The sequence below is a fragment of the Humulus lupulus genome, chromosome 5 (assembly GCF_963169125.1).
Source record: "Humulus lupulus chromosome 5, drHumLupu1.1, whole genome shotgun sequence".
NCBI classification, from domain to species: domain Eukaryota; kingdom Viridiplantae; phylum Streptophyta; class Magnoliopsida; order Rosales; family Cannabaceae; genus Humulus; species Humulus lupulus.
Genome location: NC_084797.1, coordinates 5,579,654 through 5,651,742, shown reverse-complemented (window position 1 = coordinate 5,651,742; position 72,089 = coordinate 5,579,654). Strand labels below are relative to the sequence as shown.

The 72,089-nt window shown below is 34.3% G+C and overlaps 4 protein-coding genes across 7 annotated transcripts; 1 reads left to right on the top strand and 3 right to left on the bottom strand.

Moving 5' to 3' along the window:
• Positions 1–30,230: 30,230 nt before the first annotated feature.
• LOC133834285 (beta-amyrin synthase-like) lies at positions 30,231–55,011 on the top strand. Its single transcript, XM_062263846.1, has 15 exons — positions 30,231–30,737; positions 31,702–31,887; positions 46,857–47,144; positions 47,928–48,006; positions 48,153–48,319; positions 49,563–49,751; positions 49,946–50,059; positions 50,144–50,383; positions 50,862–50,960; positions 51,087–51,143; positions 51,264–51,310; positions 51,515–51,836; positions 52,909–52,989; positions 53,559–53,642; positions 54,703–55,011. The coding sequence occupies exons 1-15, from the start codon at positions 30,537–30,539 to the stop codon at positions 54,817–54,819; spliced, it is 2,271 nt and encodes a 756-aa protein (XP_062119830.1). The 5' UTR covers positions 30,231–30,536; the 3' UTR covers positions 54,820–55,011.
• LOC133834288 (gluconokinase-like) lies at positions 54,751–57,866 on the bottom strand. 4 transcript variants are annotated; one of them, XM_062263853.1, is made up of 8 exons: positions 57,379–57,866; positions 57,080–57,185; positions 56,895–56,989; positions 56,626–56,777; positions 56,131–56,192; positions 55,945–55,987; positions 55,522–55,601; positions 54,751–55,437 (listed from the first exon to the last, which is right to left on the bottom strand). In XM_062263853.1, the coding sequence occupies exons 5-8, from the start codon at positions 56,153–56,155 to the stop codon at positions 55,031–55,033; spliced, it is 555 nt and encodes a 184-aa protein (XP_062119837.1). In that variant the 5' UTR covers positions 56,156–56,192; positions 56,626–56,777; positions 56,895–56,989; positions 57,080–57,185; positions 57,379–57,866; the 3' UTR covers positions 54,751–55,030. The 4 variants fall into 4 exon arrangements, with proteins under 4 accessions (XP_062119837.1, XP_062119838.1, XP_062119836.1 ...); XM_062263854.1 differs by having other exon boundaries at positions 56,131–56,183; XM_062263852.1 differs by having other exon boundaries at positions 56,131–56,777.
• On the bottom strand, positions 56,747–58,195 carry LOC133778063 (pentatricopeptide repeat-containing protein At4g31850, chloroplastic-like). Its single transcript, XM_062217888.1, has 5 exons — positions 58,189–58,195; positions 57,438–57,879; positions 57,080–57,092; positions 56,895–56,989; positions 56,747–56,777 (listed from the first exon to the last, which is right to left on the bottom strand). The coding sequence occupies exons 1-5, from the start codon at positions 58,193–58,195 to the stop codon at positions 56,747–56,749; spliced, it is 588 nt and encodes a 195-aa protein (XP_062073872.1).
• Positions 58,196–62,804: 4,609 nt separating this feature from the next.
• Positions 62,805–63,821, bottom strand: LOC133834287 (pentatricopeptide repeat-containing protein At4g31850, chloroplastic-like). Its single transcript, XM_062263851.1, has one exon. The coding sequence runs from the start codon at positions 63,787–63,789 to the stop codon at positions 62,962–62,964; it is 828 nt and encodes a 275-aa protein (XP_062119835.1). The 5' UTR covers positions 63,790–63,821; the 3' UTR covers positions 62,805–62,961.
• Positions 63,822–72,089: the final 8,268 nt, after the last annotated feature.

The window sequence follows — 72,089 nt, the reverse complement described above, 5'->3', positions numbered from 1 at the left end:
CACCCAATTGCTTTTTCAATTCATCCAACTCTGTAGGTGCCATGCGATAAGGGGTAGTAGAAACTGGTTGAGTCCCAGGAATCAAATCATTGCAAAACTTGATCTCTCTATCAGGTGGTAGTCCTGGCAAATCCTCAGGAAACACATCTCAAAAGCCACTAACTACCAATATCCAAGTTGCAAACAGACTCCCATAACATTCTGAGATTCTTTTCCCACCTAAACATGCCTTAAGGATAGGATTCTGCCTTACTGCATTCATGTTGGCTTGATATACAATGAAATCTCCACTTGGAGTTAAAAGAGTCATCATTTTGCATGAGCAATCAACAATGACTTGGTACTTAGACAACCAATCAATGCCAAGAATCACATCAAATTGTCCCATAGTTAACACCATCAGGTTTCCTAATAAATTATGCCCTTCAAACACAATACAAACTGATTTGCAGATAGTTGATACTTCACCATGCCCCCCCATAGGTACACTCAACTGCAATGTATGACTAAACGTTTCCCAACTCAAACCCAACATGCTAGCAAACATTAATGATATACAAGAATGAGATGCACTAGTATCAAATAATACATGAGCTCAAGAGTGTGAGATAAGAACCACACCATCCACAACTCCCTGGCATGCTCCTCCTTGTACATCATCACCACCAAGAGCATAGGCTTGACTAGAGGCTTTTTCCTTTGCTTTCCCTTTTCCTTGACCAAGATGACTTGTGCTTGCACTAGAGCCTCCTCCGGGATTGAACCCTCTCTGACTTCTAGCAAAAATAGGAGTTTGAAAAATCTGCGAGTACCCCTGGTTGAATCCTGAACGTTAGGGCTAGAACTGACGTTGATATTGGGATTGTTGCCCTGGTGTGAGTGTGAAACCATAGGATGAATTCTAAGAGTGGTTACTCTTAGGCTGTCCTGTGAAAGGAATAGACCTAGCATAACTCCCTATGGGTCCTCCAGGTGATGGTTGGAACCTCTGTTGTCGTGTGGGCAATCTTTCTTCTTATGACCCTGTTGGCCACAACTGAAACACCCATACGGCCCAATTCGAGTCTTTCCTGAAGATTTGCTACTATTGCTACCCCCACTAAGTTGTTGTCCTTGGGATAACCATCGCCCTTAGTTTTTCTTGTTCATTTTCCTATCATCTCCTCTTTCTCGGGCCGGATTCTTTATTTCAATTCCTTCTTGATGAGCCTCAGTCCGTAAGGCTACTATCACACACTCGTTCAAATTTCCAAAGGTCATAGGGCAAGTAGACCCAACATTGAAGGGTTTAAGTGATGGAGGAACTGCTCAATCAAAAGAGGTTGATCGACCGTACCGACATAAGCATAGGAAGATAATTCTACAAACTTCATGTAGAACTCATTCAATCACATCCATCATTATCTAGTAATTTTTTGATCTCATCCACCTATCATTGATCTCAAGCAATCAAATAATACAATCAAGTCCTCCTATGAGATGGGTTAAAATGTTGTTCCTTGAAAACCCTTCACAAAATTTCCTCAAGTCATCCCTTCAGTTCATCTCATCCTACTTAAGGCTTTCCTACCAATCTGGTGCGCTCCTTTCCAATTTGAGCACATTAAAATTAACATGATACTCTTTAGGTGTTCCCCTAATGTTTTAACTCTTCTTTGTCTGCCTCGACCATATTTCAGCAACCATGGAATCTTTTCCACCTTAAGACTTAGGCATTTGAATCCGATGGAAGATCTGGAAGTGATTGCTGTCGGGCAGCTGGATCCATCTGTTGGGCAGGAATGCCTCTTAAAGCCTCAAGAATGGCGTTCGTAGGGAATGCAATTGGCGGAGAGGGAACCTCAGCCTCAGGGACATCAGCAGCAAGCCTTATCCTTGTTGTCCTTCCCTTCGAAGGCATTTTCTTAGGTCAGTAAATCAAAGCTAACTAGTTAGTGAGGAATTTATGTTATCTATATACATACGCCTTTATAGATCAAAATAATTTATTTTAAAATAAATTTAATCTATTTGGTGACACACTCCGAGGTATTTAAACCCGGTGCCCTGATACCATTTTTCTGTCATGACCTGAGCCCTAGGTCGTGGCAGATTTGTAATATCCATAACTTGGGTGGTCAAAGGTCAAACTTTGACCCTTGTTGGAAAATAGTCTTTATAAATGATCATTTAATTTATATTAAATTGTACTATAATTATAAGTTAAAATAATAAAATAACTCATATAATTATATATAAAAATATTAGTGATAAAAGTATGATCATTTATCATTATACATAAAACAATAATATTCTCACAGTTATGTAATTACTAAATAGTTCGATTTAATAAGTCATAAACACCCAAAATAATACTTAGCATCCACCATTCCTCATCCCTAACTATTTCATAGCTCATTCAGATATATCGATCATTTGATTCGAAGTCAAATACATATATAATACTCAAAAGATAAGACAATGACATGAAATAGAAATAGGCTAAACACATTGGCTCCATCGATAATTCATCTTTTCCACGTTCGCGTCACTAGGCTCCTGGAATGGGAAAGATAGGGGTGAGCTTATAAAACCCAGTAAGAAAACAACTAATAACATAGGACCCAAAAGTTTAATAGAACCCCTACATGGTTAGCTTTGAAAATAAAACATACATCATCATGTATAAACCAAAATAAAGAAACCACAAATAATCATAAGAGCATAGCTACAAGTGCACATCACACCGTCCACTAGGTCCCTAGTTCCCGTTACCCACCATAGAAAATCCGACATCCTAAACCGGGTAGCCAAACCTGATAACTACCACAAGGGGGAGGCTCAGAACACTTCCTGTATACATATGCTAGGTCTTTACACCTACAGGTGAGTGGACACCTGATCTACCTATGATGACACAGAGACTAGGTCATGAAACAACAATGTGCACCAAACATGATCACTATGGCTCTCATCGGTATAACCAAATGCAGGTAAACATGAAAAGAAAGAAACATATTCCCTTTATATTTTAGAAAATTGGGCAGCATAACAGTTGCATTTGAATAAACTCAAAAATCATATCCTGCATAAATAAGTGAACAAAAATATATTTGACACTCCCCTCAGAACAGATCAGGAACACATGCAGGTTAAGTTTTCAATTTTTCAAACATTTTATAAATATAAAAATTTGAATTATGTTGAATGCAATTTCATACGAGTAAAATAAGTCCAATAGTCTAGTTGAGTCCCTACCTCTTTAGATATCTCTTTATAATTTAATCCGAGCCCAAAGCAACGCTCCTAAGCTTAACGATGATCTTAGAATGATTTAATCTGATTTTAATATCACATTTCTCCTACGTGCACCAAATGAGCAAACGATTATCATCATAGCATTCCTTATTCAAAATCGTGTCCAATAACATATAATATGACCATATTTAAAATTTCAAGTTCCAAAACCTCACCCAAGCGGTGTACAATAGCGGTTGGTGGCGGTACCCGAAACATCAACAAATATATGCATGGCATATATCAAAATGATCATCTTGATGAGTACATCACGAAAGTACAGCTCCTTCGCCCAAATGACCTCCGGCGTCACCAGAAAATGCTTCCAAAGGGCCGAAGATACCCAAAATCTCGTCGGACAAAAATGGCAAGTTGACCGGAACGACTTATTGGGCGACGATCCTCTCGCGACGCTGATTCCAACGATACCACCCACTCGTCGAACGGTGGTCGGAGTTCGCTGGAAAGTCACCTCAAAGTTTCGACGACAAAACTTCAGAGTGGCCGTACAGGCGCGTCCTTGCTCCGATGGTCACCAAACTTTGGGGTTGCCGTCGTTGCCGGTCGAGGAAGCTGCAGCACCGGTGCGTGTCAAAAATGGTGGGCAGTGGTGGCTGGGTCTGGTGCCTTGCCATGGCTTGCCGAAAGGAAAGCAAGGAAGAAGAAGAAGAAGAAGAAGAAGAAGAAAGAGAAAGGGTTGGGAGGGAGGGAGAAGAAAAGGAAAAAAAATCTAAATATATAATTTAAATTAATTATTTTTTTCCTCTTATTTTTGATTTTTTCAACCCGAAAAAGTCTCAGGTTTCACATAAAGTACTTAAGAAAGAGCTGGAAGTCAGATACATTCCATCAACAGACCAAGTATTGAGATAAGATAAAAATTCGTCGTAATCATGTCCTTTGTTTCAAATCTAAATATTCAATTTAAGTTATTTTCGTTTATAATTAATTAATTAATGCGACTTTTAAAAAAATTAGGTTTGATTTATTTTTTAAAAAATCGTAAGTTAGCAACAGATACGAAAGGAATTTGGTTTAGTATACTAGTCAGTAGTCAGAGAGGAATTGATAACTAATCCGTTTTGTTGTAAATTTTAGAATTATTAAAAATTTAATACTTCAAATATTTTATGAATAAGTTTAATTAATATTCATTCCAATAATAAAAGCGAGAGAATAAAGGTAATTAGTTGCCTATAATATCATTACTGATAATAAAATAAAAATAAATAAAGAAAGTAAAAAAGTTAGTTTAAACTTAAAAGTGACAAAAATTTGTTGCATAAATTATTATTAGGCCTTTAAAGATACTTAATTAGAACCATTCTCCACATTATTATTTCATTCAAGCTTTTACCAAATGAATACCATCAAAGAGCACAATCTTTGTACTACCAATCCAGATTTTGGGAAAGAGAAAGAAGAGCAAAATCTCTCTTCTTTCAAGATAAATGTCATCGAAGAAGAAAAGGAAAAGTGCAGCGATGATGATAACCCTAAATGTTTTGGTGTTATTAAATTCATAAAGATCATTGTCTTGCTTCTAGGCATAGCTTCTGCAATGATGGCATTATCCTTTGGCATCAACTATTTACTCTCAGCACAGAATATGGTACATTTACCAACGGTCTCAATCACATCATTACTCGCCAACGACATAGTACACAACACCAATGCCACAATAGCAGACCTCGACGTAGGCTTTCACGTTGAGAACAAGGCAATGGAGAGCGTAGTCATCGACCAGTTAATTGTCTCGGTTAATACTACAGCGTCTGTAGCCCAAACCGGCCAACTCAAAACTTTTGAGCTCGGCGATACTTACAATAATTTGGGAGAGAAAGTAGTGTGGTTCAACTTTAAGAACGTGACATTGGCGATTTATCCAAACGATGATGATATGAGATTTGATACAGAAGTAGGATTTTCATACGTTGCCTTTGGATTGAGTTTTGATATTAGGTTGAAAGATGAAGCTATGGTCAATGTTTCGAGTAGCTGGGCTAGTGTGAAGTTTAGGTGTGATACTATGGATATGCCATTGGTTTCTAAGTCTTGTGAAATTGGTCTGAACAGGAGGAGTGTAGTGATGAGTGCACAAAGTGTAGTGATGAATGGGACATGGGATTGCGCTAGTAGTACTAATCGCTTAGTTGGAGATGAGACAGAACAATATGGAGTTTGTTTTATCTTGATTGGCGTTATGATATTTATAATCAGCAAATTGTGTTGTCTATCATGATTAAGAATATATTGGGATGATCCATATTTTTATTTAGTTTTTTTTGTTTAAGTATTTTTGGAAATTGTGAGGTTTAGTTAATAGGTTGTTTGGATGATTTTTAGGATGTGTTGATTGAGAATTCTCTTTATGTTTTTAATGGATTATTGTTGTTTGTAATTTGTTATTTTTAATAAAAATAATAACCAATTCCCAGTAAAATTGCCACTAATTTGATATCGGTTACAAATTAAATGTTATTATTGTTCCTTTTTTTTTTATTCTAAATTTTCACACAATTTCTTTACTTACTAATAATTTTTTAAAATAAGAAGTAATTGTTGTTTGTTATAAAAAATATTGGAGTATAAATATATATATTAATTATTTCTGTTGCCATATAATGAAACAAATGTCGGTGGTTATATGTGTAAATTGATATGAAATTAAAGTGGAGTTCCACTAATCACAAATTAATAAGTTTTGTGAATTACCAATCGGGAGTCAAAATTAATTATTAAAATTATGTAATAAGGGGCTTGGTAAAATGGTACATTTTCGGAAGTCACTTTACAATTTGACTTAGTTTTAATAAAGTTTTATTGTAAACTGATCTCCAATATTCAGAATAGTTGTTGAAATTTTTTACAATAAGTCATTTTGTAAATAATTATCAAATCTAGATCAAAATGAAAAATAACTTATAAAATTAAAATTTTGAAAAGAATTAAAATTTCAGAAAAAATCTAATTATGTATTTATAAAGAATAAGATTTAGTTATTTTGTGGAGAATAAACTTGAAAAATATAACAATAATTAAGATGATAAAGCTAATACATATAATAAAATTATATTCTAGTAGAAAAAATAAAATAAGTTTTTTTTTAGAGAATCATTTAAAATTCAATGCCAAGATATTATGCTAATAATATTGATATTTATTTGCGGTCAATTTGAAATTTAAATAGAATTCATACGCTCAAATATCCTAATTTAAATAGTGCGTATCTTTTAAATTTAAAATTTTCAAGTTAGTTATAACAAATATTTGAAAAAAAAAGAGATAATTATTTATTTATTTTAAAAAAAAAAGATATAAATAAATACCTAAGTCGTAGTTTGGCTTGCATAACACTATACTACCACAAAACCAATATGACTTTTCAACAGAATCATAGAGAGCAAAATTCATCTTCTTTCACAATAGATATGAAAGAGGATAAGAATAGCAATAATGGTTGCCCTAGTAGTTGTGGTGTTAAAAAATGGCGTAATATTATCGTGGTCATTTTCAAAAATTGGCGTAATATTATCGTGGTCATTTTCTCACTTATTGGGGTATTTTTGACCCTAACCATGATAATCAATGGCTCAAACATTGTTAGGGCAAATCCAAAATTACCCGAAATCTCAATCACAACACTACACACTAAAATAGAAAACGAAATCGACGTCATCCACAACAACAACAACCACATAATAGCGGATCTCGACATTGGCCTTCTCATCGAGAACAAAGCGCGCGAGGGTGCCATAATCACGATCGACTATTTTGTCGTCTCATCAGCTAAAGGTCAGGCTCGAGCGGCTGAGGATTTCAAGCTCGACAAACGACACAACAACAAGAAAACACTGTGGCTCAGCTTGAAGAAAGTGATGCTGGGTGTTCAGTCAAGGACCCAAATGGATGCTGGTGATATATTAGTGTTTTCGTCCGTTGACTTATCGTTGACCGTTGATTTTAAGACTAAAGTTGAGGGTTTTAACATGTGGACTAAGATGAATTCGAATAGTGGTGTGGGTTTTGTGTGCGATACTTTGGATATATCGTTCGAATCTAACACCACGATGTCGAAGCAGCCATATTCTGTAGTGGTGAATAATGGGTATTGGCCATGCAATTCTAATTATGGTGACCGCATATCTATAGATGAGTCTGTTTCATCATTTTTTCTTTTGACTCTAGGTATAATTTTACTTATTATGATTTTACATTTTTGTTATATATATATAGCAGAGAGAAATTAACCTAGGTATATTTCGAAATTGCAATGATCAATTAATTGTAATTCTTTCTCAATATATTCATTCCTTTCCCATATTATCTCATTAATATTTAAATGATATTATATTATATTTTATACTCAATTTTACGTATTAAATTAAAATATATATATTTATAGACTTGCAATAATATCATGTCACCTTGAGCTCTGGCATTAATCATATTTTATATATTATTTTATAGTCAATTATCTCATTGATATTTAAATGATATTATATTTTATGAGTAGTAACAATACTCGATATTTTTTAAACTTATCAAAGATAGCTTTAAATGAGATATTATAGTGATCAGACGACGAGGTTTTGGAATTTTAGAATTATTTAAATTTCACGGTTAATTATTTTAAATAATATATAGAAATTTAGTTTAATTACTACTCAAGGCAAGTAGTAGCCCCTAATTTACATATAAAATTTACAAAATAATAATAAAAATGTTAGTTAAATTGTGAGCTTCAGATGAGTAATACATCAGTATGTTGTTTATTATTATTTTTTTTTATATTTGGGTCATTGTGCTTTTTATTTTTATTATTTTCTCACTGAGTATTGGCCAAGAGAAAAAATGAAATAACTGAACGTAGAATGGTAATTTTTTTTCTTTATATTCTTATATATTTTGAATGTAATTAATATCTTTTTTTTAACAGTTCTATAAATAATCTGTGATGGATAATATGATTACTACCTGGCTTCAATACAATTAACCACAGAAAATTAATGAAAACGACAATAATCTAAAGAAACGACACTGACACGAAAACGACAAAGACAAGAAAAACGACAATAATTAATATACACGACACGGTCACGGTCACGATCACGATCACTGGGCAATGATCAACATAGACGACGCTGAAATTAAAACGACAAGAATCAACAGAACCACAAAAACGACAATATTTAATCAAAACGATATTAAAAAGGAGAAACAAAACAATAATAACAAGAGCAAACAATAAAAACGACAATAACAAGACAAAGCAACAATACTAACGACATCACTTCTTCATCAACTAGGAGAAGACGCTAATTAAAAAAACGACAACAACAAGTAAAACGACAATAATAAAATAAAACGACATGTGCATCAAAAAATGACACGTACACTAGAACAATTTTAGTCAATAAAAACGACATTTATACAAAAAAAAATCAACATAAATGTTAGATAGCACCAGATTATTGATCAGGTTGAATATATGAGCCAGAATCGCACATCACCTTTCCATTCTAGAAGTAGTTTATATATCTATTCTATATAATAAGTGTGTAGATAACGGAAATTTTTTGTTTTAAAGATTTTTTATTTTTTTAGTGTTAATTTTAACGGAATATTATTATATTTAACAAAATATTCTTATATCTAACGGTAGTTTGTAAATGCTTAAACTTAAATAAAATAAAATAAATAATTAAAATAAGATATTTTTGATATATTTTACAATGATAATTTTTTAAAAATAATAAATAATTAAATAAATTAAAATATGATATTTTTTAGATATTTTACAATGACAATTATTTTAAAATAATAAATAATTAAACAAATTAAAATAGGACATTTTTTAGATATTTTACAATAATAATTATTTAAAAATAATAAAATTATTTTAAAATTTTAAATAAAATTTAATTAAACTTAAACTTACTTATTAGAATAATATCATATTAAATATATAATATAATCTACTGTCAATTAGTAACAAATTGATTTTTTTTTTAAAACTAGCAAGAAACTTAAATTTAAAATACATGTATAATATTTAATATTACATTAAACATATAATATATAATTGTCACTCCCAAATTTAAAAATTAGAACAAACATAAACTTAAACAAAAATAAATAAATTATTTAATTAAAATATGATATTTATTTGAAATTTATATGACATTAATATAAATTTAATAAAAATAATTAATAAATTCTATAAATAAAACTAAACAAACGTGTATATTTTACACGTTGTTTGTATCTAGTATATATATTTATACTGGTGTATGGCTCGTGCCTAAGGCACGAGCAACCCGCTGACAATGTTACTTTTTCTCTTCTGTTTTGCCCTTTGCCAGAAAATTCAAAATAATTTCAAATAAATGAATGAGTAAAAATATATATTTACGTTTTGAATTTTTGTACGTGAAGAAAGTAAATAGTAATATAAACAAATATGTCATAATTAATAATTAATTTCTCTCAGGCTTAAAATTTGAATTGAATAAATTACTTATTGAATTTAAGTTTTTTATTATTATTATATATTTTTCCACTCCTCTGGTTCTCTGACCATTTTTATCTGTTTAATAAATTTATAGTCTCTGAAAAGATAACTTGGTTGTAAATTAATATTTTTCTAAATATTTCATGAAACTATTTACAACTTCACAAATAGTTTACTAATTTGGAAGAAATAGAATGCCTAATTCTCCCATTAAAAAAATAATAATGACTACATTGGAAATCAATAAATTATAGATATAATTATTCTTAAAATCTCCAATGATGTGTAAAGTAAAACTTAAATGAGGAGATTCAATAGAAAAGAAAACTAACACACTTATTACATTAATACAGTCAATTTATTTAAATGATGAAAAAAGAACACATTTTCATTACATAATTTTAAAAAAATACTACTAAAAAATAAACCTCAATACAAAATAAGAGAAGAAAAGGAATAAAAATAATAATGAAAAATAGAAATATTCTAATAAATTTTACTGAGTAATTAATTTAAGAAAAAACAAAAATATACAATGATAGTATAAAAATATTACAAGATGGATGATAGTTCTCCATAAGAAAAAAAAACTTGACAAAACAAGAAAAGGTAACAAAAAAATATAACAAGTAAATAAGATTAATAATAAAAGATAAGTGTCAAATTTTTATTTATTAAATAAAAGACAAAATAATGTAATACATAGTATCTATACGTGTGATGATTTTATAATTAAAGAAATATAAAAAAATAAAAAAAAATAAGTAAAAAACAAAAAAGAAGGATGTGCAATTTATCACAAAAGATTTTGTTCCTGAAAATTTTCTTGAACAAGCCCAAACTTGGGTTTATATGGGTGTAGCAACCTATTATTTTGGCAGCAAAAACCTATTTGAAGCTATGACCCCGCATTAAATTTTTTTAGATATAAATATATATATAGTATAGATATATAGGAGATTAGTTGTAAAAACACATACTCTCCATTAAATTAGACCATATTATAAAATCAAGAATTTGGAGAAACAAATAAATATATATCTTATCATAAAGTTATGGAAATAATTTTATAGATATAATTAAATGAGATTTATGAGCATATATACATATATTTTTTAGAATCAATTGAACATCCAACAATAAAAAAAAAATTGTGTAAATATAACACGTGGTGGATAGTGTGTCAATTTCTGCAACAAAAAAAAAGTAAGACTGAAGCAGGAAGAACCAGGTGAAAACAGTATAAAGACGGTGAGATGAGAAGTATGTGGTTAATAAGATATATAATAAACAAAATAAAATTTGGTGTTAAATTACAATTCATGCTGAAATAAAGGGTATAAAAGTAAACCAAGTAGGAATATAATATATGTAAGATAAGTATACGAGTAATAATTATTTAATAATAATATATATTTCTTACTATATTTATAACTGTTTAATAAGAAAAAGACAAAAAAAAAGATGATTGACTCACTAAAAACAAAAAATAAGAATGACTTCGAAAATTATTCACATATATATATAGGAATGACTATAATGCCTCTTATTTTTTTGCAATACCAGTACATCTTTTTTCTATTTCGACGTCTGGATAGACATAATCCAAATTTTTTTTATATGACGGTGTACATTGTAGGTATTTAGAATATCCTGCAAATTTTTAAGAAATTCTGAATAGTTTACGAAGCCAAAAACAGAGTTCAAACTGTCAAATTTTACACTCGTACACAAAAAAACAGACACGCGTGCAATAGACAGTTTAGACAATGTTTCGGTACTATAATTTATTCAGAATTTCTAAAAAATGGGCCTAAAATATAGGAGGCCCCATTTTTTTTATACCATCATATATATTTATATATATATATTAAATATATGATAATTTTTAAAAAATATGGTTTTTATACTATCAATGTGTAAAAATATGAGAATTATACTTTTCTTAATTTGTATGGGAAAATTTATTAAAGAAAAAATTAAAGTATGAGAAATATAATAAGTGGCTAACTAAAATATGAAAATGCCACATTTTTTTATCATAATTATGTTTTCTTTGATTTTGAAGATAATTTTATTTTACTTTTTTTAATTTTTAATTTTTTCATTCATTTTTTGATTATTTTTTCAGTTATTTTTTCTTTTTTTTTCTCTTACATATTTTTTTTTTCTATTTTTTCCTTTTTCTTTTTTTTTTCTACCAATTTTTTCCTTCATCATTTTTTTCTTTCCATTTTTCCATTCTTCTTCTTCTTCTTTTCATTTTTATTCATTTATCTATTTTTTTTCTTTCATTTGAATTGTTTTGCTTTGTTTGTTCATATTTTTTCAGTTTTTTTACCTTTTTTTTTTCATTTTTTTCCTTTTATTTTTTCTTCATTTTTGTATTTATTATTTTCTCTTTCTATTTTTTTCTTTTTTCACACACATGAGCTTTTTTTTCTTTCTTTTTTTCTTCTTCCATTTTTTTCTACCAATTTTTTCATTCATATTTTTTTTCTTATAATTTTTCCATTATTTTTCTTCTTCTTCTTTTCATTTTTATTTATTCATCTATTTTTTTTTCATTCATCATTTCTTTTGTTTTTTTTTTCATTTTTGTACTTATTCTTTTCTCGTTCCATTTTTTTCATTTTTTTTCACACATATATTTTAACATTACATAATTATTTTACTATTTTTTTTATCTATTATCTTTTATATTGTTGTAGTTTTTTTTTATAGTTTTTCCACTATACGTACAAAAATTCAAATCAATTTTTTCAACATTTTCTTTTTACTATAACACTTATAGGAATACCAAAATTTGGAAAGAAAACTAATAAAAATATGAGAACGTGAATGGGTAACTGGTTACCTTCACGTTCTTTATGTGTATATTTCTGGGGGTAACTGGTTACCTTCACGTTCTGGTGTTTGTATATTTATGGGTTCTTTATGGTAACTGGTTACCTATGTTATTAAAATCATAGTTACTTCTTATTCATTTTTAATGAAGTGTTTTTCCTTTTTTCCTTCAAATTTGATGTTTATTTTCATATTTAATATGAGTAACTCGTCACATTTCTTATGATAATTGGTTACCCCTCTTATGGCAGAAAATTACTCATCTTAAGATAACTGATTACCCATCCTGATACATGTTATTTCTCTAGGATTTTTTTTTACATAACTGTAAAAAATAAATCAAGTAACTGGTTACCTTACCCAGGATTTGAAAAAAGAAACGTATAATCTAAAAAAACAGGAAAAAATGTTTATAATAAATAAAAAATAATTTTAAAAACAATTCATATTACAAAAATTTTTTGCAAAAACAACCAAAGAAAAATTTAATATAAAATTAGTAATATAAAAACAATATAAAAAACAAATAAGCTAAAAAAAAATAATAATTAAATTACAAATATACCTTTCCAAATTAATAAAACTTGATTAAGATTAAAACTATGGCATAAACCAACTTTTATACAAAAATATGGGAAAATAAACCCATAAAAGTGAAAATTCTTAGAAAAAGCCATAGATTAACTTTTTTTAAAAAAAAGTCATATTTTTGCACACTATTAAAATTCTCTTATAAAATGTAATTTCCTCTGAATATATTTCAATTTAAGATATTTATTGTACAGTTAACTCTTGAAGTTTTTTTTTAAAAAATATTTTGTAAACTTTAAATTGGTGAGTCATGAGTTATACAGTCTAGTGAGAAAAAATAGGTTCTGATTAACTTCTTTTGACTTTAATTTATTTTATTTTTCATTTCTAATGTAATAACAATATATATTCTAATGTTATTTTTTTCTTGTTAATAAAAATTGTCATTAATTACAGGTTAACGTTTCAAATTATACCGTTGGTTTGGTAATTGATAGATTTAATTTTAGTAATATACCCTTCAAATATTTGTGTATATATATTCCTATTACAATTTTCATAATACATTATTTTATTTCTCTTATTCTCTAAAAGTAAAATTCTCTCATATGCATTCTTTCTTTAAGCATTTGGATTCAAGAATCAAAATCTTTCTTCATAATTTTGCTAGAAAGCAAAAATCTCCCGCCTCCAGGTTATATCATTCTTACTCATTTGTTTATAATATTTTTCAAATAATATTTTATATTGTTATTATTGGTGTTTTGTTGTCTATTGAGCATAATTTACTAGATAAAGTTGGATATAATAATTTGATTAACAAATTTGCATCCCAAAAAGCAAGAAAGATAAATTTTTAAATGAATCAATTAATGTTGTTTATTATTTTTTAATCATTTTATTTTAATTAATATTCTTGTTAGATTCTATGGCTTGAAAATTGTTCGTTGTGAAAAAATTGGAAAATAAAATTTGCTTATTAGATAATTCATCTACAACTCGGAATAATAAATTTGTAATACTTTTACTTAAACTATTTGACTTTATTATGTGGGTGTAGAAGTTTTATTTAAATTTAGATAATATATTAATATTAAAAATATAATTTTTTTCTTCTTCATCAAAGACCCAATTTTAAAATTTTTGCCTAAGGCCCCAAAAAATCTTAGGTCGACACTCAGCATCATATGGGGTCATAGTTGGGACGTGGAAGTCAGTGCCAAAGACTTACATATACACACGCAAACTACCTGCCATGGCTGGTCTTCAAAGACCCAGATCAAGATCATTATCACTACTGTGACATATAGTTAGTAAGTGTATGTTTTTGAAAAGATAAGAGAGAGGGGTCTGGGATTGAGGTGTATTGGGTTTCTGACACGTGTCACCAGACAGAAGATGGAGATGTGGTACGGCCAATTCTTAGCCATTTTTTGGGGTTAAAAGGGTAGGGGACTGAGTAGAGAGCTGAGAGAGAAGAGAAGAGAGAGAAAGGCTGTACAAGTACTGGTGTGGTTTGGACTGGAGCTTCGAGAGAGAGAGAGATTTGAAGTTTGAAAGGTCAGGTCACAAGTCTGTGTCATTACCCATCTTCACATGCACTCTTTCGACTTGTCAAATCATTTGGAATCATTAACACATTATTAACTTGTCTTACAAAACCAGTTTCAGTTCCCTTCTAAAATAAAAAAATTATTATTGTATGCGTGATTAATTATTTTTATGGGCATCAAAGAAAATATATTTGAATTTAGTTTTCAGTATTATAAATTATTTGAAATTTTTTGAAAATTTACAAAATACTCTAAATAATTACAATATACATAATCATATAATAATGAGATATTATAGTGATCAGACGACGAGATTTTGGAATTTTAGAATTATTTAAATTTCACAGTTAATTATTTTAAATAATATATTGAAATTTAGTTTAATTACTACTCAAGGCAAGTGGTAGTAGCCCCTAATTTACATAGAAAATTTACAAAATAATAATAAAAAAGTTAGTTAAATGTGAGATTCAGATGAGTAATATATACATCAGTATGTTGTTTATTTTTTATTTTTTTTATATTTGGGTCATTGTGTTTTTTATTTTTATTATTTTCTCACTGAGTATTGGCCAAGAGAAAAAATGAAATAACTGAACGTAGAATGGTAATTTTTTTCTTTATATTCTTATATATTTTGAATGTAATTAATATCTTTTTTTAACAGTACTATAAATAATCTATGATGGATAACATGATTACTGCCAGGCTTCAATACAATTAACCACAAAAAATTAATGAAAACGACAATAACAAAAGAATGACAATAATCTAAAGAAACGACACTGACGCGAAAACGACAAAGATAAGAAAAACGACAATAATTAATATACACGACACCGACACGGTCACAGTCATTGGGCAATGATCAACATAGACGACGCTGAAATTAAAACGACAGGAATCAACAGAACCACAAAAACGACAATATTCAATCAAAACGATATTAAAAAGGAGAAACAAAACAATAATAACAAGAGCAAACCAAATTCATCAATAAAAACGACAATAACAAGAGAAAGCAAGACTACTAACGACATCACTTCTTCATCAACTAGGAAAAGACGCTAATTAAAAAAAACAACAACAACAAGTAAAACGACAATAATAAAATAAAACCACATGTGCACCAAAAAATAACACGTACACGAGAACAATTTTAGTCAATAAAAACGACATTTATACAAAAAAAACAACAACATAAATGTTAGATTGCTCCAGATTATTGATCAGGTTGAATATATGATCCAGAATTGCACATCACCTTTCCATTCGAGAAGTAGTTTATATATATATGTGTACGCCCTGATTTTCCCACGGGCTGATTAGCAGGCCGAGCTTCGGACTAATCGTGGTTAGTCGATAAGCATCCTCCAGGTCGGAGCTCCTGTCTTGAGGTCGTACCCCCCTTAGCTCGAGGAATCCTCAAGGACTCGCCAAGACTCCCAAGATTGGAGCAAGGAATCGGAAGGTCGAAGGTCGGGTCAGATGCACAGCTCGTGGTACGAGCTAGATATGGAGGCTACGACCCCTTGTAAAGTCAACACACGCAAGATAAACGTGCATATATCTGACATCACGTGTCCGATATCTCCCTGACTTCTCGGACACGCTGCAGGAACGTGCGTGTTCAGACACCCACGGCTGGGTTGGGCCGTGCGGCCCATTATCTCCTTACCTATCGATTTGACCATACTTATGTGTCAGGTTTAGGAATTAATCATGAATGTCACAGGGTTGATATGACAAATAAGAAGGTCACGGGATGACCTCCTTATCAACTGCCAGGTGCCTTCTCCTATAAATATGGAGACCCTGGGAGTTGATAAGGGTTGGAACGAATAGTCTCTGGAGAGACATACTTTGTAACCAAATACCCAGAATATATCAATAATATTGACTAGTGGAGTAGAAGGATTTTAACATTTGAACCACTCAAAAAACGTGTCTCGAGTCACCCATTTCATTCACTAAGATCTTATATCTGTTACGGTTCTACATCCAGCACTAATCCCTTCCTCTCTTTCTCTTAATTACCTGTTGGCGAAGAACCGCGTCAACAATATGATAATTATTTTACTGGGGTTTCACTTTAAGCCCTACCGGTAGAACTCTCAATGTTCTTGACTTTTGAACAGTTTTCGGCGCGATTTTTATTTTTGACCATGTATATTATAGCTATTTAGAGCATCAACGCGATTTTTAGAAAATTTTGAATAGTTTACAGTACCGAAAACTAGGTTCAAACATGTTGCTGCACGCGTGACTAATTTTTTTTATGTGCGTGGAAAACAACATGTTTGAACATAGTTTTCGGTACTGTAAACTATTCAGAATTTTTTGAAAATTTGCAGGATACTCTAAATAGTTACAATATACACGTTCATAAAAAAAAATCGGGCCAAAAACTTTTCAGGGTCGAGAACACTGAGAGCCCCACCGATAGGGCTTAAAGTGAAGCCCCTATAGGAGAATTTTGGAAAGTTCTGACTAATTTACAGTACCAAAAACATATTTGCACACGTACATTTTTTTATAAGCATTTGAAATAGATTGTTTAAACCCTGTATTTTGGCAAAGGAATTATTCTAAATCTCTCAAAAATTTACAGGATGTCCTACCATCGTATAAAAAAATAGAATTTTAACTATTCAAGTACCAAAAACATGAATAGGTGTACTGGTACACCAAAAAATAAGGGGTGCACTATAGAAGCGTTCTTATATATATGGAAGACTTCTCAATGGTTATTACCCATAGATGAGTACTAACAATTATGATGATATGACAACATAGTGATTTGGTATAGCAAGTCACCAACATGTAAATATTTTTTTTCTATATTATATATATTATATCTATGTAGCCCTACCCAAGTTACTATGTTTGTAGCTCTTAAGTACCCAAATTATCTTCTTGGTAGCGAAAGTACCCTCTGTCCATACTTTTGTAAAATTTGTTACAGTAATTTGTTTCACTGTTAAGTTCACCAATATCGCATCAAATTTGCTTATAACTTGGGAACTTTTGTTGGAAATATCCATGTAACTAAGTATTTTCCTTTCACCTACATGTCGCAAACAAATTTGATGATGGGAACAAATGGTGGCTACAACAAAACATGGACGGATGATACTTTTGCCGTTAAAAAAAATAATTTAAGTATTTAAGTGCTACAAATATAATATTTTAAGTACTTTCGTCGTAAATATCTCTTTAAATAATTCTAATTTAACATTGTTTGATAAACAGATAAAAATCAATTTATTGAGCAATAATTCAGCATTTAAAACTAAACTTTAAACAAACACAACACAACTCAATTCCAAATTTGTTGTTATAAATAAGTTTGTAACTATTTTACAATTTACTTGATTAAATAAATTATTTAAATAATTAAAATAACTGAAATAAAGAAATATGATTATAAAAATAATAATTAATAGTTAAATTTTATTTTATTTTAAAAAATTATTTCTATAACTTGTATTTATTAAATATTTTAAATCATTATTCATTTAATAATTTTATATTTATACAATACTTTCATTGTAACGAGAGAAGGCATTTCATTTACGTGGACTCTTATATATACACTGGGATAAAAACAGAAAATGTCATATCAATTATAAGACCATTTAAAAAAGATCGATCAAAATCATGATTTTTTTATTTAAAAAAAAAAAAAAAAAAGAATAATGTGGTTGAAACCTTCAATTCAACTGCCAAAGACTAGGACTGAACTAAATTAAGGACCACAAGAAAAATTAAGGGAAAATAACAATGTCTGCCTCATTTCTTTTCTCAACAATTAATTGTACAGTAAGATTTGACATGCAACGTGGGCTTGCGCCTTGTTGTTCACTTTAGAATCAAATAAAAATTTAGTCAAATTTATATTTTTATACTAGTTTAGAAAAATAATTTTAAAAAGGTATGAAAATACACAATTTTGAACTGATGACATTATGCATTTTTGAACACCGTATTGTTTAGTCTAATTACTTATTTAGACCACATGTTTTGATAAATTATTTTTTAGACTTTGTGTTTTGTAAAATGATTCAGTACAGTACAATTGTTAGGTAGAAGGGTTGTATTTTTATTCTGAGTTGTTAGTTTGGTGAATTGTTTGTGATTTTAGTTCAAAAAACTTTGGTCAAAATCTGGTTTAGGGTCTATTTGAACCATTTGACAAAATACATGGTCGAAAAAATAATTTGCCGAAACACAAAGTTCAAAAAAGTAATGAGACAAAACACAGAGTCCAAAAATATATAAATATTTATTTAAACAATAAATTACTTAGGACATGTTTGGCCCTGACCCCAGACCCCAACCCCCGACCTCAGCTCCGGTCTCCGGCCTCGGACCTCAACCCTAGTCCCCAACCCCAACCCCTACCTTAGACTCCACCCCGGTCATACCACAATACAACTTAATTTAATTATTGCTATGAATTGGGGTCACAATTAAAGTGATAAAGTCTACTAGATGACACCTAATGGGACAAACATTAAAGAAGTGTTAAAAGTAGTTAAACGTCTACTAAATATATTAAATAAAAACAACAACCTTAATAATAAGTTTCGAGTAAGATCGCATCCAAAAGGAAAGTGACAACTTCACATATAGAATCACAAAATTATGAATCGATTTAGCATGATTATATGTTTTTCTTTTCATTTTATTTTTTATTTATAGAAATTTCGAATGCAAGTGTTGATATTTTCAGTTAAAAGAAAAAAAAATATTAAGATGGCTTATTATTAAAATTTGCCGAAAACAATTTTGAAACTAAACAGTAACCCCTTAATGATCCATTTTCTAGAGTTTTATATATTCAATAATGGAATTTCATAATTGAGGATTACTTTTTGAAAATTGATGTAGGACATTTATAATGATCAACACTGTATTGATTGGTATAATTTACTAACATGTATTATATTGTAAATAAATCTATATATTCGATTCAACATTAAATTATATGAGGTAGTCTCGAGTATCATTGGCGTCCTTTAACAATGATGTTATTATTATTTTTATTTATTTATTTTGTATTGGTTTAGGTGAAAAGGAGTGGTTTTCTCGGAGGAATTTTCAGGGGAAAGTGATGGAAAACAATCATAATAATAATAATTAAGTGGAAAAAAAATATATAGAGTATAGTTTTGGGTAGTCTCATTATATTATTTGGGTTTTATGGATGAATCTTGTGACTTTAGACTAAGGTGTCGTGTGTTGGAGATACACATGCATTTAATCTTGATATATATTTTGAATTATGATTGGTGTTATTAATTTTATCAACCTTATGCAAAATCACGTATTATAATAAGTAATATATTGAAATTGATCCTACAAAGACTAATTTATAAGTTATTAATTACCAAATATTATTTTTCTTTCAGTCCAAGATAAACAAAAATTCAAAAAGAAATAAAGAAAATTAAATAAAGATTCAAGAAAATAACTCTAACACAAAACAATAATTCAAAACTCTAACACAAAATAAGAAGTGAAGAGAATAAAATATGTATGTCATTAATTTCCCTCTATATTATTCCATACGAATTTATCATCTTTATTCTAATGTTCTAATTGACAGTCTAGAGTTCGTAAGTATTCACAAGGTTTTTCCAAATAAATCCTGAGCTATCTTGATTGAGTCTAATTTAGCTTTATAGCTCACTCAATTAATTTGTGTGCAAGTAAGATTAAAGCTTACTATCTCGGTGTTGGTGGTATGGCTAAAAAGAACCTCGTCTGAAGTATGCATATACTGTAACTAACCTGACCTGTAGGGTTGGCGGGGTTCCAATTCTTCTGCAAAATAGTCATTTTACTAAAAGTTTAAGTATAAGTTTGTTTTCTAAGACTTTTAGTATGACTTTTCGGTCATGTACACTCTATTTTTACAAATTTAAGTTACTATGTTTTGTTTTAAACTATTGAGATCTGAATACTCTATCTTTTGAATTAGTTCATGTTGAAAACACTATGAAAAATGTTAGATGTGAGTTAAAGTTACTCTTAATGACCGATTTTCAAATGTTTGACTTTTCTTATAGGCGTGGTCGCTAGATTACATTAATTGTGATTTTCTAGTGAGTGAACAAGTTAGAATTTGGTGTCATTATAAACACTATACAAATAAACTTTTTTCATTTTTCTCTTTCTCATATCTAACATAATTTATAAAAACATGTAAAAGTAAATGTTGTGTTTGGTAAAATTTTTGTTTTTGAATTTTTTAAACACAAAAATGAAAATATTATTTTATTTTAAAAAAATAAAAATATGTTTGGTAATTATTTTTGTTTTTTGTTTTTAAAAACAAAAAATAATAAACGTGTTTGATAACTTTTATTTTTATTTTTTGTTTAACAATATAAGGTGTTGATTTGAAGAAAAGAAGAAAAAAAAAACGATAAAAAAAATGAAAACTATTTAAAAAAAAATTGAAAGTAAAAATTTTTTATTTTCAAAATTTAATAAATTTTAGTTAAAATTTAAAAAAATAATAAATAAAAATAGAGTTATCAAACACATTTTATGTTTAATTTTCAAATTTTTAATTACTTAAATAAAAAATTATTTTTTTTAAGTGTTACCAAACAGCCCAAAAATTTTAAAAAGGATATTTTGTACCTTATCAAGTATCCAATACTAAAGGTGGTATTCCATGTGTAGTTTGAATGTCGAACACTATTTATTAAATTATATATTAATTAGGACACAGTTTTAAATTACAAAATACTAGCACCATATATTATTAATTAAACAAAAAAATTAGAAATAACAGTTAAATTGGTGTGTATATGTTAGGTTTTCTTAAATATAAATATATACACAAGTGAGCGTTTTAGTGTACAGAATATTACTATACGAACGTAAATAATGAGAATATGTACTCATATATATAGGGTAATTTTATGGTGCATATATTTTGTGACTTTTTATGTTTCTTGGCTCGTGAATAGTTTTCGGCGAGATTTTTTTTATGACTGTGTTTATTATAGTTATTTAGAATATCCTGCAAATTTTTAGAAAATTCTGCATAATTTACAGTGCCGAAAATTAAGTTCAAACAGACTATTTTCTACGCATATAAAAAAAATTAATCACGCGAGGAAATTGCACCTTTTTTTTTTAATTTCCCGCTCTCTCTTCAGCTTGAGCTGGAGCCATGGCAGGGAGACCGAGAATGAAGAAAAAATCACCAGCGAAGAAGAAAAAGGACCATCTTCCACGGATCCTGTCATCAAGGTCAAATCTATGGCTGGTATCCTAGGAGTGGAAGCGATGGCGTTTGACGAAGAAGAGGATGCTGATCGAACCAGACGGGATTTATCTGAGAATGGACAACTGCTGGACTCTTCTGTGAAGTCTAATAGGGGCATAGAGGTTGAGGACGATGAAATGCCTAGCCAGATTTTGCAACCGGTGGTGGGCGCAGAGATGGATCACGATGAGTTGAATCGTCGGAATATGGTGAAACAAACTCTCAATGACTGGTTAGGGGTACTAAAAGGAGGCACGGGGAAGAAATTGATTTCAGGTACTTCTAAATCTAATTCCAGTATGCATGTTACGGATAATTGTGTTAAGATAGAAGTAGCAGATATTGAAGATGAGATTCAATATTGGAACTCAGCCTTGGTCTGTTATGTGCTTGGAGAAAATCCTCCAATTTCGGTAATGGAGGGCTTTTTTCGAAGGATCTGGAGAGATAAAGGTATTAACAAAGTAGCTTTATTAACCCCAGGGATTTTCATTCTCAGATTCAATTCGATGGAGGTTAGGGATGGAGTGCTTAATGGTGGATATCAGTTTTTTGACAGGAAGCCTCTAATCATGAAGAGTTGGGATCCTAACTCTAAATTCACAAAGGACACAATCGTGACAGTTCCGATTTGGGCACAGTTAAGTAACCTTGAGTTGAAATACTGGGGTGAGAGGTCAATGGCGAAGATAGTTGGGTTAATTGGCAAATTGGTGAAACAGGATAGAGCAACTCTGGCAAGGGAGAAGTTACAATATGCCCGAGTCCTAGTTGAAGTGAACCTAACAAGAGAGCTACCATAGCAAATTAAGTTTGAAGATGAAAATGGGGATTGTGTGTATGTAGGAGTGCATTATGAGTGGAAACCAGATGTTTGTGAGCACTGTAAGGGGATTGGACACAAGAAGGAAGTTTGTAAGAAGAGGATAAGTCAAGGAGAACCATCACAAGTCTGGAAAGAGAAGACAAGTGCATTATGCGCCTTGAGTTCGTTTACGTACCTCTTCTGGGCACCCCTGCTTGTGCCAGCCAAATGCGGACCTCCAGAGATGGTGGATATCTCTCCTCCTATCACAGGAGGAGGGACGTCCTGATCTACCCGAGACCCGGGCTGACTGACCGGGACTTCTGGAGCAGGTCGACTTGCTGGAACCCTGTTCCGCGCGTACTGGGCCAAAGGGCCGGCTCGGATGAGAGTCTCGATCTCATCTTTCAAGTGCCTACAATCATCAGTATTGTGGCCAACATCGTTGTGAAAACGACAAATCTTGGAGGTGTCTCTCTTCCCCTTTTGGTGCTTCAACGGCTCTGGCCTCTTCCAGGGGAGGCGAGTAGAGTTAGCTAGGAAGATGTTCTCCCTAGAGTGGGTGAGCTCTGCATAAGTTGCGTAGACGGGCTTGAACTTGTCTACGGACTTATTCTTCTTTGGGCCGTGCTGGCTGCCCTCGCCATTCCCCTTTCTTTTGCCTCCACCGGGCTGGTTATTCTGTGTGACGTTTTGGGTCACTGTCACGACCTCCGTCCCCACTCCAGCGGGCTGCTCAGGGACCTGGCTGGTTCCTGCAGCTGATGCCTCGGCCTCCTCCAAATTGATCCATTCCTGGGCCCTATTAAGGAATTCGTTCACCGAGCTAACTCCCTTCCTTTGTATATCTTTCCAGAGTTCCCCTCCTACGAGGATTCTAGTTCTCAGAGCCATGAGCTTGGAGCTGTCATCCGTGTCTCTGGCCCGAGCAACGACATTCGCGAATCTGCTCAGGTAAGCGTTCAGAGTTTCGTCGGGCTGCTGCCTCACATTAGCCAAAGAATCGGACTTGACGCAGACAGCCTGGGAGGCTCGGAATGCCCTTTTGAAATCAGCCGAGAAAGTTTTCCAGGAGCTGATTGACTGTCTTTTGCTTTGCTTGAACCACTGCCTGGCTGGTCCAATCAGTGTGGAAGGAAAGATCAAACATCTCAGCTCGGGGCCAATGTTGTTGGCAATCATCAGGGTGTTGAACATCCCCAGATGATCCGACGGATCTCCGTCCCCATTGAATTTGGACAGGTGCGGCATACGAAAACCGGGTGGGTAAGCCGTTGCTGCTATGCCGAGGGCGAAGAACTCCATCTCGTCCCCTGAATCATATTCATCTTTCTCTTTCTCTGACAGGAGCTTCCTCATCAGCTCCTCCATCTGAGTCAGGCGCTCGAGGGTTTTGTCCTGATTTCCTTGGTTATTCTAGGGCTGTTCAACAGCTCCGGATCCATTGTACATATTTGGTGGGTTATTTCCCCTCCTATCTTGAGATAGGTTATTTGGGGCATTCCCGCCGTTACGTACTTCGGACAGGGCTCCCCCTGAACGAGCATGGCTGTCAGCTCCTACTTGTCCCCCTCTATGAGAGTTGAGGCGATCTCGCAGGTCGGCTCCCTGGGTGGCTTAAGGACTTTGCGCCGAGCTTAAACGTTGATGCAGGTCTCCTCCAGAAAGGTCACTCCGTCGACTGCCGGTCCAGTAGCTCCCGCTAGAGAGGCTCGGAGTCCGCCTTTGGGGGTGAGGATCCGGGCTCTCTCTCGGCGCCCTGCTACGTCGGGAAAGACCTGCGGATGGTGGGTTTCTTCTGCTACTTCCGTAGGCTGGAATATCTCGGATGGGCCGAGGAGGAGATGGATATCTTATTTGAGATGGAGGATGCCTGACCGGAGAGGCGATCCTGGTTCCATCAGGACGGATCAAGCTAGGGGGGGCCTCGCGGCCCTGCCAACCTGCGGGTCCCGCGCCTAGCGATCTGGACGAGGCGCAGGGCGGCTGGTGGGGATGGGCTGATGCTGTGAGCCCTCCCCAGATCTACTCCTGGAATTTCCTTGAGCTCTCCTGGGCGCGCTCGAGTATGGTTGGGAGCTGGGAGTCGAAGTTCGGACTGAACGGCTGTACTGTTGTTGTTCGGCTCTTGGCATTTCTCCGAAGTTTGCCCCTCGGTGGTGCGATGAGGGAATAGAATTGGCTGTCGGAAGTCTGTCTGAGCGGCTACGCCTGGACCGATTACCCCGGCGGGACTTATGAGTCTCGCCTTGCCTCTCTCCGACGTTAGCGTCGGTTGTGAGAGGGGGTAATCGGGCCAACACCTCATTGATTTGCTGATTAGCTGTTGCTAGCTAGCTCCTCAGCTGAGCATTCTCCATTTCCACCGCTGTGTAATAACCTGGGTGTGGATTAGGTGGCCAGGGCGCCGAACTTCCAGTGTCATCTTGGCCCACCGGCTGTTTGCCCGGCCGCTGTTGGACCTCAGGAATTTGTTCGCCGGGGATGGTGATATGATGAGCCTCCTGCCCATCATGTTGTTCCGTCTCGTTACCATGTCTGGATCGAGTGGTCACTATAGTTGGATGTTTGCGACAGCACCAATCTAACTTGCTCTCAATGAAAGCACCAAACTATTGACGCGGTTCTTCGCCAACAGGTAATTAAGAAAAGAAGAGGAATGGATTAGTGCTTGTGTTGAACCGAAATAGATGAATGATCTTATGAGAATGGTCTGGTGACACAAAATACGTTTTTAGGTGGTTCAAAGGTTAAAATCATTCTACTCCACCAGTCAGTATTATTACTATATGCTTGGTATTCTTTTACAAGGTATTTTTTACACAATAGAATCCAACCTTTTGTAACTCTCAGGGTCTCCATATTTATAGGAGAAGGCACCTGGGAGTTGGTAAGAAGGTCATCCCGTGACCTTCCTACCTATCATGTCAACTCTGTGACATTCATGATTAATTCCTAAACCCTGACACATAAGTATGGTCAAATCAATAGGTAAGGAGATAATGGGCCACATGGCCCAACTCAGTCGTGGGTGTCTGAATACGCACGTTCCTGCTGCGTGTTCGAGAAGTCAGGGATATATCAGACACGTGATGTCTGATATATGCACGTTTACCTTGCGTGGTTGACTTTATAAGGGGTCACAGCCTCCAACTCTAGCTCGTACCACGAGCTGAATGCTTCCCTCGACCTGTGGCCTTCAGAGTCCAAACTCAGTCTTTAAGTAATCTTAGCGAACCCTTAGGTTACCTCGAGCTGAGGAGGCAGGATCTTTCTACGGCAGCTCTGGTCCTGGGGATGTCCACGTGGCAGACATGATTAGGCCGTATCTCAACTCGCTAATCAGCCCGTGGGAAAACCAGGGCGTACATATATAAAATACAATAATATTTAAAAAGAAATTAATAATAGAAATAAAATAAGAATAGAAAAAGTCATAGTATACGTAAACAGTAATATACATGCCTCAACTATTTTTAGTTTTTAATGTATCTCACAATGTCCTTTGGGGAATTTGATAAAGAAAAAGAACTCCAATCACTTGATAAAAAATAAGCTATCACATAAATTTATAAGATAAAAAAAAATGATGTATGTTTTTATTATTTTTAAATAAATATGTTTTATTTATTTAAATTATCATAAAATATCTTAAAAATATAATTTTTTAATTAATTAATTAATTTATTTTTGTTTAATTTTATATTTGTTCTAGTTTTTGAATTTGGCAGTGACAACAAAATATTATATATTATGTGTTTAATATAATATTAAGTTTAAGTTTAATTAAATTTTATTTAAGTTATAAAATATATGGTTTTATTATTTTTAAATAATTATCATTGTAAAACATCTCAAAAATACCATATTTTAATTTGTTTAATTATTTATTAATTTAATTTTATTTAAGTTTAAATCATGTTTACAATATACCGTTAAATATAAGAATATTATCTTATATATAAGAATATTTTGTTAAAGTTAACGAAAAAAATAAAAATTGTTAAAACTAAGAATTTTCATTATCTACACACTTATTATATAGAAGATATATATATATATATATTTATTGGTAGCGACTATAGTGCATCCACTAAAATGGCAGCACCAGTGTATCTCGTGGAAATTTATAATCTCAATTGTTTTTATATGATAGTGTATATTGTAGTTATTTAGAACATCCCACAAATTTTTGAATTTTTTTTAATAATTTACTATTTCGAAAACAGAGTTCAAACAACCTATTTCATGCGTGTTTATTTTTATTTTATGTGCGTGTGAAACAGATTATTTGAACACTCTTTTCGGCAAAATAAATTATTAAGAATCTCTCAAAAATTTATGGGATGTTCTAAAAAATTACAATATACACCGTCATATAACAAAAAATTAGAATTATAACTATTCAAGTACCAAAAATTAAAAAAGATGTACTGATATTGTCATTTAAGTAGATGCACTGCAATCGTTCCCTGTATATATTCTCCCCCTAATAACAATGTATAATTTTAGTTCCTCATCCAAATATAACCCTCATTTTGTTAAAAATTTCACCACACACCAGCAAGCGATTCTTAATATTTAGAACTAATTAATTACTAAAGAAAAAAAAATATTGTTTTAGTGAAAACGTTTTAGTTATATTATAATTTTTTTGTGATTAAATGTCTCTTTTAATCACACTAAAAAAAATTAAATATAACTAAAAAGTAATATTTAATCACATATTATGTGACTAATATAATTTTAGTTATAACTATATAAAAATGCATTTAATCATAATAACTTTTTATTGTTGTGACTAATAATATAATTTTAGGCACGATATTGTTAGTAGAAATTAGATCGAGTAGCCACTTTTAAGTAAGCCTTTCTTTTTTATCTACAATTTTTAAGTTTTAGTATAATACCCACTATTTCAATCAATATACCTATTATACCCCTATAATATGTGGATACTATTTTTAGAAGAGAATCATGTGGTCAATGATATTTTTGGAATTGTCTCTGATAAAAATGGGTAGAACTAAACTAAAAATATTTAGGAGGTAATTTTAGTTAAGAACTCATTAAACTGGCTAATTTTCAACTTATCCCGTATTGTTAGCAACAATATAGACCATAATATTTGGTTGGTCACAATTTTTTATTTTTAGTCACATAATTTTTTGTGATTAAAAGAAATAAGATTTTTTTTTTTATGATAATTCTTGCTTTGCATAATTAGTATCCACACACGTGTTTAATTAACAGAACATTACAATTAATGCATGATGTCTCAAATCTTAATTTCTTGGCATTAACAGTTCACTTCATGAAGTCTATACGTACGATTGAAAAAAGTTGATAAAACGTCTTCTTCTGCTAATTAAGACGACCTTGACTTGTGAATAAAAGAAACATCATATGTTTATAGTCACTCAAACTTTATAATTATTAATTACGTAATAATGAATAAAGTGACGTAGCTTTCGTCTAGCTTTCGTCTTCTTTTGCTAATTAAAACGACCATGACTTATCAATAAAAGAGTGAGTTTGATATTTGACATTTTAAGGTATTCAATATTTCGCTTCATGATTGGTTAGTGATAACTAATAATTTTTATTAAATTTAAATAAGTGGGACCTGATATTGGATTGCATCAATAGCGGTATGTCAATTACTTGTGGTATTGGACACCAGTGGTGTCCCTTAGCAATTCTCATAAAAGAAACATCATATGCTTATAGTCACTGAACAAAGTGACTTAGCTTTTTTTGGAATTTACTCATTTGGTACTTTATATTTTTTCAAAATATCATTTTGGTACCTTATTTTTCAATAATGCTCATATGGTACCATGTATTTTAAAATCATACATATTTAGTACTCTAGACTCAAATTTGATAAATAAAATTTAATCAATATGACTAAAGTGTCATAAGTTATATGTAATTAAGTAATTAATATTTACTTTGGAACTCTTATAATTGAGAGCAATTTGATTAAATTGGTAAAAATATATTAATTAAATTTGAGTTTTTGGTACCAAATATGTACGATTTCAAAATACAGGGTACCAAATAAACATTATTGTAAACACAGAGTACCCAAACGATACTTTACAAAAACACAGGGTATCAAATGGTTACTTACTTTTTTTTTTAATAAAAAAAAGATAATGTATACATTGTTAGAATGCGATCTAGAAGTAGAATGAAGTGCATGGTAAGAAACATGAGAATTAATTTCAAAACTAATTAGTAATGAGTAGAGTAACTCATACTCTTGTAAATTATTGAATATACTTACACACTTTCCATGTGAGATATTTTCTCTAACATACATTCAGAAAAACAAGATTATATAAGAGGAATAAATATTAGAGTATCTCATAATGTATGATGTAAATTTTGTACTAAATTTAGCATGAAAAAAATTCAAATTACATGATAGTAAAAAAATTAGAATTTATAACTATTCACATGCGAAACTAACTTTTATCAACATTGGTGTTTAGTCACTCCCTTTATATATAGGTATAACTATATAGGAGATTTCTCTTGTGCGAGCTTCAATTTCGACCGTACCATAGGGCTGTTTTGTGACCCATCTCCCTTTGACATGTTGCTATTTTGTCTTGGTGTTTCATGAAGAGCCGTGTAGGATAATTTTACCAAATTAATAATTAATAATCAATTTGACTACTTCAAAAAATTACTCAGATTTTTTGGGATATGCATTAATGATGAGTACAATTGGTGGGGCTAATTTTTTAATGGATTAAAGATGTGAGATTTTTTTGGAAGGTTGGAAGACATCTCTTTCAGGCTTAAGGAAAAAATAGAAGAGAGAAGGAAGAATGGTGGGATGAAGTTCTACAATTACATTCAGAAAAAAAAAATATATATATATAAAATCACTGTTGGAGCAAACTGTTGAAGCTTTTGGCCAGAACAACCTCCCGCAAAGCTAATGTATTCATTTCGTAAAGTATTTTGTTCCACCCCTGTAAATGAATTTTATTTTTTTCTGAAGGCAAATAGACCCATCAAGCATAGAAAAAAAAAACCCAACCAAGAAATACACAAGAGCATGATTCAAACCCAAACTAACTCATTCGTCGGAGCCATCTACACTCTACAATGATTGCTTCAAATCATGCTGTCTTTCCCTCCCTTGGTCTCCAAATTGTTCATCATTCAGTTTTAAAGAACGTTGCAAAAGCTTAAGAATGAGACATACAGTGGACAAGTTAAGACACTCAAACATAAATAGAAAAAAGACTTTTGGAAAAGACAACTAATATAAATGAGTAAATTAAGGAGGCATTTAATTAATGCCTGACAAGATCATTTGGCCCCACCCACCCTCCATTCCATTTATATAAATCACATACATTTTGGTTTAATGTACATCCCATCTACACCCAACAAACCAAATATGTTATAGCTATTAGATCCAAAATCAAAGGCTAAAAAATAAGCCCTATAGTTACGGTTGAAATTGAAGCCCGCACAATAGAAATTTCCTAACTATATATGTCATGCATATATATTTCTGAGTTTCTTCCAACTTCTATAGGTCTTTCCCTTATAATTAAGCTCTTCTTCTCTTATAATACATCACAAACAATATTTGCGTATAGATATACATATATATATATATAGTAGTGATATATATATATATTAATTAAGCTTAGGGAATTATATTAATTAATATATATAACTAGTTAGAGAAGGATGTGGAAGATCAAGTATGGAAGGGGAGCAGAAGAGGCATACTTGTTCAGCACAAACAACTTCTTAGGAAGACAAACATTCGAGTTTGACCCCAACGCAGGCACTGCTGAAGAACAAGCCCAGATCGAAGATGCTCGACTCAATTTTTACACAAACCGCCACAAGGTTAAGCCCTGTAGCGATCACATTTGCCGACTCCAGGTAAACTTACTATTATATAAAAATATAAACTTAATTATATAATTTTTATTTTTATAAAAAATAGAGTTTGGATTTTGTTTCGTTTCAGGATGTACTTATTAAGTTTACATTTAATTAATGTAAAGTTGGAGTTAAGTTTTATGTACTTAGATTAATTAACACTAATTAGTCTAAAGTATATTAAATATGAACACATATATAAGTATATAAAATCATAATAGAATTTGTTCTTTCCTAAAAATACATACACATATCTATATTAAACTTTTATATAGATATAAAATATTATAAATGATGTATTAGTATATATATTCTTTAGTCCTAACTTCAATCCGTTCTGAACTACATTTTTTTAACAAGTATTATTATTATTATTATTTTTAGTAGCTGTCGTGATATTCAAAAAGAATATTATCACCATTAATAAGTGGACTGCCGTACAACCTTGGACTTCTTGCCACATATTGAAATTTATTGCCACAAATTTTGCCATGAAAAAGCATTTTTAATACAATTTGGTGGGTGGAATTTAATGGTTCATGTTTGGCCCACAAATGTTGAATCCATTATTATTATTATTATTATAAAATTAATGCATCATTCAAAACAGAACAGAATTACAACTGGTTAGGAAACTTCATTAACAATACAATATATTTATTATTAGAGAGTTGGTTATTAATTATTAAAAGTCTAAGTATATTGAGTAAATTCTGTAATATATTACAAAATGATATCTATCTAAAAATTTAATTGGTTATCTAAAATTTTCGAGTAACTATTTGAATAATTGTTAAAAATTATTTTGTAAAAAATTATCAAAATAAAACGAGCGAAAAATTATTTAAAAAAATAGTTCATTTTAGCAAGAAGCCCAACAATCACTACTATAATACTACCATTTATATAAATTACCATTATTAATTGATCATCTTATTACGCCAAGTATTTTATTTTGATTTAGATGCTAAGAGAAAGAAACTTTAGACAAACTATTCCCCAAGTGAAAGTCGAGAATGGTGACAAAATCAAATACGAAGTAGCCGATGCGGCCATGAGAAGATCCATCAACTTCTGGTCAATTCTTCAGTCACCACATGGTCATTGGCCTGCTCAAAATTCTGGCATTATGTACTTCATCCCTCCACTAGTAAGTTTAATTATCAATATTCTAAAATACTAATAAATTAAAAAGTATATATCATTTGAAGCATAATCTTCTCCATAATTTTACTGAAAATATATATGAATATAGTATTTTAAATTTAACAAAAAATTAAAAATTTATTGAAATTTATCATATATATTTTATTATATATATATATATGGAACGACTATCATGCATCCTTTTTTTTCAATACCGGTGTATCTTTTTTCTATTTCAGCATCTGGATAGATATAATCCCAAATTTTTTATATGACGGTGTACATTGTAGGTATTTAGAATATCTTGCAAATTTTCAAGAAATTCTGAATAGTTTACGAAGTCGAAAAAAGAGTTCAAACTGTCAAATTTTACACGCGTACACAAAAAAATAGGCATGCGTGCGCCCTAAATATCCGCACACACTTTGGCAAGCTAGAGAAGGGCCTAAATCGATCTGTCACGTGTCAACCATCCACACGGAGCTGTTTGTTACGGTCCCCTATCTAACAAGCTCGAGCTGGTGGATCGTTTAGCTGCTCCTTGGGGCCATTGCGTCGGCATAATAGAAGCCACGAGCTAGCGCCGCATTAAGCTCGTGATGCATCAGAGGTCTGACACCCCCAAATCCTTGTAAAGTCAACCACGCAATATAAACGTGCATATATCAGACATCACATGTCTGTTCTATTCCTGAATTTTCGGATACGCAGTATAAACATGCGTGTTCGGACATTCCGCACCTGAATTGGGCCATGCGGCCCATTGCCCATTCTTACCTATTGATTAGACCACACTTCACTGTAAGGTTTAGGAATTAATCATCGGTGTCACGTTAATGACATGATGGATGATTAGATCACGGGATGACCCCAATACCTACTCAGAGATCAATCTCCTATAAATAATGAAACCCTGGGTAGTGCGAGGGGTTGGCTTCTTCTTGTAAAACAAGTATTTTGTAAGAAATAGAAAAGAGATATCCATAATATCAACTGGTGGACTAGGGGGATTTTAACCTCCGAACCACTTAAAAAAGGAGTGACCATCTTTTCCTTGCAATTAGCTTCCACATTCTAGATTACTACTATTTTTACATTACAGTTCATCAATCTGCACTAATCCATCCTATTTATCCGTATAATTATCTGTTGGCGAAAAACCGCGTCAACAGTTTGGTGCTTTCATTGAGAGTGTTTAGATTAGTGCTATCACAAAAACTTGATCATGGTGGTTACTCGGTCGAGGCATGGTAACGAGGCGGATCAACATGATGGGCAGGAGGCCCACCATGCTGCCATATCCAACGAACCAAACCTAGAGGTCAAGCAACGATCGGGAAAGCAGCCGATGGGCCAGGACGACGCCGAAAGTTTGGCGTCCTGACCGCCAAATTCGAACTCGGGTTACCTGACGGCGATAGAAATGGAGAACATAGAGTTGAGGAGTCAGCTATCCAGAGAAATTAAGCAAATCGAGGAAGTCTTGGCCGAACTACCCTTCTTGCAACCGACATTAACGTCGGAAAGAGGCAAAGCGGGACTCGCAAGTCCCGCAGGGATAGTCGGCCCAGACCCAGTCGGTCGGTTAGAACCTCAACCCCGAGTTCTACGCCCATGTCGCACCATAACCAGGAAGCTATGTTTGAGGAGTTTCCCAGGGCCAATCAGCAAGTTAGTCGATCAGTCAAAACCTCAACTCCTAGTTCGGCTCCACCATCGAACGCACCTAGAAGGGCTCGTGGCAGCTCGCGGAGGAGGTCTGGGGAAAGCTCACGCAGAAAATCTGCTCCAACCAGTCCTCCCGAGCCGCGGTCAAACCGCCGGGCGTAGGAAGCTGGAGGCGGTAGAGTAGAACGACTGCGAGCTAGTTTGATCTGGCAGGATGGGACTAGGATCGCTTCACCAGTTAGGCATCCCCCTTCGCTAATAAGATACCCATCTCCTCCTCGTCCTGCTCGAGATATTCCGGTGCATGTGAGCAGCAGAAAGAATCCTCCTCCCGCCGTTCCTACTCATCACCCACGAGCACGCGGGAATATCCCGGATCCTCACCATCGGCAGCAGGCTCCAAGCTTTTCCAATGGGAGCTATTGGACCGAGAGCCACCGAAGTGGCAGATTCGGTGGAGACCTGCGCAATCGTCTAAGTTCGGCGCAAAGCCCTCGGGCCGCCTCAAGAACCGACCTTCGAGATCGCCTCAACTCGCAGAGGGGGGATCCGACCAGAAATGAAAGTCATACTCGCCGAGAGGATGGTCCTTCCGAAGTACGTGACAGAGGGAATGTCCCGCAAAAACAAACTCAAGCTTGGAAGGACAATAACCCGCCTAACGCGTACAATGGAGCAGGAGCTGTTAAACAGCCCCAGAACAACCAAGGGATCAAGGACCAGACCCTAGAAATGTTAGCTCAGATGAAGGAGCTAATGAAGAAACTCTTGTCAGAAAAGGGCAAGGACAAGTATGACTCGAGAGACGAGCTTGAGCTTTTTGCCCCCAACATAGCAGCCACGACGTACCCGTCGGGTTTTCGGATACCCCATCTATCCAAATTCGATGGGGACGGGGACCCGTTGGATCACTTGGGTATGTTAAATACCCCGATGATGGCCCATAATATCGGCCTCGAGCTGAGATGCTTGATATTCCCTTCGACCTTGATCGAGCTAGCTAGGCAGTGGTTCAAGCAGTGTAAAATACAGTCGATTAGCTCGTGGAAGAATTTCTCTGCCGATTTCAAGAGGGCGTTCCGAGCCTCTCAAGCGGCTCGCGTCAAAGTGGACACCCTGGCGATAGTGAAGCAACAGCCCGGGGAACCCGTAAAAGCTTACCTGAGCAGGTTCGCAAACGTTGCGACCCGAGCTAGGGACGCAGACGATAGTTCCAAGCTCATGGCTATGAGGACTGGAATCCTTGTTGGGGGTGGGCTGTGGAAAGAAATCCAAAGGAGAGGTGTCAGCACCGTGGATGAATTCTTGAACAAGGCCCAAGAATGGATAAACTTGGAAGAGGCGCGAGCATCGGTCGCGAGAACCAGCCAAACCCTTTATCAGCCCGTTGGAGCGGAAATGGATGTCGTGAAAATGACTCAAACCGTTGCCCAGAATAACCATGGGGGTGGAGGCAAGAGAAAGGGGAGCGACGAGGGCGGCCAACACGGGCCAAAGAAGAACAAGCCTGCGGAAAAGTTCAAGCCAGTCTACGCGGTTTATACCGAGCTCACAAGCTCTAGGGAGCACATTTTCCTAGCAAATTCTGCCCGCCTTCCCTGGAAAAAGCCAGAGCCTTTGAAAAATCAGAAGGCCAAGAGAGATCCTTCCAAATTCTGTTGATTCCACAACGACATCGGTCACAACACTGACGATTGTTTGCATTTGAATGACGAGATTGAGACACTCATCAGAGCCGGACCTTTGGCTCAGTATGCACAGAATCGATTCCCTACCAGTCAGCAAGTCCCGGAAGCTCCGATAAATCAGCACGGGGCCCGGGTAAATCAGGACACCCCTCCTCCTATAATAGGAGGAGAGATAACCACCATCTCCGGAGGCCCTCATCTGGCCGACACGAGCAGAGGTGCCCAGAAGAGGTACGTCAATGAGCTGAAGTCTCATAACAGAGTTGAATTTATCCCGGAGCAGCATCTACCCAAACAACAACGATTGGAGAGGCAACCAATCAGTTTTACCGAAGAGGAATCTAGTCATGTCCAGTTCCCACATAACGATCCTCTAGTCATAACTGCCCAGCTCGCCAACCAGAGAGTTAGGAGTATGCTAGTTGATAATGGGAGTTCGGTGAACCTGCTGTTCCGGTCCACGCTAGAGAAAATGGGGTTGTCTGTAGCCGAGCTGAAGGCCAGCTCCATGATGTTGTATGGGTTTTCCGGAGAAGGGTCAGTATCGATAGGAATGATCGAGTTAGTAATAACCTTGGGAGAGGGACCCCAAACTGTCTCAAAACTCCTCGAGTTCGTGGTTATCGACTGTCCCACTACGTACAATGCAATTTTGGGCTGGCCTACGTTGATGGCATTTGAAGCCATAACTTCTATACGCCACCTCGCAGTCAAATTCCCCTCCTCTACAGGGGTATGTACGGTTCGAGGTGATCAGCTCGCCGCCAGGGAATGTTATAGCATTTCCATGAAGGGAAAATCACAACCCAGGCAGCAGACGATGACCATTTAGGGCAGAAGCGAGGAATCTCAGGAAGTAAGATCTATTCCTGGGATAGAAAAACCTCAGGAAGCTGATGGAGTAGGTATCACCATGAGTGATGATATCGACCCAAGGATAGGCGAAGATAGATTCGAGCTCCAGGCCATTGAAGAGGTGAACATCGATCCTAGAGACCCTTCGAGGGTGGTTAGGCTCGGGAAAAACCTTTGTAATGAGAGAAAGGCGGAGCTGCTGAGATTTCTACAAGAAAATCTAGACGTGTTCGCCTGGTCTCATGAAGACATGATAGGAATCAACCCAAGCGTCATCATGCATACCCTTAACTTGGACAAAAACATGCCTGCGAAGTCCCAGAAACAGAGGTGCCTGGACACGACCCGAGTTGAGGCCCTAGAAGAGGAAGTAGCTCGACTTTTAAAATGAAGCTTTATTCGCGAAGCAAAATACCCGATCTGGGTCGCCAATCCTATTTTGGTCCCAAAGCCCAACGGGAAGTGGTGGACCTGCATCGACTTTTCTGATCTGAATAAAGCATGCCCCAAAGATTGCTTCCCTTTGTCGAGAATTGACCAACTGGCGGATTCCACTGCGGGGCACGAGCTCATGTCCTTCATCGATGCATACTCGGGTTATAACCAGATCGCTATGAACCTTGCGGACCAGGAACACACTAGCTTCATGACCCCAACCAACGTTTATTGTTACAAGGTCATGCCCTTCGGGCTGAAGAATGCGGGAGCTACATATTAGAGATTGGTCAACATAATTTTCGCTAATCAGATCGGGAAAAACATGGAAGTGTATGTTGACGACATGTTGGTCAAGTTAAAAACAGTCGATAACCATGTTCCCGGCCTGAAGGAATGTTTTGAGATCTTAACGAAATATGGTATGAGGCTGAATCCCAAAAATGTACCTTCGGGGTTGCGTCAGGAAAATTTCTGGGTTTCATAGTCAACACCCAAGAAATAGAGGTGAACCCCGATAAAATCAGATCACCACTTGAAATGCCATCACCCTGGTCGCGAAAAGACGTCCAAAGTCTGACAGGAAGGGTGGCAGCCCTTAATCAGTTCATTTCAAAATCAACCGACAAGTGTTTGCCATTCTATAACCTGCTCCAGGGAAATAAAAAGTTCAAGTGGACCGATGAGTGCGAGCGTGCCTTCCTCGACCTAAAAGCACATTTAGCTGAGCCACCCATGTTGTCTAAACCAACAGCAGGAGAGCCTTTTTTTCTTTACCTAGCTATCACGAAAGATGTGGCTAGCGCCATGTTGGTCCGGGAAGAGGATCAGTCTTAGAAGTCGGTCTATTACATTAGCAAAAGGCTCCTCGAAGCCGAATCTTGATATTCGTTGATGGAAAAAATGGCATTCTGCCTTATCACGACCTCCAGAAAGCTCAGGCCATATTTCCAATCCCATTCAATCCACGTCATAACCGATCAACCTTTAAGGTAGGTATTGCAGAAATCTGAGGCATCGGGACGTCTTTTGAAGTGGGCCATCGTGCTCAACCAATTCGAGATACTATACGTACCGCGAACTGCAATCAAAAGCCAAACTCTGGCTGATTTCATGGCAGAGTGCATTGGATTCCAAGAGGAACCGATGCAGGCCTTGTGGAAAGTCTTTGTGGACGGTTCGTCTAATGAGAATGGGTTCGGAGCTGGAATCATTTTGATATCCCTAGAGGGACATTGTTTCCACTCTGCGTTACGGTTCAAATTCGAAGCATCCAACAACGAGGCCGAATATGAAGCTTTGTTAGCTGGGCTAAGGGTGGCCCGGGAGCTGAAGGCCAGGGCCATCTAGTGCTATAGCGATTCCCAACTCGTGGTTAACCAGGTATCGGGAGAATACCAGGCGCGGGGAACCAAGATGGCGGCCTACTCAGCCAAGGTAAAGAAGGAGCTGTCCGCATTTGAGTACAGCTTAGTCGAACAAATCCCTCGGGAGCAGAACGCCAATGCCGATGCCTTAGCAAAGCTCGCCACCTCCAGGGAGGCTGAAACCTTGGGTTTGATACCGGTGGAATTCTTGGAAAGGCCAAGCGTAGATGAGACTGCGAGGGAGGTCGAGATGATCGATGCCAGGCCAACCTGGATGACTCCCATAATCGAATACCTTACAACAGGAAAATTACCTGAAGAGCGAAGCGACGCGAGGAGAATGCTTTATCAGGCTCCGAAGTATACAATCATAGACGGGACGTTGTACCGACGTGGCCTTTCTTTGCCTCTTCTGCGATGTGTTCTACTAGATGAGGCCAAGACTATTCTACATGAGGTGCATGAAGGCTTTTGTGGGGATCACGCTGGGGGGCAAAGCCTGACCTTGAAGATATTGAGGCAAGGATATTATTGGCCCAGTCTATCAAAGGACTCAATTTCTCACGTCCAAAAGTGTGACAAGTGCCAGCAGTTCGCCACGATCGCCCAAGCTCCGCCAGTCGAGCTGAAGATGATCTCGTCCCCGTGGCCGTTTGCGGTCTGGAGGATTGCCTTAGTTGGTGCCCTACCCACGGGAAAAGGAGGAGTTCGCTATGCGGTAGTAGCTATTGAATACTTCACGTAGTGGGCAGAAGCAGAGCCCCTGGCGACAATAACGTCGAAAAGATTCCTCGATTTTGTTGTTAAGAATATTGTCTGCTGGTTTGGGCTACCAAAGAAGATCGTGTCGGATAACGGAACCCAGTTCGATAGCGATCTCTTCACCGAATTCTATGAAAGATACGGCATAATTAAAAAGTTTTTCCTCCGTGGCTTATCCCCAGGCTAATGGGCAGGTCGAGGCTATGAATAAGACGCTCAAAGAGAGCCTTAAGAAGAGGCTGGATGAAGGTAAGGGAATTTGGCCTAAACATCTCCCATAGGTGCCATGGCATACCAGACCTCACACCGAACTTCGACGGAGCATACTCCTTTCTCCCTGACCTTCGGAAGTGAAGTTGTCCTTCCTGTCGAAACAAAGATAGCCTCGCACAGAGTCCGGGTGTTCAACCAAGAACAAAACGATAAATTGCTTAATGCGTCCCTCGACCTAATTGATGAAAAATGAGAATATTCACAGTTGCAACTCGTGCATTATCAACAAAAATCACTCGCTATTTCAACTCAAGGGTCAAGAGGCACGCCTTTAACTTAGGCGACCTGGTGCTCCGAAGGCTCTTTTTAGCCGGTAAGGATCCCAAGGACGGAGTTTCGGGACCAAACTAGGAAGGACCTTATCAAATAATAGAGGTTGTGAAGGAAGGAACCTTTAAGTTAGCTCGGCTTAATGGAGAAACAGTCCCACAGACATGGAACGTTGTGCACCTGAAGAAATATTATCAATAGTTGTGATTTTGTAAGGCTTAAACTATAAAAGCCACCCTGTTTTATTAAAAAATGAGAAGTAAATTTATTGTATCGTTGTATGTTTCTGTATGCATATAGGCTTAAAAGAGCGTGTTCAAAGTAACCGAGAAAGATCTCTTTCTGCTTACTTGGGGGGCGTATATCTTGAATGCAACCAGGTCCTAAAACTTAGAAGTTGGTTAAATTGATTAACCAGTGTTTTTTCTAAAAGGCATGAGGTGTCGATAAAATTAACGCTAACTAAGTTTTTAAATTAATCTCCTGGACACAACCAGGTCCTAAAACTTAGAAGTTGGTTAAATTGATCAACCAGTGTTTTTTCTAAAAAGCACGAGGTGTCAATAAAACTAACGTGAAAAATTAATATCCTGGACACAACCAGGTCCTAAAACTTAGAAGTTGGTTAAATTGATTAACCAGTGTTTTTTCTAAAAAGCACGAGGTGTCGATAAAACTAGCGCGAACTAAGTTTTCAAATTAATATCCTGGACAAAACCAGGTCCTAAAACTTAGAAGTTGGTTAAATTGATTAACCAATGTTTTTTCTAAAAACCACGAGGTGTCGATAAAACTAATGCGAACTAAGTTTTTAAATTAATATTCTGGACACAACCAGGTCCTAAAACTTAGAAGTTGGTTAAATTGATTAACTGGTTTTTTTCTAAAAAGCACGAGGTATCGATAAAACTAACGCGAACTAAGTTTTTAAAATTAATATCCTAGACACAACCAGGTCCTCAAACTTAGAAGTTGGTTAAATTGATTGACCAGTGTTTTTTTTTCTAAAAGGCACAAGGTATCGATAAAACTAACGCGAACTAAGTTTTTAAAATTAAATATCCTGGACACAACCAGGTCCTAAAACTTAGAAGTTGGTTAAAATTGACTATCAATACTTTGCAATCTCAAAGAAAAACAGTCAATAAACTAACATGAACTAAGTTTTTACCAAACACATAAAAAATAATAATAAATAAAGTAGATTGAAATAAAATTCGGGGTAACTAAAATCAATTGTCTCGAGGAGAAAAAACCTCGTGGTAGATAATTGCAGAGGTAAATAAAAATGAAAAATACAAAAATTCTATGCCCCCCTAGGTCGCTCCGAAGAGGTTACCCCCTCGGTTTCTTGCTCGCCGGCAGCGGAAGTCTCCCCGGTCTCAGAAGGCGGCTCCTGTTGAAGACGGGCCTTGAACTTCTCGAGGAATGGCTCCCACACCTCGGGGGCCAGAAAAGAGAAGTCGCCGTCCTAGTTGAAGGCCCAGCAATGATAGAGCATGGCCTCCATGGAGGAGATGGAGGACGCCCTCTCTGCCACGGTGGCGGCCTTGGCCTCCAGCTGCTTAGCCTTGGCCTCCTCGAGCTCGGCCTTCGCAGCGGCCAAGGCGGCCTTCGCAGCGGCCAAGGCTGCCTTCGCAGCCTTTTCAACTTCTTTGGCAGTCGTCAAGGAGACCTTGGCACTCTGCTCTTGTTGTTGAACAGATGCGAGAGCGATATGGGCAGTCTGGAGCTCGCCCATGAGCTCGTCAGTCCTGGCCCTGGTCCGAGCTATGCTGAGGTGTAGAGCTAAAGCCGCCTGCAAAGACAAAGTGTAAGACACGTGCTGGGAAGAAAGCAAAGAAATTTAACTAAGTAAACTTACTGTGAGGTTCATCCCCAGCGTGGACTCTATGACATTCTCGGGGCTCCTCGCCTCGATCTCCCTTAAGTCCCTCGGGTTGGCCTTGTAATAATGCTCCACCGTATATCTCGCGGTCTCGTGGACCGTCCCTCGGAAGGTCTCTGGGATTTTCTCCAGGTCCTGGGCATTAACCGGGATGCGCACGATGGGAGCGGGGACTGGCGGAGTTCCAGCTGGTGCCTCTTGTTCCCGAGTAGGGGCTGAAGGTCGCAGGGGAGGAGAAGGCACATTCTCTGTGGCTGCGGGGATCTGACTCCTCCCCTTGGCGCGGGACTTGGAGGTTGTCCCGGAGGCAGGATTCTTCTTGGCCAGCCGAGGTCTCTTGACCAACAGCCCGGATGGTCCGGAGGGAGGGTTCCCCCGTGGAAGATGGATCGCAGGGCGCTGTCTCTGGGTTGTGACATCTCCTCACCTGAAACAAAAAGAAAGGAACGTTAGTATACATGTAAGGTTATTTTATTACAAGAGAAATCTAAAGGTGTATTGAAAAAGTCCTACCCTCCGAGCTAGAGGAGGAATCTATTGCCACGACCTCCGGCCTCAGAACTTCTATAGGGGAATCTAAGTTTATTACTTCACGAATCAGAGAGGGCTCTGGGTCCGGGTCTACCTCAGGACTGGACTCCTCTACGTATTGTCTAAGCCCTGGAGCGACTACACCCTCCAGAAGGGAGGGCCACGACCTAAGGTTGGTCCCGTACTCCTCAAAGAAGGCCGACCTGAAGGACAAGGTGTTGTCTACTACTACGGTGCCCCTAGGACGGCCCATATCATGGCGTAACACTAGTTGGTCTACATACTGAAGTAGGGTTATGTTAAGGTCCGGGTCATCTTGATGACGATGTACGAGCTGGTTTGGGTTAAACCTAACAAGCCTAAGGTCTGCAGCAGCCCTGCCTAGGTCCCTAAACGGGTATGGGTTACCTTGGCCGGAGGGGCTGGCTGCTGCCCCCGACTGAACCCGATCCACATCGAGGCCTCGAGCAGCACCTCATCTTCTTCGTCCTGCTCATCGCCATCACCGTCTGCGGCATCCCCCTCGGGAATAGGCACCAGCTCGCAAGCTACTGGGTAGTTAGCCCGCGTCCTCCTCAAGGCCAGAGTCTGGCCCGCAGAAATTAACTTACACACCAACATCGTCTCATCAGACACAAGCTGGCGATAGTCTTTCTCACTAGACGGAAGCTCCCGCCAAAGTATCGTATTGACCCCCAAGGGTCACTGATTTGGCTGTCCTCGCAAAAATGGGTGCACAATGATGTTCAAGTCAGTACACGCGAAAAGGAATAAAATAACATGATGATTTTACGAGCTGAGAATAGAGAGAACTTACGAGGACGGTTGAAATAATGATGTTCGCAGTTGTGAAACCCGTTCGACATAAAGAGTTGGTCTTTGAAATCGTTGGGATGGCTGGGCAGTTCGATGACTGGAGGAGAATTCGGGAAGCGGGTCAGGTAGTAAAACCCGTCGCCTCGTCCCCGTTGATCTGGGCTAGCCTTGAGGCAGAAGAAATAAAGGATGTTCGCAGGGGTGGGGACCTCCCACATCTGTTGCAGGAAAATATACCTCAACTTGGCCAGCAGATGGTATAAGTTCGGGGGGAGTTGAAATAGCGCCAGCTTCACATAGTTGAGGAAGTCGACAAAGTATTGATCGAGGGGGAGGAAGGCCCGGCCCTCAGGTGCTCATCGCTCCAAGCCGCGAATTCCTCCTCAAGTGGCGCACAGCTCCTTTCCCCCTCAAAGGGAGGTCGGGCAATAAGAGCGCCAGTCCCAATCTCGATGTTATGGGACAGCATAATCTTATTGACCCTCTCTTGGGTCGTGATCTCACTACTACAAAAAAGACTTTTTAGGACTAGCATTGCGAGTCCTAAAAAATTTTTTAGGACTCGCGGGACGCGAGTCCTCTATTTGAGAGCCTTAAAAACTCAGGTTTTTAGGACTCGCGTTGCGAGTCCTAAAAAATTTTTACTACTACAAAAAAAAATTTTTTAGGACTCACAATGTGTGTCCTAAAAAATTTATTTAAATACCTTTTAATTAATTATATAATTTTATTTAATAAATCAAAATTTGGGTAAAATGCCCAAAATTTTTTTTAAATCTCATTATTGCTGAATAAATAATAAATATATACTTATATATTTAAAATAAATAAATTACAAAAAATATTAGAATTATTATTATTATTAGTTGAACAAAAACAAAATCAAACATTACCAATAATATTACATGATTTTACACCATCATCCGAATAACATATATGCAAAAACCAATAATATTAATGATTATATATAATCAACATATCAGCCAGCCACCACCTAAAATCCATATACAACAACTAAAATCCAAACAAATACAACCAGCCAGCCACCGCCTCTAGGAGCGAGCCCCTCCGCGAGCCCCTCCGAGCCACCGCCTGTGTGAGCGAGCCCCTCCGCGAGCCACAGCCTCTGTGAGCGAGCCCCTCCGCGCCACCGCCACTGTGAGCGAGCCCCTCCGAGCCACCGCCTCTGTGAGCGACCCCTCCGCGCCAGCACCTCTGTGAGCGAGCCCCTCCGAGCCACCACCTCCGCAAGCAATCTCGTCGACGGCGTTGCAGCGAGCCCCTCCGCGAGCCACCGTCCAGCGAGCCCCACCGCCTCATCTGCTTGAGCAAGCCATGGAGAAGAGGGTTGGGAGGAGGAGGCTATCGGCTGGGGAGAAGAGGTTGGGAGGAGGAGGCTGAAACGTTTAGGGTTAGGGACTTAGTGATTGATCAATTTTTTTTTAAATGTATATTCAGACCCAAATAAATAAAATTAAATTTTCTTTTTTTTTTTAAAAAAAATAAAAATAAAAGAAATCTGTTTTTTTTTTTAATTTAGTTATTAAAATAAAATTTTAATTTATTCATTTATTTATCATTTTTTACTTAAAAGTTTTTAGGACACCCAAAGTGAGTCCTTAAAATTTACCACTAATATTATACTTAAATTTAATTTTTTTTAGGACATGCATTAGTTTTTAGGACTCGCGTTGCAAGTCCTAAAAGAAATTCTTTAAGGACTCTCAACGCGAGTCCTAAAAAGTCCAGAAGATTGGAGGGAATTTGTGATTTTTTAAAATTTAAATTTTTAGGAGACATATAAGGTTTTAGGACTCGCAATGCGAGTCCTAAAAAGTCCAGGTGGTGTTTTTTTTAAATCCAAAATCAAACTTTTTTAGGACTCGCAACGCGAGTCCTAAAAGATATTCTTTAAGGACTCGCAACGCGAGTCCTTAAAAGTCCAGGAGGTGTTTTTTTAAAATCCAAAATCAAACTTTTTTAGGACTCGCAACGCGAGTCCTAAAAAGTCCAGGAGGTGTTTTTTTAAAACCCAAAATCAAACTTTTTTAGGACACACAGAGATTTTAGAACTCGCAACGCGAGTCCTAAAAGATATTATTTAAGGACTCGCAACGCGAGTCCTAAAAAGTCCAGAAGTTGTTTTTAGGACTCGCATATATGTGAGTGTCCTAAAAAAGTGTCCTAAAAACCCTTTTTTGTAGTAGTGTCTTTGAGGCTATCCTCTCCACCTCAAAGAAAGCGTCAGGTCCCACCTCGACCTCCTTCTCCACCGTGGGACCAAACTGGGGGATGGGAGACTCCACCTCGATCTCTTTCCCTTTGCTGGACTGCTAGGACGATGAGCCAGCCGTGCTTTTCTTGGGCACGTTCTTCCTGGGTCCCATCTGGTCGCCTAGCGAACAAGAACGAGGAAAAACTTAATAGGCGACCTAAAAAGTAAGAAAGGAAAAATAGCGCGAGAATAAGTGATTTTCATACACGGGATAAGATAAACTCAGCCCGCGGTGTGTGAAGCCACACGTTGCCATAGTCACACGCCCATGTTTCCAACGAATCCCTGATCTCCAGGGATCTTTGTGTCAGGAGGGGCAGATTATTGCTTGCCTTGGAGAGGAAATTTTTAGACTAAAACCACCTAGGAAGCGTGATCCCTAAGCTACCCGGTTTTGCACCCTAAAAACCTCTCACCTTCCATATTCCGAATAGGCATTTCCTAAATTTACCCAGAAAATTGCCCAGAAAGTTACCCAGAAGTCACCTAGTTATGAACACCACATTCCTAGATATGTTTTTAAATATAATCAATATGCCTAGAATCGAAACCTATGCGCCAAAAACCAGTCAAAAACAACCTATTGTTCACGACTGAGAAATAGATTTTCCTAACAAAGAAACGGGAAAATCGAAACATACAAACGGACAGGGAACTTACAGTGTATTTTCAGAGTGAAAGTTGCAAAAAGCGTAGGAGTAGGAGTCCTGGTGGAATCCTTAAAGGTGGACTTCTGAGAGACCCTCGTGGCGAGAACGTGGGGATTTCTGGGATTATGACCGGAAGAAGAAGAACTTCTGAAACTCAAAAGAGAGAAAATGAGGAAAAAATTTCAAACGAAGAGTGACAAGTACTGAAGATTGCCAACCTTATATATATGTAAGAGGCATAAGGAAACGAGGACCGTCCGATCAAATTAATGCGAGACACGAGGGTCATAACTCGAGAGACGAAACGACGGCAAAAAGGTGGCTAGGTCATTTAATGTAATTCTCAGAATCCGAACAGTCGCCAACCACGGCGCTCCACGTGTCCGGTACCCGTGTACGCCCTAAATATCCGCACACACTTTGGCGAGCTAGAGAAGGGCCTAAATCGATCAGCCACGTGTCAACCGTCCACCCGGAGCTGTTTGTTACGGTCCCCTATCTAACCAGCCCGAGCTGGTGGATCGTTTAGCTGCTCCTTAGGGCCATCGCGTCGGCATAATAGAAGCCACGAGCTAGCGCTGCATTAAGCTCGTGATGCATCAGAGGTCTGACACCCCCGAATCCTTGTAAAGTCAACCACGCAATATAAACGTGCATATATCAGACATCACATGTTTGTTCTATTCCTGAATTTTCGGATACGCATTGCCCATCCTTACCTATTGATTAGACCACACTTTATTGTAAGGTTTAGGAATTAATCATCGGTGTCATGTTAATGACATGATGGATGATTAGATCACGGGATGACCCCAATACCTACTCAGAGATCAATCTCCTATAAATACCGAAACCCTGGGTAGTGCGAGGGGTTGGCTTCTTCTTGTAAAACAAGTATTTTGTAAGAAATAGAAAAGAGATATTAATAATATCGACTGGTGGACTAGGGGGATTTTAACCTCCGAACCACCTAAAAAAGGAGTGACCATCTTTTTCTTGCAATTAGCTTCCACATTCTAGATTACTATTATTTTCATGTTACGGTTTATCAATCTGCACTAATCCATCCTATTTATCCGTATAATTATCTATTGGCGAAAAAACGCGTCAACACGTGCAACATACAGTTTAGACCCTGTTTCGGTACCATAATTTATTCATAATTTCTTGAAAATTTGTAGGATGTTCTAGATAACTATAATGTACACCATTATATAAATTTTTTTTTGGATTATAACTATTCAGGTGCTGAAATAGAAAAAGGATGCACCGATGTTGCAAAAAAAAAAAAAAGATGCGTTGTAATCGCTCCCTATATATATATATATATATGGTTTTTAATTCACTCATATTATTGTGGCTAATTAGATTTATTAAAAAAATATAAGTAATATTTAAAAAAAATTATATTTTTATGATACTTTAATTATGATGTCATGAATTGTTCCATCAATGACTAGAAATTAATATTACTTATTATATTTTGCATATATAGGTATTTTGCATGTATATTACAGGTCATTTGGACACAGTACTCAATGAACATCATAAGAAAGAAATGTTATGGTATATGTATTGTCATCAAAATGAAGATGGTGGATGGGGATTGCACATTGAGGGTCCAAGCATGATGATGTGCACAGTTATGAACTATGTGGCCATGCGTCTTCTTGGAGAAGGGTCAAATGGTGGCCTTGATAATGCATGCACCAGAGCTCGAAAATGGATTCTTGACCATGGTGGAGCAACTGGATCTGCCTCTTGGGGAAAGATATGGATGTCTGTAAGTTCTTCTAAATGATTACTTCAATTATAAAACGATAATATATAGGATAATTATTTGGTGCATACCTTTTTAGTGCATATTTTTGTGTTTCCCGACTCCTGAATAGTTTTTGGCGCGATTTTTTTATAACCGTGTATATTGTATTTATTTAGAGCATCTTGTAAATTTTCAGGAAATTCTGAATTATTTACATTGCCGAAACTATGTTCAAATATACTATTTTCTATGAGCGTGCAACAATCTATTTGAATCTTATTTTTGATATTGTAAATTATTCAGAATTTTTTGAGAATTTGTAAGATATTTTAAATAACTACAATATATGCAATCCTAAGAAAATCACGCCAAAAACTGTTCAAAAAACTGGAAACACAACATGTATGTGCACACCTTTTTAGAACTATCCTCTATATATATATATATATATATATGCAAAGTTAACGTATACTAGTATATAAGTAATTGCAGAGAATAATATGAATATTGTAAATAATGGCACAAACTTTGTAATTTATCAATTTCCATATTTATATATTACAAAGAAAAGTTCATCCCAAACTTAAACAGACAAAACGAAACAATTCTATGCAATATATAATGCTATATATCTAAAGATAAATACAAATCACTTAAAAAGATAAGTGCAAATAAATTATAAAATCTATTTAAGAAAATTACATGTCTTATTAATTTGATGATAACTCCTAATTTTTCTATCTTTTTCTTATCTCTATACTATATATATATATTAAATGGCTGCTATATTTTATGATTTTGTAGATACTTGGTGTGTATGATTGGGAAGGATGCAATCCAATGCCACCAGAGTTTTGGTTCAACCCATTCATTCTTCATCCTTGTAATGTTCATCTGCTATATATCTCATGTCTTATGACTTATATATATATATATATGTATATATATGTCTCTTGATTAAATATATAGTTCATTAATGAGTAATATACACATTATATATGTGATAATCTTAATTTTGTGACAATACAGCGAAGATGTTATGCTATACTCGGTTGACTTATTTGCCAATGTCATATTTTTATGGGAGAAAGTACGTTGGCCCAATCACACCTTTGATTCAAGCACTAAGAGAAGAAATCTACAATGAGCCTTACAAACAAATCAGGTGGAGCAAAATGCGACATCTTTGTGTCGAGGTGATCAAGCTTATTATTTCCACTTTATTACATTTGATATATCTTGAATGATGTGATTTTCAACTCCTAATGTGAATGTGAGTTTCACGTGATAATAATAATAATATAATGGTAGTGAACTCATGACATTGCTCTGCATTGCTATTATATATCTTACCTATTATATAAATTTGTATTTAACAGATTTTGGTACGAATTAACAAATTTTGGTACGATTCAACAGTTGGTTATTAACACTTTAACAGAAATTTAGTCAAATAATGCAACTGTTGAGAAATATACAACCATTATCATATGACACAACCATTAGCATTTACAGCCATGATAAAAATTATTATCTCATCAAACCTCCTCTCTCATCATTATAAACTCGGATTGCATTTACAATACCGTTTGGCAAACTTCTCCATGATGCGATTGATCTTTTGTGCCTTTCCAGGCAACTTGAACTCGCGCAGGAAAAACCTTATTGCTTCACCGAAATCTATCCCTTTAAAATTAAAGGAATCCACATAGGCATGCATAACTTTCAGAGGAAATTCATCTCTCTCACCCAAATAGTCACCGATCATTGTTTCATTCAAGCCATTAGTGTTCTTCAGAAACAAAGCCACATCCTCTGCTGAGCTACCAATTTTTTTTTTTACATTTATCAAGAACTCAATCCCCCTGAAGGCTATAATTGAAAAAACCCAACTTTTCTTTTTCTATGTGTGTGTTTATATATATATATTTATTTATATATATATAAGCGTATAACATGGCACCAAATGGAGTCATCGTGTTCTATATTTTGCTTCACCGAAATATAACGTGCATTGCACGTATTTTATACCTAGTATTTATGTATACATATATAAGTGGAAAATTATTAGTTAGTGATTGTTATTACTATTTTTAATATTTTTGGTACATGATTAAGTTGCATAGTTTTTTTTTTTTTGCTACTTACAAATAATCTTCCATAAATTTTTCAATTTTTTTTGAATAATTTAAGATATCAAAATCAAAATTCAAATAGCATATTACAAGTGCATATAAATATCAAAACAATCATGCAATAAGTTGTTTGAATAACAATTTCAACATTCATAATTATTTAGAATTTCCTAAAAATTTATGAAATTTTTTGTGTAACTGCATTATATATTGTCCACTTATAATACTAAAGGTAGATGTATGTAACAATTACTACTACTTTATATATATAAATTGAATCTCTAATGAAATTTCACAATCACAGACTGATAACTACTATCGCCATAGTAGGCTACAACATCTATTATGGGATAGTGTCCACTACATTACTGAGACTTTTATTGGTCATTGGCCTTTAAGAAAGATAAGAGAGAAATCACTTCAGAAAGTAATGGAGCACATTCATTACGAAGATGAGAATAGCCGATATATCACAATTGGATGTGTTGAGAAGGTGACTCTACATATGTTTATATAGATATATATATATAGGATGCACCGATGTTGAAAAAAATAGAATGCGTTTGTTGTCGCTTTCTATATATTTATATATATATATGTCTGTTTCTCTTTATTATAAGCTAACTTTATATATGTTGAACCTAACTTTATATATGTTGAACCTGCTATATAAATATATACATGCAGCCATTAATGATGCTGGCTTGTTGGGTAGAGGATCCAAATGGAGAATATTTCAAAAAACACATTCCCAGAATTGCAGATTATTTATGGGTTGCAGAAGATGGAATCACTATGCAGGTCAGTAATTCAACATCGATGAACTTGAAAGTATTTGGTTCTATATAAAATATTTGTTTACGATAGCTATATGTAAGTGTACAGAGTTTTGGTAGTCAAGCTTGGGATTGTTGTCTCTCTGTGCAAGCTCTATTGGCAGCAAATATTAGCGAGGAAATTGGAGATGTACTAAAGAAAGCACATGAGTTCTTGAAGCAGTCACAGGTGAGGGATGATCCCCCTAACCGTTCAAAGTATTTTCGACATATTTCCAAAGGAGGATGGACTTTTTCTGATCGAGATCATGGATGGCAAGTTTCGGATTGCACTGCAGAAGGTCTCAAGGTATATACTTATCCTATATATATTTATATATAAATACAGGAGACTTCACTTTAAGCTCAATTGGTGGTGGTCTTTAGTATTCTCGACCCGTGAACAGTTTTCAGCATCCTGCAAATTTTCAGAAAATTCTGAATAGTTTACAGTACCGAAAACTAAGTTCAAACATGTTGCTTTCCACGTGCATAAAAAAAATTAGTCATGCGTGTAACATGTTTGAACTTAGTTTTTGATACTGTAAATTATTCAGATTTTTCTGAAAATTTGCAAGATGATTTAAATAGCTACAATATACACGGTTATAAAAAAAATCGCGCCGAAAACTGTTCACGGATCGAAAATATTAATAGCCCTACCAGCGAGCTTAAAGAATTATCCTATAAATATATATATATATATATTTATATCAGGCTGAGACTTTAATTATTAGACAAAACCCTTGATTTAAATTAATTTCTTCTTTTTGATGTTCTTTTGTTAGTGTTGCCTATTATTGTCAATGATGTCCCCTAACATTGTGGGAAAGCCTATGAAAGTAGAACACATGTACGATTCTGTCAATATCATTCTTTCACTACAGGTGAGAAAATATATCCATGATAGGACCATATATACACTTATATAAATAACTTAAATTTTATATTTATTAATCAATTACACATGATATTAACACAATTTAATACCCATTACTATATCTCTAAAACAGAGTGGAAATGGTGGTCTATCAGCTTGGGAACCGGCAGGAGGTCCAAAAATATTGGAAGTAATAAAAAGAAAAGAACTCTATATCTATCCCCCTTATCTTGTAATTGTACACATTAATTTTTGTTTCATTATTGTTAATATTGGAAGCAATGCATTAATTATTTCCCTCCTTTTATAGTGGCTTAATCCGGTGGAGTTCATGGAGGATCTTATCGTTGAATATGAGTAAGTAAACTTAAGAGTGTTGCTATTTGCACATTAAGGTCTCCGACACCACATGAGGTGATACCCCATAATTGCACCTAGTTATATGTCACTTCCTTGTGGTGTTTGACACCAATAATGTCCTTGGCAGTTCTCTAAACTTAAGCACCATTTTGTTCCTTTATTGATTAGGTCATCATCGAGTATATTTAATGGTAATTGCAGGTGTGTAGAGTGCACCTCTTCCTCCATACAAGCATTAAATCTATTTAGGGAGTTATATCCAAACCATAGAAAAAGGGATATTGACAATTTCATTACCAAAGCTTTGAACTACATTGAAGAGACACAAATGGCTGATGGTTCTTGGTATGGAGTTTGGGGAATTTGCTTCTTATATGGTACGTGGTTTGCCATTAGAGCATTGGAGGCTGGTGGAAAGCACTGCTATAATTCTCAAGCTGTTCGTCGAGCGGTTGATTTTTTACTCAACACACAAAGAGAAGACGGTGGTTGGGCAGAAAGTTACACTTCTTGCACTAATAAGGTACCAATATTTTTAATTAGTACTGTATATTTGTTTTATATTGTTCTTCGATGTTGTAAATACACAGCACATAACTCAAAACAAGGAATATTCAAACTCAAACGATAATACTAAAATTAACAAATAAATAACAAGTAAAAGGAAAGAGACAACTAGAATTTATACTGATTCAGCTAACAATGTATTAGTCTAATCCAGTTCCTCCATGAATGGGGTTCACTATGACAAGTTCTCTGTTACAACCTGTGATCAACAAAGTTCTCAGCTATATACAAGTCATCAATGGTGAACAAAGTTCTAAGCACATGCACACACACAAACTCCAAGATACAAATTAACACCACAAATTCCACATTTGGGATCTCGATAAACCGATGAGTGAAAAGAACTAAGGACTCACATGCATTCAATAACTATTTATTCATATGAGCAAGTTCAAAATGTTTTTCTTGATATCTGTATCTCTCCTCCTTCAATGATATCTCAAATAAAATATATTGGAGTATGGTGTCTCACATATAATAAGTGTAAGAATATTGAGTCATCGATAAGAATAGGAATAACTCTATTAATCGCCAATTAATTTTTTAGATGTGTCAGGTTACTAATTAATTTTTAGATAGAGTCTCATGATTTGATAAACTAAGTGTGCACCATGTTTAAGAATTGGGGAATAGTGACAATAGCATTTTCAATAAGAGTAAGAAAGAATTTATGGCCAAAATGAGAAGGGATATGATGAGGTCCCCAAATATCACAATGCACAATTTCTTTAGTTATTTCGCCATAGGAAAAACATAGCAATTAAGTAGTGTTTTTGTGTAAATTATTTGAAGTATTACAAAGCGAAATATGACAGATATTCCTAATACCTTTAGAAAAATGAATAAAAAAGACCATTCCCATGGACAATATATTAGTTAATTTTATGAAGAAAAAAAATTCATATATTAACTTTCATTGAATTCCTATATGTATTCCCAGTCACATTATTCTCATTTTAATATCTCTATTCTCAATCACATTTTTATTCCTATATATGTTTTCACTATATATACTCTAACTCATACAGGTATATACTCCCTTAGAAGGAGACCACTCTCATTTGGTGCACACTTCTTTAGCATTGATGAGTTTGATCCATGCTAGACAGGTTTGTGATTGATTATATATATATATATATATTTTTTTTTTTTTGAAATATTGGTGTATTTTTTTCTTATTTTCGGATCTGGGTAGATATAATCCAAAAAAAATTATATGACGATGTACATTATAGCTATCTAGAACATCCTATCCTATGAATTTTCAAGAAATTCTAAATATTTTATGGTACCGAAAACATAGTATAAACTATCTGTTGCACGTGTGCCTATTTTTTTGTGTACGCATGTAAAATTTGACAGTTTAAACCATGTTTTCAGCTTTGTAAACTATTCATAATTTCTCAAAAATTTGCAAGATATACTAAATACTTATAATGTACACCGTCATATAAAAAAATTTGAATTATATCTATTCAGATACCAAAAATAAAAAAAAAATGATGCATTTGCAAAAAAAAAAATATATTGTAATCATTTCTTGTGTGTGTATACATATATATATATAAGTAGCTTTTACAAGAGTAAGATTTTTTTTCATAAATTTATATTACCAATTATATCTCATGTTTTCTCGATTCTTGAGTTTTTTTTAATTATATAAATAATTTTATAATAGGCTGAGAGAGACCCAACTCCTATTCATCGTGCTGCAAAATTGTTGATTAATTCTCAATTAGAAGACGGTGATTTTCCCCAACAGGTAATGATAATTATTCTTAATTATAACATCTATTATACAACAAAAGAAAAAAAAATAGTTAAAGATTCAAGAAAATGATTGATGATTGTACCCTGATTTTGTAGGTATAAGTTGAAAATTACTCACTTTTTAAGACTAGTTAACCAAAATTAGCTCATAAATATATTTAGTTTAATATTACCCAAATTGATAACCATATTTCCTATGGTAACCTTACTCAAAAACCCTACACACCTTCACGTAGATCTCTGCCATTAATTTTTCTCTCTCTGAAATTAAAAGGATTTGGGTTGGTAAATAGAAGATGATGGGTCAGTAGAAGAATTGAGTGGGAGAAAGATTAATAAAATAATATAATGGGTAGATTTAATGAAATATTAGGTATAAAAGTAAGAGTATTAGAAAGTAGGTAGAAATTAAAATCTCCCTCTAAAACTGAGTACTCCATCTAATTTCATTGATTATTTTTGTAGGGATCTAATAAAAAATATGATATTGTCATAAATATTACATATAAAATGGTATTCTTAAAAATTTAGGAATCTTTTGTATAGAAAAAAAAATGTGAAAATTACACCTAGTACCCAATTTAAGTTAACCTCTTTAATTTTTACTCATTTTTTAAAACTCTTTGATTAATATCCTAATTATTAATGACTCTACCCATTATACAGTAGTCAAGTGGAACTGACAATGGAATATTATTTAAAGAGAGAAGTAAATGATACGACAGAGGCAAATATTGAGATTTTTACATTAGACTTTTAGTAGTGTTTTAAGGGTAATATGAGAAATGTGCTTAAAAAAGTGGGTAATATTCAACTAAATATTATTAGTAACTATTTTTAGTTAACTAATTCTAAAACTGAGTATTTTTCAAATTATCCCAAAAAAAATTAGTCCTTTTAAGTTGGGAGCCTTAGGCGTGGCTTACTAGCCTTGACGTTGTTGCTAGGCCATATATTAAATCTAAATATATGATCATATAGAAAATTTGATTCACTATTTATTAGGTTAATCTATGCTAAAAAATTATTGCTGGTTTGATGCAAATTTACAGGAACTTATGGGTGTTTACATGAAGACTTGCATGTTGCATTACGCGGCGTATAGGAATATCTTTCCAATTTGGGCTATTGCAGAGTATCGTAATTTAGTTTTGTTGCCTTCTAAATGAAGAACAAAATAAACTCAACAACTCTAATAAATACTTGCTCATAAGATATTGGACCCAAGTATTATTGTTTAAATATGAAAATCAAGATATATATGATGCAGAAAATACTACCACAATGGTCAATATGTAATGGTAAGATTCCTTGCACTGTTGAACAATCCATATCAATACCAAACACAGTTATTTCTCCAAGTTAAAGAAATTAATCTCTTCATAATATGAGTGTTTGAATGGTATCTACAATAATTTGAGGGGTGAGAGTGGCATCTACCTTTGATATACTCTCAAAATCATCAATCTGAAGCAACTCCAACTGTGATTTTAAAAGGGTAGAGGGCATGAAATGCTTTCCTTGGGCAGCTCTCTTCTCTAACCGTGCCGCAAGCACCTCAGCCGTAGCATCCAACAGAACAAACTTGACAGTGCTGCTGACATAGCTTTGTGGCACATAGTTCGGATCAGCCGATCTAAGAATCTCCCTATATTGCTTTTGCAGCGCCGAACAACCGAGAATTACGCTTTTCTTATCTTCTAAACATTGTCTTAAGACATTTCGAAGTGTTTCAAGCCATGGGACTCTATCTTCTTCTGAAAGAGGGATCCCATTCTTCATCTTTTCTGATATTTGAAGAAAAACACAAACTTTTGGAAGCTATACAAAAACATGGATAATGATGTATGAATTTGTTTAAGTAAATTTACCTTTGTTTGAATTGGGATGGAAATCATCTGCATCAATGAAGATGAAATTTGTCTTCTTTGCCAGCATCTCGCCTATTGTACTACATAACCACACAAACCAGCAATGTATAAATATATATATATATATAATATATGCTTACAATAAAAAATATTCACCAGAAAAATTTATATACAGAGTAGTGTTGTATTGGTTTTTACTCTGTTCTGAAAAATTATACTGCTTCACCACAATTTATATGTATATATATATATATAAATTAAAGATATAATATAGCTAATTCAACAATAATTGTAAAGACGTATTTCTTAAAAATTATGATAAATGCGCATAAACAAAGCTAAAGATGTGAGAAATTCAGTAATTTCTGAACTTTTTTTATTTGGTTAAGAACAAGAAGTGAGAAGGTTTAGAACGAGGCTTACGATTTTCCGGCTCCACTGACTCCCATAAGAACTATAGCAATTTCTGTTCCAGAGAGAGAGAGAGAGAGAATTAATCAAGAGAGAAAACTCAGATTAGACCTCCTGGGTCTGAAAGTTTCGTTCTTTTATTTTTATAAATACATATATAATTAAAAGAAAAAAGAAGAAGCAAAGATGAGAAGAGACCTTGGAAATGGGATGGTGAAGCCATAAATGGTCAAAACTAAGCCCCGCCGCCTCTGTTTCAACTCCAATTTCATATGTGATGATGGGCACCCAATAAATAAATAGGTCAATCAAACTCACTTTAATATTATCCACATAATATAATATAACTAATATACTATATAATACAGTTGTGCACAGCACATTTCTCTACTAAGTAAATAATGTAACAAAGAAAGGGATGCATATCAGAGCCATGTTTATTTCTTCAAGCTTTAAAACTGAAAATTTGAGGAAGCCTAGCCAAAGTTGAAATTTTTAAGTACAAGAAAATAAAAATAACAACTCTTGCATCCACTATTTCTTTTTTCCACTTCCTGCAAGGGATGCATCTTTGCAGTACAATAATAGAGAGAGAGATCTCATAACAAGCAGCTTGATTAGCAATCATTTATCTTCATTCTGTATAATGTTCAAACCAACAATAACAACAATGGCTTAGTTAAGAAAATATACCACAAATAATGGCCATAGCTGCTATAATCCTTGATGTAATAACCAAGAGGAAAAAGTATAAAAACACCCTTGGGAAATAGGCAAATAGATTCTCAACTGTACAGCAATGGGCAAACCGTGTCTACTCGCCAACCACCATTAAAGGCAATCCCCTGAGGAACAAACACAACCACAAAATGGCAGCAGAAAACACAAGAAATATTCATTGTCCAATGACAGATGCATACCAGGCAATGAGCTGTGCAAAGAAAAATTAGTGTTTAGCTTACCAGCCACCATGTCTTGAGAAATAGTCATTGTCCAATGACATAGCCACAACTCTCTCAGATAAACTCAGCAGACGGAAGACTTCCAACTCTTGGATCTGTAGCCGGAAGACCAATTATGAAGATTGAATACACTGGAATATCTCATATATTATAGGCAAGAAAGACCAAATAGCAAACAAGTTTACCTCTCCATTGACTCTGCATAAATTGAGCTGTAGTTTATCCACCAAAAAGTTCATTTACCTCTGCATCAGTTATGCGAGCAACGAAAGGACACCTCAAGGGAAAAAACTTCAAAATGAAAAAGAAGAGATATTGTGGTCAGCTTATGTTCCCTCAAAACAGAGAGTTTATATTAGAGATATTATAAAATATGAGATTAGCCTCAGTTTATTATAATGTATTGTAATACAATGCAATAAAAATAACAGAGCTATGTTTAGTTCCTCAAGTTTTCAACTGAAATATTGGGAAAGCCCATTACCTTTTCTAAGATGGTCTTATGAAAAAATACTGGGAGTTTGATTAGAAAGTTGTACAAACGTTCCCACATTCGGGCCGCAGCCAACAACTATCATTTTCTTGTAAACTGCAAAAGCATGATCTGTATTCCCTGACGTGATGTAGGCTCGAATGAGAGCATTGTAGGTGAAAACATCAGCTTCAAAACCCTTAAGCTGTAGTTCTTCATACAAACAAACTGCTTGCTCCACCATTCCCGCAATCCCAAGACTGAGTATTAGTGAGTTGTATGTGTAACGATCAGGACAAATTCCTCTGCTCAGCATTTCATTGTAGAGTGATAAAGCTTCTTCTACCCTCAGTGATCTTCCAAGTGCATTAATCAAAAGTTTATAACAAACTATATTAAGACTAAGACCACTCTGCTTTAGTTCCTCAAAGTAACACAGAGCATCATCAACTTTTCCTAAAAGATAGAGAGAATCCACAAGAATGGTGTAAGTCTTAAGGTCTGGCCTTATTCCTGTTGGGAAAAAATTACGCGAATTTTCTTATGAATCAGATTAGTGAGAATAAAAATAATAGCGGAAATAACACACACGCAAAAATGTCTAAATCTGCTGCAATTCTTTTACTGAAATTGAGAAACAAAAAATACACAAAGTGTTTACAACACTTCTCACAACCCACACCCCAATTATACCCAAGAATTTTTTCTCACAAAAATTCTCTCAAAAGCTTTTCTCTCTCTAAGCTTTTCTTCTTTTTGTTTTGGGATATTTGAGAATGAATACATAAAACTAATTTATAGGTTTTTCTAAACCATATAAACCACACATTTTTTTAGTCGTCCTATATATACTAATTAATATAAGTCTTTCCTTATTTTAGTAAAGCTATATTAATAACTCTTAATATAGGAATATCTAAATATAGTATTCATTTTCTTAACAATCTCCCACTTGAAGACTGATTTCAATCTGTCTTCACACTTTACTCTATGCAGCAGAGCTTTTCGCTCTTGTTACTCTTGCAGGCCAACTAAAGTTGAACACAACTTCAGTTTCTCAATCGTCACCGTCTTTGTCAACATATCTGCTGGATTCTTACTTCCTTGGATCTTCTCCAGTATTAACACTTCATCTTCCAATAAAGATCTGATGAAATGATAACGAAGTCCAATATGCTTGGTTCTAGAATGAAATGCTGAATTCTTTGCCAGGTGGATCGCACTCTGACTATCACTATGCAAAACATTATTCTCTTGCTTGAATCCTAGCTCAGTTAACAAACCTTGAAGCCATATCATCTCTTTACTGGCTTCGGTCACTGCTACATACTCAGCCTCTGTAGTGGATAAAGCTACAATCTTTTGCATTTGAGACATCCAACTAACAGCTGTATTTCCAACAGTGAATATATAATCCGTGGTGCTTTTCCGATGATCGACTTCACCTCCGAAGTCTGCATCTACATAGCCTTGTACTTTTAATTCACCTTTTCCAAAGTACAAACACTTATCTGTGGTGCCTCGTAGATACCTCAAAATCCACTTCACTGCTTCCCAGTGAGCTTTTCCTGGATTCGACATAAACCTGCTAACAACTCCCACTGCATGTCCAATATCTGGTCTTGTACAAACCATCGCATACATCAAACTCCCAATAGCTGAGGCATAAGGAATCTTAGCCATGAAATCTCTGGCTTCCTCTGTCTCAGGGGACTGACCCTTGGATAGGCGAAAATGACTTGCCAACGCTGTACTGACTGGCTTGGCATCGCCCATGTTGAACCTCTGCAAAACACGTTTGATGTACTCTGATTGAGATAACTGCAAAATCCCTCTATGCTTATCTCTTGTGATTTGCATTCCAAGAATCTTCTTTGCTGGACCTAAGTCCTTCATGTCAAACTCTTTTGACAATTGCTGCTTCAACCTTCTGATATCATACATATCTGGACCTGCTACTAACATATCATCAACATAAAGTAGCAAAATGATATAGCTAGTTCTATATCTTTTGAAATAGCAGCAGTGGTCAGCGTTGCACTTCTGGAAGCCTTCCTTGTGCATAAAACTGTCAAACTTTTTGTACCACTGCCTTGGGGCTTGTTTTAGGCCATACAAACTCTTCTTAAGTTTGCATACCATATTCTTCTTCCCATTCTCTGAAAAACCTTCTGGTTGATGCATGTATATCTCCTCATCCAAGTCTCCATGAAGAAATGCGGTCTTCACGTCTAACTGTTCAAGATGAAGATCTTCAATGGCAACAATACTCAACACTGATCTAATAGTATTGAGCTTTACAACAGGAGCAAAAATCTCAGTATATTCAACTCCTTCCTTCTGCTGAAATCCTTTGACTACTAATCGGGCTTTATATCTCTTAGAGCCATCATGCTCTTTTTTCACCCGATACACCCATTTGTTGTGAAGTGCCTTCTTACCCACGGGTAACTCAACTAGTTCCCATGTCTAGTTGGAAATCAAAGACTGCATCTCGTCTTTCATGGCAAGCTCCCACTTGCTTGCATCACTAGTCTGACATGCTTCATCATAGCATTCAGGCTCTCCTTCATCAGTCAACAACAAATAGTTCATATATCTCCTATTAGGCACATGAGGTTGAGAAGACCTTCTCAATACAGGAGCTGGAGTAGGAGGTAATGTTGCGTCAGACTGTTGTGTACCGCTTTGTCCAACAAGTTCCTTTTCCTGAGGACTTGTCTCAATCGACTCTGTCACATAACTATCTGGGTCATAATCTCCATCTACAAATATTGGCCCACTATGCTCTGAGTCAATAGCGTCAATTTTGTGTCTGTCCTTGTACATCACTCTTTCGTTGAAAATCACATCTCTACTACGAATGACCTTTTTGTTTTCATCATCCCAAATACGGTAGCCAAACTCATCCCCGCCATAGCCAATGAATATGCATTTCTTAGATTTGGGATCAAGCTTATTCCTCCCTTGATCACTAATATGCACATAAGCTACACAACCGAAAACTTTTAGATGTGATAGGTTTATCTCTTTTCCACTCCATACCTCCTCTGGTATTCTGTGCTCTAGTGGACTTGATGGGCCTCGATTAATCAAGTAAGCTGCTGTGTTGACAGCTTCTGCCCAGAACTGCTTTGGTAAACCTGACTGTATACGCATGCTTCTCGCTCTTTCTGTCAATGTTCGGTTCATACGCTCAGCTACACCATTATGTTGAGGTGTGCCTGGCACGGTTCTCTCCATTCTGATTCTGTGCTCATAACAAAACTTCTTGAATATGTTGTCTTCATATTCACCACCATTGTCAGTTCTGAGCTTTTTAATCTTCAGACCTGTCTCATTTTCAACCATAGCTTTCCATCTCTTGAAAGCCTTAAACACTTCGGACTTATGCTTTAGAAAGTAAACCCATACCTTCCGAGAATGATCATCGATAAAAGTCACAAAGTAGTGTTTCCCACCAATGGATGATGTAGTCGTTGGTCCCCAAACATCAGAGTGAACAAGCTCTAATCTTTCCTTCTTTGGGGTTCTACTACTTGTCTGAAAGCTTACCCTATTCTGCTTTCCAAGTATGCATTCTTCGCACATGTCTATCTCAACTGATCGTAGACCTGGGAGTTTTCCCTTCGAATGCATGAGTTTCATCCCTTTCTCACTCATGTGGCCAAGTCTCTGGTGCCACATATTAGAATTTTCATTCCCTATTGCAACTGAAATTGAATAGCACCCACCTGGTGACATGTAAAGTGTGCCGCTCTTCTTGCCATGAGCAACCGTCATTGCACCCTTTGAAATCTTCCAATTATCACCTTGGAAGTTTGTAGTGTAGCCTTCACTAGCCAACTGCCCTACTGAGATCAAGTTTTTTCTTAGTTCGGGAATATGTCTGACATCCTTCAGCTCCCAAACAGACCCATTTAACTTAATCTTCACTACACCTTTACCAACAATATCACAAGGTTGGTCATCACCAAGGTATACCTTTCCAAGGTTTCCAGGGACATACCTCTCAAAGAATTCTTTCTTTGAAGTAGCGTGGAATGATGCTCCAGAATCTAACACCCAAGATTCTTCCTTGCTCTCTAGAGAGCATATCAACGCATCATCACCCTCTGAGGTAGAAGTAACATTTGCTTCTGCCTTCCCATCTTGGCTTTTTCGGTGCATTCTTGCACTGATTTTTGTAGTGTCCAATCTTACCGCAATTCCAACACTCGATGGTCTTCGAGCTCTGGGAATTATTGGGATTCCTAGATTTGGACCTCCTATCTCTGGATTTACCTCGATAGTTCGATCTTCCATGGCCATTCCCTCTAGTTGAATTTCTCCCTCTTGACTCTGTATGTAATACTGAAGAGGTTGATGATTCACCCGACTCTCTCCGTCGGATCTCTTCACTGAGAACTAGATCACGAACATCATCAAATTTTAACTTATTGCTTCCTGATGAGCTACTCACAGCTGTGACTGTAGCATTCTAGCTGTCTGGTAAAGAAGACAAAAGTATTAATGCTCGTACTTCTTCGTCAAACTCAATTCCAACTGAACTCAATTGGGTTGTGACAGTGTTGAGTTCATTTAGATGTTGAGCTACCGATGAGCCTTCCGTCATCCGCAAATTGAATAATCGCCTCATCAAATGAACTTTGTTTGAGGCTGATGGCTTCTCATACATATTAGAGAGTGCTGCCATAAGACCCGTCGTGGTCTTTTCCTTTGCTATATTGAAAGCAACATTGCGAGACAACGTCAATCGAATAACTCCGAGGGCTTGTCTATCGAGAAGATTCCATTCTTCATCTTTCATACCCTCTGGCTTCTTTTCTGAGAGAGGTTGATAAAGCTTTTTCTGGTATAGGTAGTCTTCGATTTGCATCTTCCAAAATCCAAAATCTGTGCCATCGAACTTCTCGACTTTCACCCTTCCTTCATCTGCAGCCATTGCTCCCACTCAAATCTGACTTTCTGGTAGAATTTCTAACCAAAGCTCTGATACCAGTTGTTGGGAAAAAATTACGCGAATTTTCTTATGAATCAGATTAGTGAGAATAAAAATAATAGCGGAAATAACACACACGCAAAAATGTCTAAATCTGCTGCAATTCTTTTACTGAAATTGAGAAACAAAAAATACACAAAGTGTTTACAACACTTCTCACAACCCACACCCCAATTATACCAAAGAATTTTTTCTCACAAAAATTCTCTCAAAAGCTTTTCTCTCTCTAAGCTTTTCTTCTTTTTGTTTTGGGATATTTGAGAATGAATACATAAAACTAATTTATAGGTTATTCTAAACCATATAAACCACACATTTTTTTAGTCGTCCTATATATACTAATTAATATAAGACTTTCCTTATTTTAGTAAAGCTATATTAATAACTCTTGATATAGGAATATCTAAATATAGTATTCATTTTCTTAACAATTCCATCTTTAACAATTCTTCTGAACAAATGACAGGCAGTTTCCACGTCTCCTGCTTTTCCAAACCCATTTATAAGAATATTAAAAATCGCACGATTAGCTTTGCATCCATATTCTGCCATCTCATGGAAGAAAAGCATTGCTTCTTCGTGTCTTCCTAACTTTAAAAGCCATCAATGAGCGAACCATACGTATGAGGAGAGGGGGGAAAATCACGACCAACGTGATCAGAGTACAAATCAATAGCCTTATCGACACAACTAAATTTCACTAAACTGGAAATGAGTATGTTATATGTGATTGTGTCAGGCTTGCATCCCCTACTACACATTTCTTCATATATTCCCAATAGTTTAGTGATTTTACCTGACTTCCCATGCTCACCAATGATTTTCCCCGATTTCCCATGCTCACCAAGTAACAAGTTGTATGTGAAAATATCAGGGACACAACTACTTTCCTTTAATAGTCCCCTAATCAAGGTGTTGTAAGTACGAAGATTTGGTGAGATCCCTTTCTCTTTCATCACATCCAAAGTATCAAACGCCTTGTCAACATTGCCTGCTTTGCAGAGAGCATTAATAAGAATGGTGAATGTAACTACATCAGGAGCAAAACCATCAGCTTCCATTTCATCCCAAATTTCTTTCATAGAATCTACCTCTCCACAATCACTTAACTTGCCCAACAAAGTGACATAAGTAACACGATCAGGTTTGTGGCTGCTAGCTTTCATATCTACAAACAATGCCTTTGCATTATCAATTTTACCTGCATTACAGAGAGCATCAATGAGAACATTATAAGTAACAACATCTGGCTTGCATCCCTCTTTGTCCATTCTCCTCAATACATCAATTTTCCGAGCCATTCCAAGAACCCTAATGCATATGGTAAATGTATAAATATCAGGCCTCAATCCCAAACGTTCCATCTCTTTTAACAAACTCATTACAGTTTGAGTATCCTTTTGCTTTCCAAATGCCACCATCAGTGCTGAATAAACCTTCAAGCCAGGCTTCAGGCCTTTGATCGAAAAATTTCGTAGAAACTATTGTTTTATTAAATAGCAATTATTTGCTTCATTTCTACAGTACTCAAGCAGCTCAACAATACAACAATGGCCATATAATAATATATACTTCGTAATAGTCAAGGTTGGTATCAAATCGAGAGTTGTGTCCCGGGGAAGAGGAGGAGCATATACGAACAGTTCAGGCCTTTGATCGATTCGAAGAATAAGCAAATATTCATTGTTTAATGATATTAGCAAGAGCAACAGCCACAGCACAGCTCCCTCCGATAAACTCAGTGGACAGAACACTTTCAAATCTTGAACCTGCAGCCAGAACACAAATGGAGATTGAATAAATCAACCAAAGGCATTGGTAGAAATCATAAATCTTCCTCTATAGATGCAGGATTCTGTAAACCACACCCACTTCCTATATATTAATAGATTGAAGATGGTGTCAATGACCACACTAAGATACACTGGAAATCTCATATAGTTAAGAACTGCTGGAGAAAAGTATCTCACATTAATGATAGTAATTAATGTGACTAACTTAACAAAATTCTATAAGTAAATTGTTATTGATGTTTTGGACCATGTCGAATGTAAGATGTAAATTTTGTTTTAAATTTAGCAAAATATAAATTTTGTGTGAAATTGCAACTGTTGTTAATGTACATCATTTTATCAAACTATTGTACGCCAGTTAATCTGAATTTAATATTATTATTATAATATTAATAAATTGATAATTTTTTGTTATTTTATAAAATATTATCATTTATAATAATTATTTGGTGTATTAATCAAGTTAATATTTTGTTGTTGAAAAAAACCAAATTAATAGGTTGTTGTTATAAAAAAATCAAGTTAATATTTTGTTCAAAGAGTCATTTGTATAAATATGTTTTAATGGTTAGTTTGTATTAAATATTAAATATGTTTGATACTAGTTATATATAAACTCAATAATTTAATATTTTATTTTTGTTTAAACTTTTTATGACGATTATTGTTTTGGCGGTATTTTAGTTTTGAATTGGCGGTTACTAACTTGAAGAATAAATTTAAGGTGAGTAAGTATTTTAGTTTTATTTATTAATATTGCGCATATTTATAGAATTATAGTTAATTTACATTGAATTTAGTAGAAATTAAGTTTGAAAATTAGTAAAGTAGGTTCTGAAAAATTTGTGTGTTGCGGTTGTATAAGGATGAAATTATGCATGTTGATTGTTGTTTTCTTTGTATTGAATTAATAAGTACTTATGAAATTGAGATATGTTATAATAACATAGGAAACTCTGCCCAATTTTTTTGGATTTATTAATTGAACATGTTTTTAAATATGTAGTATTTATTCATAGAGTTGTAATTTAAACTTTTTAGGTTTGGCGGTATGTTTTGAATATGATATTGAGAATTTATGTGTTGCGTTGATAACCTTAAGTCTCTAGTTTGAAGTAACATTATCATGCCTCTTTATTTGATAATGTTACTTTGAACTACAAGTTTTGGTAGTCATATTTATATGGAAAATTCTGCTAAATTTAAAAAAAAATATTTAATACATAAGAAATTTCAATATTTCAAATACTTACTTAGGTGAACTTCACATGTTAGTTGTATGAACACTTTAGATGTTTATATGGTACTTAACTTTTATTTCTTTATGAATGTGTATATATATGTATATTAAGTCTATATAGTTTGTGAATTTGTTTTATTTTAAGTTTATTGGAATGTTCAAATATATTTATTAATATTAAAATAATTACAAATTAGAATTAAAAAATTAATTATGAAAATATTTTATAAAAACCAAAATAATAATAAAAATAAAATAAAAAATACTTTTTTTAGAAAAAAATACCTTTGACCTCGGTTATTATGTAAAAACCGAAATTAAATGATACATTTTAACTTCGATTATTATGTAAAGGGCTTTAACTTATGTTTTTACTTAATAACCGAAGTTAAATGATACATTTAACTTCGGTTTTTAAATACTTTTAATTTTGTTGGGATTAACTTCGGTTAATATCTCTGTGAGATCCAAATAATAACAAGCGAACAAATCGAAATTAAAATCTATTTTTGTAATTGTGTAGAGAAGAAACTAACTAAGAACAAAAAATAAGTCAAATGATGAGACGAGAGAAAATAATGGAATAGGTACAATATGTAAAGTAGGGTGAAAATTAATGGAACTAATACTACTTTGATGATATTATATTGTCTAGAGAAGAAATTCATTTTAGTCTCAAGAGAAAAATCAACTAAGTTAGAATAATTGGCTTTCTTTATTTAATGGATCGAAGATTAAATAATGAATGAAAAAATGAATCATTTAACTCTGCCATAACTTATAAGATTTTTCAACATTATATATTAAATTATTATTTATTATCAAAGTGAGTGAAACTGTTGTTTTTCAAAAGTCAGGCATATCACACATACAGTACAACTGACGTTAATAGTTTATCTTTTTTTTTTATCCATTTCTTTTACAAAATTTGACTTAAAACTATAGCCTTATTTTATACCTTCTTATTTATTCATTTACTTAAATGAAGAAAAAATAACATGCAAATATTGACAGTTTTAACGTTAGTAATTTTTTTTTAACTTTTAAATCAAATGGCAAATGTTTTAAAAGGTGCAAGGGAGCACTATATATATTAAAATATTGTGTAAAATTTAACACTATATTAGCCACATACATTAATTAGAGATGAGAATTTTTCAAAAATATAGCTTTTATGATATTAATGTGCAAAAATATAGAAATTATATATTTTTTTAATTTGTATGAGAAAAATTATTAAAGAAAAAAATTGAAGTATATAAAACTCAATTAGTAGCAAACTAAAATATGACAATTCCACATTTTTTTATTATAATTGTGTTTTTTTATTTTGAAGATTATTTTATTTTATTGTCAATTTTTTTCTTCAGTTTTAATTATTTTTCAGTTATTTTTTTTCCTTACTTATTTTTTCTTCCATTTTTTCTCTTTTCTTTTTTATTTTCTACCAATTTTTTTCATCTTTTTTTTCTTTCCATTACTTCATTCTTCTTCTTCTTCTTCTCGTTTTTATTCATTTATCTAATTTTTTTCTTCTTTCATTTATATTGTTTTTGTTTTTTTTTCATATTTTTTCAGTTTTCTTTCTTTCTTTTTTTCCTTTATATATTTATTTATTATTTTCTCCTTTCATTTTTTCTTTTTTCACCTTTTTTTCTTCTTCCATTTTTTTTCATATTTTTCTACAAATTTTTTCATTCATATTTTTTTTCTTTCCATTTTTTCATTATTTTTCTTCTTCTTCTTTTCATTTTGATTCATTCATCTGTTTTTTTTTTCCATCTCATTTCTTTTGTTTTGCTTTTTTTTCTTCATGTTTTTTTAGTTTTTTTCCTTCAGTTTTTGTACTTATTCTTTTCTCATTCCATTTTTTTCCTTTTTTTCATACATCTTTTAACATTACATAATTATTTACTATTTTTTTATTTATTATCTTTTATTATTGTAATTTTTTATAGTTTTTTCCACTATATTTTAAAAAAAATCAAATAAATTTTTTTAGCATTTTGTTTTTATTGTAACCCTTATAAGAGCACTAAAATTTGGAAAGAAAACTAATAAAAATATAAAAACTTGAATGAGTAACCAGTTACCCTGATAGAAACATTCAAATCTAGAAAAAAAATTATATGAAGAAGATGAGAGAGAAGGGAAAGGAGGTGGATCTGATTTTTTTTTTCTATCTTCAGATCTGTGGTAACTGGTTACCTTCCCGTTCTTTGTGTGTTTATTTCTGGGGATAACTGGTTACCTCTACATTCTTTGTGTGTATATTTTTTGGGGTAACTGGTTACCTTCACATTCTGATGTGTGTGTATATTTCTAGGTTTTTTATGGTAACTGGTTACCTATGTTACTAAAATCATAGTTACTTCTTTTTTTTTTTTTTTTTTATAAAGTGTTCTTCCTCTTTTTCCTTCAAATTTGATGTTTATTTTCATATTTAATATGAGTAAGCCGCCACCCATCTTAATGTAACTAGCTACCCCTCTTATGGTAGAAAGTTACTCATCTCAGGATAACTGGTTACCCCTCCTGGTACATGTTATTTAACCTAGCTCTAGGATTTTTTTTGCATAACTGTCAAAGATCAATCAAGTAACTGGCTACCTTACCCAAGATTTGGAAAAAGAAACGTACAATCTAAAAAAAAGAAAAAAAATGTTTATAATAAATATAAAAATAATTTTAAACACAATTAATATTACAAAAAGAAAAAAAGAAAAAAATTGCAAAACAACCAAAGAAAATTTTAATATAAAATAAGTAATATAAAAAAAAATAAGCTAAAAAAAATAATAATCAAATTACAAACATACCCTTCAAAATTAATAAAAGGGTTTATATATTTTTAGACCCTGTGTTTTGCATCATTACTTGTTTAGACCCTGTGTTTTGACAAATTATTATTTTTTGGACCCTGTGTTTTGTAAAATTGTTCAAATAGGCTTCTAAACTTGATTTTGATGAACAAAAAGTTGAATATAACAACACAGTTATTAGGCAGAATACTGTATTTTTGTTCTGAGTTGTTAGTTTGATGAATTATTTGTGATTTTAGTTCAAAAAAATATGATCAAAATCGGGTTTAGGGGTCTATTTGAACTATTTTAGAAAATACAGGGTCTAAAAAGTAATTTATCAAAACACAGGGTCCAACACAGGTAATGAGCCAAAACACAGGGTCTAAAAAGGCATAAACCCTTAATAAATCTTGATTAAGAGTAAAACTATGGCATAAACCAACAATTATACAAAAATAAATCTATAAAAGTGAAAATTCTTAAAAAAAAGTCATAAGTTAACTTTTTTTTGAAAAAAAAAACTATATTTTTGCACACTCTATAAAATTCTCATATAAAATGTAATTTCTCCATCTTATTAACAGTTAATATACTGTTAAATTTTAATTACAACTAGGTTTTTTTTATTAAAAGATTTATACTAGTAATAATTGTTCATCTTTTTTTTTACAAAAAAAAAATGGAGAAGAAGAAATTGTTGGTTCACGCCTAATTAATAATGATAATAATTGGCATATTATGGTGTGAGAAGAAAAGTCATTAATTGATCACTTTCCCATAAGATAAGGTGGTCTCACTAGATGTGTCATTAATTAATTGGCGGTCTTATTTCACATATTTATCAAGTGTCATTCCATTGATGATAATAAAAACAAGAAGAAAGATCAAACAAAAACATGCCAAAACGTGTGGTTCGATGTGGTCATATACCCATGTAAATATATGGGTAATGATATGTGGACCCAAAATATGCACCCAAACATTACTCCCAGTGACGTGTTATTGCTTTTTAAAATATTGGATCCATGTTTTAATAAATGTAATTAACTAAGCTAAACTGCCACATCACTGTGTGTAATGTTTAAGTGTATATTTTGGATGTACATATCATTACTCGTAAATATATATATATATATATCAATGTTGTATTTAGATGTGATATATGTACAAATTATTGATATAAATATTTATATATACTAGCAATGTAATCCATTCTATTATATCTATTTTAAAATGTGAACCAGTTTTGTCTTAATTTGTTTAATATATTTATGTCATATATTATATTAAATATTTTTTATTTATTTTTATGATATTATTTATTTGTTTAAAATTGATATGATACAAGAGCAACAAAAGGGGCCTCAAGCAAAGAAACTTCAAAATGAAAAAGATGCATTAGAAGTTACATATCAGAGGTATGTGCATCGACACAGATAGAAATGAACACATTTGGTACAGATACATCACCATAAGTAAAATGACCTCTTTTTTCTCAGTTTCTCACCTCGTTTATTTATACAAACTTATAAAATTTATTAAAATAAATATTATCAACTAATTATTCTGACTAACTTAACAAAATTATATAAGTAAATTGGTATTGATGTGTTAGACTATCTCCAATGCAAGATATAAATTTTGTGTTGAATTTAACAAAATTTAAATTTTATGTCAAATTGCAACAACTGTTACTGTAGATCATTTTATCAAACAATTGTACGTACGCCAGTCAGTACCTCATTAATGATAGTTATAATTAATATAATGCTGTGATGAATTTTTAGTGAGATTAGCTATATTGAAGAAATGCCCTTTAATTTTCCATGCATGATAGATATGTATTCAATTAGCAAGTGTGATTATTTGATTGATGAGATTAGTTAGACAAGTAAAGAAGAAACTAACTAAGAACAAATAAGCGGTCGAAGGATGAGACGGGAGAAAATAATGGACACAACATACAAAGTGAAAAGTAGGGTGGAAATTAATGGAGTCAATACTACTTTATGATATTATTTTGTCTATTGAGAAGAAATTCATTATAGTCTCAAGAGAAAATCAAAGCGTGTAAACTAAGTTGGAATAATTGGCTCTCTATGCTTAATCTATCGAAGACTAGACATAAGATCGTGATAGACTATATACGTTAATGTCTCTTTATGTATACGTTAATATATAATTAATGGTAGTAATTGATGTTGGGGTGATGACTTGTTGTGAGAGTATCTATTGAGAAGTAAAAGTCTTTTAATCTCATTAATTAGTGATAGGTATATGTATTTATCAAAAATAATTGATTTGATAGTAGAGACAAAGTAGGAAAATAATACATAATAACCACAATTGTAATATTAATGTGGTTAAAAGTGATTTGATCTCACAGTAAATAAATATGAGTTTTGTGTAGTTCGACGCAACAGTAAGACTAGTACTACGTATATGTTTTTTCCACGAGCAAAACAAAAACAAACGGAGAATCTAGAATATATATATATATATATATTAAAATTTTAAACAAACGTTATACTTATGAATCTTCAAGTGTACCATCCCATGATGATGATATAGCAAGATAAAGGTCAAACCCGTGGTCATATAACCATGTAAATATATTAGCAATGATATGTGTGGACTCAAAATATACACCAAAATATTACACATTTTTTAAAATAGTGGGTCCTTGCTTTAATAAATATAATTAGCTAGGCTAAACTGCCATATTACTGTGTATAATGTTTATTTGTATATTTTAGGTGTACATATCATTACTCGTAAATATATATATCTATGTCAATATTGTGTTTAGATGTCATATATGTACAAATTATTACAGATTATTGATATAAATATTTGTATATACTAGAAATGTAATTCATTTTATTATATATATATTTTTAAATGTGAACCAATTTTGTCATAATTTGTTTAATATATTTATGTCATACATTATATTAAACATCTTTTATTTATTTTTATAATATTATTTATTTGTTTAAAATTTATATGATACAAGAGCAACAAAAGGGGCCTCAAGCAAAGAAACTTCAAAATGAAAATAAGATGCATTAGAAGCTACATATCAGAGATATATATGTGCTCCGACACAGACAGAGATGAAGATAAAATCAACACCACATTTGGTATAGATACATCACCATAAGTAATGACTACACCATATTTATACAAACTTATACAATTAATTAAAATAATTATTATAAACTAATTATTCTGACTAACTTAACAAAATTCTATAAGTAAATTGATATTGATGTGTTAGACTATCTCCAATGCAATATGTAAATTTTGTGTCAAATTGTAACGGCTGTTAATGTAGATCATTTTATCAAACAATTGTACATACGCCAATTAATGCCTCATTAATGATAGTTATAATTAATATAATGTTGTGATGAGTTTGTAGTGAGATTAGCTATATTGAAGAAATGCCTTTTAATTTTCCATGCATGATAGATATGTATTCAATTAGCAAGTGTGATTATTTGATTGATGAGATTAGTTAGACAAGTAGAGAAGAAACTAAATAAGAACAAAAAAAAAGTTAAATGATAAGACGAGAGAAAATAATGAACAACATACAATGTGTAAAGTAGGGTGGAAATTAATGGAACCAATACTACTTTGATGATATTATTTTGTCTATTGAGAAGAAATTCATTATAGTCTCAAGAGAAAAATCAAAACGTGTAAACTAAGTTTGAATAATTGGCTCTCTATGCTTAATCAAATCGAAGACTAGACATAGGATCGTGATAGACTATACACGTTAATGGCTCTCTATGTCTACGTTAATGTATAATTAATGGTAGTAATTGATGTTGGGGTGATGACTTTGTTGTGAGAGTATCAATTGAGAACAAAAG

What these genes read in the sequence shown, in the direction of transcription:
- LOC133778063 (XM_062217888.1), bottom strand. An exon ending in TTCTCAAGACATGGTGGCTG is followed by an intron (nt 56,778 to 56,894) that starts GTAAGCTAAACA and finishes TTTGTTCCTCAG; the next exon opens with GGGATTGCCTTTAATGGTGG.
- LOC133834288 (XM_062263852.1), bottom strand. Translation starts at nt 56,155, where the DNA reads ATGGCTTCACCATCCCATTTCCAAG. An exon ending in GTCAGTGGAGCCGGAAAATC is followed by an intron (nt 55,602 to 55,944) that starts GTAAGCCTCGTT and finishes GTGGTTATGTAG; the next exon opens with TACAATAGGCGAGATGCTGG. An exon ending in CCATCCCAATTCAAACAAAG is followed by an intron (nt 55,438 to 55,521) that starts GTAAATTTACTT and finishes TTCAAATATCAG; the next exon opens with AAAAGATGAAGAATGGGATC.
- LOC133834287 (XM_062263851.1), bottom strand. Translation starts at nt 63,789, where the DNA reads ATGGTGGCATTTGGAAAGCAAAAGGATACTCAAACTGTAATGAGTTTG.
- LOC133834285 (XM_062263846.1), top strand. Translation starts at nt 30,537, where the DNA reads ATGTGGAAGATCAAGTATGGAAGGGGAGCAGAAGAGGCATACTTGTTC. An exon ending in AAGATGGAATCACTATGCAG is followed by an intron (nt 50,060 to 50,143) that starts GTCAGTAATTCA and finishes GTAAGTGTACAG; the next exon opens with AGTTTTGGTAGTCAAGCTTG. An exon ending in ATATCATTCTTTCACTACAG is followed by an intron (nt 50,961 to 51,086) that starts GTGAGAAAATAT and finishes TCTCTAAAACAG; the next exon opens with AGTGGAAATGGTGGTCTATC.